General features: G+C 38.7%; 1 protein-coding gene and 1 long non-coding RNA gene across 5 annotated transcripts; one reads left to right on the top strand and one right to left on the bottom strand.

Annotated features, from left to right (window-relative positions):
- Positions 25,867-48,901, top strand: VSIG4 (V-set and immunoglobulin domain containing 4). Of its 4 annotated transcripts, NM_001244102.1 has the most exon segments (8): positions 25,926-26,060; positions 31,978-32,334; positions 33,037-33,318; positions 40,613-40,675; positions 41,231-41,308; positions 44,821-44,925; positions 47,126-47,147; positions 47,483-48,217. In NM_001244102.1, coding segments are annotated over 8 exon segments (1,200 nt in total). In that variant the 5' UTR covers positions 25,926-26,005; the 3' UTR covers positions 47,721-48,217.
- Positions 50,567-54,803, bottom strand: LOC110257651. The gene is made up of 3 exons (XR_002340541.1): positions 53,133-54,803; positions 51,546-51,684; positions 50,567-51,420 (listed from the first exon to the last, which is right to left on the bottom strand). It is a non-coding gene; the product is annotated as an uncharacterized LOC110257651 (long non-coding RNA).

Raw genomic sequence — 72,089 nt, 5'->3', positions numbered from 1 at the left:
CAGTGGTTAGGAAATCTGAATAGCATCCATGAGGATGTGGATTCAATCACTGGCCTCAGTCAGCAGGTTAAGGATTTGGTGCCATGAGCTGTGGTGTAGTTCGCAGAGGTGACTTGGATCCCAAGTTGCTGTGAGTTTGGCATAGGCTTGTGGCTACAGCTCTGATTGAATCCCTAGCCTAGGAATCTCCATATGCCACAGGTGCAGGCCTAAAAAGACAAAAAGACCAAAACAAAACAAAACAGAGTCTAGATTTTCTTACTTTCCTTCCCTGCATTCTATGATTTTGAAGTACTTTTTTAACATCATCATGTTTGTCCTTTGGCTGTTCCTTGTGTTTATCATCACTTTTACAGTAGTTTTTTTCTTTCCCTTTAGAGGTGTATACTGGCTTAGGTAAGTGATTGCTTTCAAATTGTGAATTCTTCCATCCTATTTCTTCTTACTTCTTTTTTATTTAGAGATTCCTTTTCAGTGTTTCTTTTAGAATGGTTTTAGTATTGATGTACTCTTTTAGCTTTTGTTTGAGAAATTCTTTATTTCTCTTTCTATTTTAAATGATATTATTGCTGGGTAGAATATTCTAGGCTGCAACTTTTGCTTTTTAGAACTTTGAATATATCTTGTCACTCTCTTCTGACCTGTAGTGTTTCTGTAGGGAACACAGCTGATAGCCTTATGCGGGTTCCCTTATAATTACCATTTTGTGTTTCTCTTGCTGCCTTTAGAATCCTCTCTTTATCTTTCAATTTTGCCATTTTTATTATAATATGTCTTGGTGTGGGCTTGTGTGGTTACAAATTTTGGGCCCCTCTGTGCTTCCTGTGTCTAGATATATTTTTTCTTTAGATTTGGAAAGTTTTCAGACATAATTTCTTCAAATACATTTTCAATCCCCTTTTCTTTTTCTTCTCCTTCTAGAATTCCTATTATGCTTAGATTGGCCCACTTTATATTATCCCATAGATCTCTTATATTGCTTTCATGTTTTTTCATTTGGTTATCAGTCTGTTGTCCTGATTGGGTGATTTTCATTATTCTATCTTCCAAGTCACTAATTCATTCCTATGCATTATTAATTCTGCTCTTTATTGCCTTTGGCTCAGTTTGCCTCTCTGCAAATGAATTTTCTAATTTTTCTTGGTTCCTCCTTATATTTTTTGGTTCCTTTCTAAAGTAATCTGCATAACTTTTTATATCTGCTCTTAATTCCTTCATATTTCCCTTTAGTTTCTTAAGTTTTTCACTATCTCACTTTTGAACTCAGTGTATATTAGAATGCAGAGGTCTGTTTCATTTTTCACTGCTTCAGGTGAAGTCTCCTGTTCCTTTAACAGGGAATGGTTACTAAGCTTCTTCATGTTGCTTATATTTTTATTTTTATGTGAGTTTAGGAAAACAAAGTTGTAGTCTTGGAGGGCTATTTCTATGCAAGAGTGCCCCTTTGCATTTTGTGGTGGGGGGGGAGATTACTATTTATTTTTGGCATGGGAGTTTGGATATTTGCTGTCTCTCTTTTCGGTGTAAGCAGGCTGTTATCCCCAGGTTGCTGAGTGTATTTCCAGGGAGAAGGAATCAATGACTAGGGCTAGTAGTCAGTTCCCGGTTGTTGGACTCTTGACAGTAGCAAGGACATGCATGAAAGTGGTGCAGGATACTCCTAGTTGCAGGGCCCTGAGAAGTGGTAATAAGCCTTAGGAATATTTAGGAAGTTCCCAGATCATTTGGGATTTGCAGTGGTAGGGTGTGAGAGTTCCCAGGTGAGTGAGAGAAACAACAGTTGGTGTTCAGTCACATTTCCCTCTTCTGTGGTGTCCTTTTAGGTTATTGGGGCCGCAAGTGTTGCCTGTTCATGGACTCCTAGTGGTGGTGGGTCACACTCACCTCTGGAGTCAGAGATAACTGTGGTGGTTTGCCCATGACACCTGTAGACCATGCAAGAAACACCCCGTCCTGCTTAGCCCGTGCAAGAGGTGATGTGCAGGCTGATCCTAGTTGCAGGGTCCTGGGAAGTGACAGTGAGAGTGTGGTGGGCCTTGCCTGGAGTGTTTGGCAGTGGTAGCAACAGGGCAGTTGTTTTCCCAGGTAAGTGAGTTCAACAACAGGTGGGGTTTGATCACAATGCACTCCTCTGCCATGCCCTCTGAGGTGACTGGGTCTCTAAGTCATGTCTGCTCATGGACCCCTAGTGGTGGCAGGCCATGCCCACCTCTAGAGTCAGAGATAACTGGTGTTTTACTCCTGTGACATGTAGACCACACAAGAAGCACCCCACCCCACTTAGCCCACGAAGGAGCTGCTACATAGGCTGGGAAGCAACAGTGATTAAGCATGTGGGCACTGACTGGAGTGTTTGGCAGTGGCAGCATCATGGTGGGTGTGTTCCCAGGGGAGTGAGAGCAACAATGGATGTTGCAGTTTCCTCTTTTTTGCTGACCTCTGAGGTGACTGGGGCCACAGGTGGAACCTGTTCACAATCCTTAGTGGTGGCAGGACACACCTCCCTCTGGTTTCTGAGATGACTGCTGTGGTTTGTCCCCATAGCCTATAGATCACACAAAAGGTATTGTGTTGCACTTAGCCCCCTCCTGCCCTTAGACCACACAAGAGGTGCACATCACCCATATCCTGTACAAGAAACACCCAGTCTCCATAGCCTGAGCAAGTGGTCTCTTGCCACCCATAGCCTGTGCCATAGGGTCCCCACCCTCTGAGAGCCTGTGTGTGTGCAGGGATATTCCTATGGTGGTACACCTCTCCTGCTCTTGCTCTCCCCAGCAATGGCACCTGGTTCTCCTGCTGGCCCAGACCTCCTCCCAGGTTCCCTCAGGTGTGTTTTTCCACTCCCCAGCTCATGGCATACCATTCCCTACCCCCTCAGGCTCTCTCCATACAGCCATTCCTGGTCTGCTCCTTGGAACTGGCCTATGGAGCTTGGAACTGGCCTCTGGAGTCTCAGTGCCCAGTCCCTGCCCAAGTGTCTCAGGCTATGGTATCCAGGGCGGTAGTGCAGATGATCTCTGCAGCTCTCACTCTACTTTGCACTCATCAGTCCACCTTCTGTGCTTTTCTCATCCACTTAGAGGTCCCTCCATCTCAGCAGATCTCCTGTCAGTTAGGTGGCTTCCTAGGTGTGGTTCCTTTTGTCTTTCACAGCTCCCTCTCAGGAATGATAGTCCCATCCTGATTCCTCTGTCTTTCACTTTTTTCCTTTTGTTCTACCCAGTTATGTGGAGGATTTCTTGTACTTTTAGGGGGTTTAAGTTCTTCTGACAGCTTTCAGTAGATGTTCTGTGTTAATTGTTCTACGTATAGATGTGTTTTTTTCATGTGTTTGTGGGAGAAGGCAAGCACAACATCTTATTCCTCCACCATCTTGACCCTCCTCCCTCACTTAAACTATTTTAAACCTTCCAATCCAAGAGCACAGGATAGCTTTCTATCTCTTTGTAACACCATCAGTTTCCTTCATCAATGTTTTATATTTTAACAGTTTTATTTCACTTAAGTTTGTTCCTAGGTATTTCATTTTTCATGCAATTTTAAGCAGGACTTTTTTTGTTTTATTTTTCTGATAGTTTCTTTGTATATACAAAAGCAATGGATTTCAGCATATTATTTTATAATCTTCAACTCTACTGAATTCATTTATTAGTTCCAATAGATTTTTGGTGCTGACTTTAGGCTTCTCTGCATATGTACTGTGTTGTCTGAAAATAGTGAACATTTAAATTCTTCCCTTCAAATTTCAATATATTTTATTTCTTTTTCAAATCTGATGGCTATGTCTAGGACTTCAAACGTTATGTTATAGAGAGGTGGAACGAGTGGGCATCCTTGTCTTGTTCCTGATTTCAGAAGAAAGGCCTTCAATTTTTCACCACTAAGTATGATGTTAGCTGTGGGCTTATCATTAAAAACCTTTATTTTGAGATATATGTTCCTTCTATTACAACTTTGATGAGAGTTAAAAGGATATCTATTTTGTTTACTTGTTTCTTGTTTATTACTCCTAACTAGACTATAAACTCCAAGAGCCAATACTTTATCAGGTTTCCTTCTCTATCCTCAGTACCTAGAACATTAGTAGACTCTCAAAATGTGGTTTGGGGGTGGCTAAAAGGATAAATTATCAAATGTGCTCTCTATGAGTAGAGAGATACATTTCATAGTGTTTGGACAGAACTATAAGGTCTTTGGACAAAGAATTGCCCCCAAGCCCAATAAAATGTCTAAGGGCCATATTCAGTCTAGATTATTCCATTTATAACAAAGAAATACACCTATGGAAACTGCTTTAAATAAAGCAATAAGCCATTTCACCTCTTTTGGAGGGCCTAAACTTATTTTATTTCATTGTGGAAGCCATCCACATACTAGGAAAGAAATTGTCCCTTTGTCTTTGTGATCGAAATGCTATTAACCATTTTGTATGTGTTCTTTTTCCTGCCTTCCTGTACTTATTTATTTAAAAAATATTTGTTTATATTTCCCCCACACTGCTATGATGTTTCAATCTAAATACTCCCAGGAAGTTCCTATTCTAATTATTTTTTACCTTGTATAATTATTGTTTATTTTTTAGCATATATATTCCAACAAACTGAATAGGAAATGAGTTTCTTAAAATAAAATTTTAAGTAATTTTGGTTTCCATTAAAGGAAAAAAAAATCACAGAAGATAATCATAGTGTGGGAAACACCAAAGAATTAATTGATATTTTTGTATCCCTTTACATATAGGATAGTATTATATAATAGTAACACTAGGGCTTGCTGTGATGGAAGCATATTTGGCATCTGTTATTCAATTCTGGGATTCCTCTTGCCCTTTATTCTATTTATACACTTTCTCAAATTATAAGAACTCCTACTGAGACTGGTGAGACCCTGATTCTATACTTTGATCACATGCTCATCAATGGTAATATATAGCTTGATTTCCCAGGATAGTATTTCTTATATATGTCCATACCAAAAATGGAGAAGAAATCAGAAACAGTAATCCCTGAAATTCTTAATAGCCACATCTTACTGTCATCCAAGTAACTCAAATGATATTTACATTTACACAATGGTTACTCTACTGCAGTTTTTCTCAATTATGGCTGCACATTGGAATAAGCTGGGAAGATTTAGAAAATACTTATGTCTGAGACACATGCCAAAAAATTCCAATTTAAGTTGTCTGAGGTAATATCTGGGCATTGGGACATTTAAAATTCTCCAGATGATTCTAAAGTATAATCAACACCGAGAAACATGGTTTTATATCCTTGATTAATTCAACACTGTTCATCAGAGGTAATAATAGTAACTTTCTGAATCCATAAACTTTGGGATTTATCCTCCAATAATTAGAACCAAACCTACTCTTGAAGCTCCTTCAACCAGCAACAACATGGATATGTGTTCCAAAATTGTATTAGAGGTATACATTTCTTCCTAATATCTGGAAAATATAAAATATTTTTCAAGCCTTTGGAAAAATAAATTGCTATTGAAAATGGCTTTTTCATATTTCAATTATGTATAACTCACCTTGTCAGAATATAACAATTAAAGGGAGACAGGAAAATAGTAGTATCATCAACTGGAAAGTTCTGAAATATTTCCTTGCAACAGTTTCCAAAGTGAAGTTGGGCAACAGCTGTGTCTAAGTTGTTATGTGGTCCATGTATATAGAAGAAAACAGCATCTACTGTTGGACACTTTTTATTCCTTCACATGACACAGTAGCAATATATTTCATTGAGCCAGTTTTGCCACAGGTAGCTGGGCCTTTAGATATATCTGTTTGTGACTCACCTTCAGTAGTACCAGATAGGAATAGCTTTACAAAGTAGCATAGTAATAAATCTGCTATCACCATTCTTCCTCTAGGCGATAGTGAAGAAGTCACTCAAGGAAGTGCAAACAGTGGTGACCTCTTCAACTGTGTGCATTCTGGTTACTCTAAGTCTTTCCTGATTGTTTCTTTTACTTGTTCTCTATATCTCCTAACTTCACCCTATTGCTACATCATCCTAGCTGCTTCATGATCTATGGGAGTGGAGGGATGATTTCACTATTAGATCACCAAGGGCATTTCTTCATCTCAGTCAGCACACGTTAGAGTGCTTTAATTTCCCAACTTCTCAGTCATAAGGTTAACTATCATAGCTTACTAGAATAGTCATTAGGAAGAAAACCTAATAAAGATTCTCAGAAAGTTCTCAAGGTCATGAGACCATAACCTATTGAAGCAAAGTTAATGGAACTGGGATTATACTTTACAGAGAAGAAAAGGCTGGGAGTAGTATTAAGGGAAGGTGCATATTTGCTAACAGTCATGGAAACGTATGCTAAACAGTATCTAAGTATTTTCTGCTAATAATTTAGTGTGTTTAACCTGCCATAAGAAATACATCCTGTGATGGGTTTTAAGAGTGATATTAAAGAACAGATAAAAGTGATCTCTTGCCTTTCTAGTCTTAGACTCTTTAGTGTATATGTAACATGGCACTAATTATATGTAGCCTAAAATTCTAGATCTTTGCTTTGTGTCTATGTTCTACCCTGGATTTGGGGTTTCCTTAAAGCAGGAATATTTTGTATGCACTTTTGTACTTCTGACATTAGCTCAGGTTCAGGTACTCAGCAACTGAATGAATGAGTACTTGGACAAAAGAACAAGCTCTAGCAGTGAGTAGTTTCTGAGAAAAATTGTAAAGTCTTGTACAATTAGACTATTTAACCACTAAGCTTTAGGGACAGGTTTGATTCATGTTTGAGCACTAGAAAGGAAGAGAATGAACAAGATCTTAGAATGTTCATCCATTTGTTTACTCAACAAATGCTTGTTGAGCTCCCAGTAGCTTCCAGGCACAGTTCTGGGCATGTATTTTGTCAGTTAACATAATACACAAGATCTCACTCTCATGGAGCTCACATTCTAGCAGACAATAAAAATCAGAAAGAAGTTATAGTTGTGTTCCCCACTCCACCTGACTTCTGCTAGAATATATGGGATATTTAAATCTAGGATTAAGGACTAGGATAATAAAGCAAAATAATGAGGAGGGGATTTTTTTTGTCTTTTTTTTTTTTTGTCCTTTTAGGGCAGCACCCACAGCACATGGAGGTTCTCAGGCTAGGGGTACAATCAGAGCTGTAGCTGCCGGCCTACCCCAGAGCCACAGCAACTTGGGATCTGGGCTGCATCTGAGACCTACACCACAGTTCATGGCAATGCCGGATCCTTAACTCACTGAGCAAGGCCAAGGATCAGATCTGCATTATCATGGATGCTAGTCTGGTTCATTAACCTCTGAGCCATGACAGGAACTCTGATGAGGAGTTTTGAAGACTGAGAAAATATGGTAAAAAAAAAGTGTTCGATATAAATTTAAAAATAAATTTAAGACATCTAGGTCCACAAGGAGAAGTCATTAAGAGTCCAGCTTTGAGCTACAGAATCTCAATAAGAAATTTTACTCTGAGGATAAAGAGAAGAGATCAGCGCAATGAGGTACCTGATAGGGGCAGGGGGAGGGAAGAGTATCTACTACCTCTATGATTGGGATAAGATGGGAGAAGGTATAAGCATAGGGACAGAATTAAGTTTAGAACATTTCTACTGGTCATGTTAATGAGGGCATGTTATTTGTGTCCATTTCAACATCTCTTCCCCAGTTGGTTTTGTCAGCTTTTGCCACTTCTGCTTTTCTCTCAAACCAGTGAGACAGAAGACTTTGGTTTGCTCAAGTGTTCTCAATCTCTGTGGTCAGTGAAAGCCCATGACCTAGCAGGACACATAAATATTCTTGCCTCAGTCCGGAAATGCCCCAGAACAGAACATAGGGAGTTGCACTTCCACCTTCTAGACCCTAAAGCAAAGAAACAGCAGTCTGGGTGTGTGAAAAGTGATCACTGTGCAAGGGACTAAGGAGATACACCAGAGAAAGTTTACTCAGGCCTCATTTGGACCAATCTGGATAGCGTTGTACAATATAAAAGAGCACAGCCTTAGAATCACACAGAAGAGAATTAGATTTCTGGCCCCAATATATGTGACTCTGAGGAAGTTACTTAAATTCAAAACCTCTGTTATCATCTAGATTGATAATAATAACAGAGTTAGGGTAGTGCTTGTAAAAATATTTCATTTTCTAATAATATTTAAGGACAGAGATCTAAGGATTTTCCATTCAGGAGGCACCTTTGTTATCTTACCAGATATTCCCTTCTCCATAGAGTGGTTTTTGACAATTTCTACTAATCTTGCTTGCTACTGTAACAAAGCCATCAAACCATGAATATATGAATGTGAATTATCTATTTTTTCTTTACCATTTTTTCAGAAATGATGCATGAAATTATTAAAAATCAGAACAACACAAAGTAGAAAAACTGATATTTATTGAGCACTTACATATATTTTCCATTTTATCTTCAAGATGGCCTTATGAAATATGTACAAATTTTAGCTCTCTGTAACATAGAAAACTGAGTTTAGAGCAATGAAGTAATTTATGTAAGTTTCTATGAAAACTTAATCCTCCTCTTATGTACAAAACAAAGTCAAAGTTCTCTGTAAATCCATCCTTGGGATTACAGTTTATCATTTGTTCTGCATTAAAGTGTTATATGCATGTATTAAAATATATATGTAATATTAAGGGACTCAAACATCTCTTTTAAAAAAAATTATGGCCTCACTGGCAGCATATGGACTTTTGGACGCCAGGGATTGAATCCAAGCCACAGCTGTGACCTATGCTGCAGCTACAGCAGCAGCCAGATTAACTTACTGCATAAGGCTGGGGATCAAATCCATGCCTCTGCAACAATCCAAGCCAGTGCAGTCTGATTCTTAACCCTCGAATCACAGCAGAAAGTCATCATACATTCCCTTTTAAAATTGTTCATCTTCTTTATCCAACCTTCTGTTGATAGACACTTAGGTTGCTTCCATATCTTTTCTATTGTAAATTGTGCTACAATGAATATTGGGGTGCATGTATTTTTTCAAATTATGGTTTTCTCCAGATACATGTCCAGGAGCGGGTCACTGGATCATACGGTAGATCTTTATTTAGTTTTTTAAGGACCCTCCACACTACTTGCCATAGTTGATTGCACCAGCTTACATTCCCAAAAATAGTGTAGGAGTGTTCTGTTTTCTCCATACCCTCTCTAGTATTTATTGCCTGTAGACTTTTTGATGATGGCCATTCTGAGTGATGTGAGGTGATACCTCATTGTAGTGTTGATTTGCATTTCTCTAATAATTAGTTTATTCAGCCATAAAAATGCATGAAATAATGCTATTTCCTGCAACACAGATGGACCTAGAAATTATCATATTAATTGAAATAAGTCAAAGAGGGAAAGACAAATATCACATGAGATCACTAATATGAGGAATCTAATAAAAATGATACAATTGACCTTAAAAAACCGAAACGGTCTCAATGATTTCAACACCAAACACGTTTACCAATGGGAAAACATGGGGGAAGGATAAGTCAGGGGGTTAGATTGATATATACACACTACAATATATATAAAGTAGATAGGTAACAAGGACCTACTGTATAGCACAGGAAAATTTACTCAATATGGTGTAATAAATTATATGGGAAAATAATCTGAAAAGGAATAGACATATGTATACATATAATGATTTAGCTTTCTGTATACCTGAAATTAGCACAACTTTATTATTTTTTTGTTTTCTTGTTTTATTGAAGTAGAGCTGATTTACAAGGTTGTGATAATTCCTACAGTACAACAAATTGATTCCATTTTCTTTCAGATTATTTTCCCACATAGATTATCACAGAATATGGGGTAGAGTTCTCTGTGCTATACGGCATGTCCCCATTGGCAAACCATTCCACATAACTTTGTTAATAATTTTTTTAAAAAACAGAATATATTGTATACATCTTTCTGTACATATAGATTTACCACTTTTTATTTATTTCTTTTTTAGTTATTAGGCTTTATTGGATTCATGTTATTTGACATTTAGATTCCAGATATTTACTTTTGAAGTGTAAACACAATCCATTAAGCATTGTATTCACTCTGCTTTGTGGTGATCTCTCTCTACATACAACTCCATTTTTTTTTTTCCTTGGCTGTACCCATAGCATGTGGAAGTTCTCAAGCTAGGGATGGAACCCACGTCACAGCAGTGACAACGCTGGATCCTTAACCCACTATACCACAACATAACTCCCAAGAACTCCATTTTTTAACATCTTCATGACATTCTTTATTTATTGGTGACCTATAATTTACTTTAATTATATGAAATATTTAAAATAATTCTAAATTATAGTTAATATCAATGAATATATAACTTCCATATTAATGGTCATTTAGGTTGCTACTAATTTCTCCTATTGTAATCAATGATGCAATAAACATTCTTGTTTGCCTATCATTGCACTTATCTAAATATCTCTATAATATCTTAAAACTTCAATAATATTTTAAATCTTAAATAGCTCAGGAAATATGATTTTTTAAAATTATGATAGATTGCCAAATTTTCTTCCAAAGTGGTGGCACCAGTCTTCACAATTGCCATCCATGTGGGAGGGTACCTCTTTCCCCACACCTCCACAAACAATAATGTCAACTGCTTTCATCTTTTGTCTATTACAGGTGAGGTTTAGCATATGCCCATGTATTAACTAGCCAAATGTGTTTTCTTTGTGTAAGTTGTCCTCTAATGATTATTAATTTTTCACTGGTTCATTTAAATTATTTTCATTCATTTGTAGATGAAATAATATACAATGAATATTTTATGGTATTTTCAGTGCTTTAGTTTTGTTGGATTATTAAAATGATGCCTATTATTTGAAAATGATAAAAAAAACAAGAGTAAAAGAAAACTTATTTTTTATTTTTTAAATTTTATGAAGATTTTAATTTTTTTTCTATTAGAATTGATTTACAATGTACTGTCAATTTATGCTGTAAAGCAAAGTCAGCCAGTAATATGTATATATACAGTCTTTAAGCAAACTTATTTTAAGCTCAGCAATTAAAAACAAGTGTAAATATTTTATGCTTATTTAATGTTTATCCTCCACATATAAAAATATTAAAAAATATTAAAGAAAAGACATGATATGTGTCACTTGGTCATGGCTATGATCTTTTTTATATGTTGTTGGATTCGGTTGCCTAAATTTTTGTTGAGAATTTTTGTATCTATATTCATCAAAGATATTGCCCTAAAGTTTTATTTTTTGGTAGTATCTTTGGTATTAGGGTGATGAGGACCTCATAGAATGTCTCTGGGATTACTCTTTCTTCAAATTTGTTAAAAAGTTTAAGAAGGACAGGTATAAGTTATTCTTTGTATGTTCAGTAGAATTCACCTGTGAAACCATCTGGTCCTGGACTTTGTTCATAGGGAGTGTTTTATTACATATTCTATTTCATTTCTAGTCATCGGTCTGTTCAATTAATCTTTCTTGATTAACTTTCGCTGGTCTATATGTCTCTAGAAAGTTGTCCATTTCTTCCAAGTTGTCAAATATGTTGGCATATAATTGTTCTTAGCATTCTCTTAAATTTTTTTTTTGTATTTCTGTGGTATCCAATGAGATTTCTCCTTTTACATTTCTTATTTTTTCATTTGAGTTTTTTCTCTGCTTTTTTCTTTTTTCTTTTTTTTTTTTTTTTTTTTTTTGTCTTTTTGCCATTTCTTGGGCCGCTCCCTCAGCATATGGAGGTTCCCAGGCTAGGGGTCTAATCTGAGCTGTAGCTGCCAGCCTACGCCAGAGCCACAGCAACGCAGGATCCGAGCTGCAGCTCACGGCAACGCCGGATAGTTAACCCACTGAGCAAGGGCAGGGATCGAACCCGCAACCTCATGGTTCCTAGTCGGATTTGTTAACCACTGCACCATGATGGGAACTCCGTCTGCTCTTTTTTTAATTACTTAATGAATTTTATCACATTTATAGGTGTACAACAATCATCACAACTGAATTTTATAACATTTCCATCCCAAACCCTCAGTGTATCTCCACATCCTCCAAACTGTATCATTTGGAAATCATAAGTTTTTCAAAGTCTGTGAGTCTGTATCTCTTCTACAAAGAAGTTCATTGTGTCCTTTTTTTTTAGATTCCACATGTAAGTGATAGCATTTGATTTTGGTGTCTCATTGTCTGACTCACTTCACTTAGCATAATTTCCACATCCATCCATGTTGCTGCAAATGTTGTTATTTCTTTCCTTTTAATGGCTGAGCAATATTTCATTGTGTATATGTACCAAATTTTTATCCACTCCTCTGTAGATGGACATCTCTTGGTGAGTCTGGCCAGAGGTTTGTCAATTTGGTTTACCCATTCAAAGAACCAGTGCGTGGTTTTGTTGATTTTCCTATTGTTTTGAATCCCTATTTTATTGATTTCCCCTCTGATATTTATGATTTCCCTCCTTCTGCTGACTATAGGTTTTGTTCATTCTTCTTTTTCTAATTCTATTAGGTGGTAGGACAAGCTGTTGATTTGAGATTTTTCTTCATTTTTGAGTAAGGCCAGTATTGCTATGAACTTAACCTCTAAGCACTGCTTTAGCAAAATCCCAGAGATTTTGAATGGTTGTGTTTTCATTATTATTTGTCATGAGGTATTTATTAATTTCCTTTTTGATTTTATCATTGACCCATTGGTATTTTAGTAGCATGTTGTTTAGTCTCCATGCAGTCAGTTCATAAGGAAAGTCCAACATATGCAAATCAATCAATGTCATATATTACATTAACAAAAGAAATTTCAAAAATTGTGTTATCATCTCAACAGATGCAGAAAAAATATTTGGCAAAATCCAACATTCATTTGTAACCAAAAACTCTACAGTTCTCCTGTGGCACAGCAGGTTAAGGATCCAGCCTTGTCACAGCAATGGTCAGGTTGTGGCTGTGGCAAAGGTTTGATCCCTGGCCTTGGAGTTTCTTCATGCTGTGGGCATGGCAAAAAAAAAAAAGTTACACATCATACCTGAAATATAATAAAAAGAACTCTTACCAAAGTGAGTATAGAGGGAACATACATTAACATAATAAAAGCCATTTATGACAAACCCACAGCAAATATAATACTCAATGGAGAAGAGCTGAAAGCCTTCCCACAAAAATCTTGGACAAGACAAGGATGCCCACTCTCACAGCTGTTATTCAACATAGTACTGGAAGTCCTAGCCGTTGTAATCAGACAAACAAAATAAATAAAATGTATCCAAATTGGAAGAGAAGAAGTAAAATTGTTACTCTATGCAAGTGACATGATATTGAAAACCTTAAGGACTTCACACAAAAACTACTTGAACTGATCAACGAATTAAGCAGAGTAACAGGATACAAGATTAACATTCAGAAATAGGTTACATTTCTATATACTAATGCAGAAATAATAGAAAAGGAATATAAAAATATAATACCTTTTAAAATTGTATCCAAAAATTAAATATATAGGAATAAACCTTACTAAACAGGTGAAAGACTTATATGAATAGAACTATAAAACATTAATCAAGGAAATTAAAAAGGATTCAAACAATGGAAAGATTCCATGCTTCTGGACTGGAAGAATTAACATCGTTAAAATGGACATACTACCCTAAGCAAGCTACAGATTCAATGTGATCCCTATCAACTTACCCATAACATTTTTCACAGAACTAGAACAAACAATCCAAAAATTTATATGGAACCAGGAAAGACCCAGAATTGCCAAAGCAATCCTGAGAAACAAAAACCAAGCAGGAGGCATAACTCTCCCAGACTTTAGGCAATATTACAAAGCCACAGCCATCAAGATAGTATGGTATTGGTACCTAAACAGACATACAGACCAATGGAAGAGAATAGAGAACATAGAAATAAACCCAGAATCTGTGGTCAATTAACCTTTGACAAAGAAATTGAGAATATAAAATGGGAAAAAGATGGTCTCTTCAGCAAGTGGTGCTGGGAAAACTGGACAGCTACATGTCAATCAATGAAACTAGAACACACCCTCACACCATGCACAAAAATAAATTCAAAATACCTTAAAGACTTAAACATAAGACAAGACACCATAAAACTCTTAAAAGAGAACATGGGCAAAATATCCTGACATCAAATGTACAAATGTTTTCCAGGTCAGTCTCCAAAGGAAATAGAAATGAAAAAAAATAAATAAGGAAATAAACCAATGGGATCTAATCAAACTGACAAGCTTTTGCACAACAAAGGAAACCATAAAACAAAAGGCAACATATGGAATGGGAGAAAATAATTTCAAATGATGCAACCAACAAGGGCTTAATTTCCAAAATATGCAAACATCCCATACAATTCAACAGCAGAAAAAAAATTGAATAATTGGCAGAAGACATCAATAGACATTTCTCTAAATAAGATAGACAGATGGCCAACAGTCACATGAAAAAATGTTCAACATCACTGAATGTTAGAGAAATGCAAGTCAAAACTACAATGAGATACCACTTCACAAGGGTCAGAGTGACCATCATTAGTAAGCCTACAAATAAGAAATGATGGAGAGAGTGTGGAGAAAATGGTACCCCCACTTCACTATTGGTTGGAATGTAAATTGGTTCAACCATTATGGAAAACAGTATGGAGGCACCTCAGATCATTAAATATAGAACTACAATATGATCCATCAATCACACTCCTGGGCATATATCTGGACAAAACTTTCATTTCTATTTCAAGATACATGCACCCCTATGTTCACTGTAGCACTATTCACAATATCCAAGACATGGAATCAATCTAAATTTCCATCAACAGATGAATGGTTTAAGAAGAAGTGGTATACATATACATAATGTAATACTATGCAGCCATAAAAAAGAACAAAATTATGCCACTTACAGAAACATGGATGGAACTAGAGACTTGGATCCCATGCTGCTGTTTCTGTGGTGTAGGCCATCAGCCACAGCTCTGATTAGACCCCGAGCTTGGTAAACACCATATGCCACAAGTGTGGCCCTAAAAAAGACAAAAAAAAAAAAGACAAATACCATATGATAGTACTTATATCTGGAATCCAATATATGGCACAAATGTACCTATCTACAGAAAGGAAACAAACTTGTGGACTTGGAGAACAGATTTGTGGTTGCCAAGTGGGAGGGGGAGGGAGTGGGATGAACTGGGAGTTTAGAGTTTGTAGATGCAAACCATTGCATTTGAAGTGGATAGACAATGAGATCTTCCAGGAAACAGTATCTGAACACTTGTGTGTGCTCCTGCTTCACCCTGAATTTGAACTTGAACTTGAACTAACCCCCCAAGAATTTTCTCCTAATTCTTCCTATAGAAGACCTACCTAGTCTTCATAAAGTCTATTTAAAAATGTCATCACATCTTCCTCAAAGACTTTCCTGATCCTTCAGTATTTCATTCTTCATTCCCCTATGGCTTTATAGTACTTTAAATTCTTAGTTATAATACTTGCCACATTCAACTTGTTTAAACCTAGCAGACACTAAGTATCTGGTACATACAAGGCCCTTTTCTGGGACCATAATTATAGATATTAAACTCATAGTACAAAACACAGTATTGAATAGGGATAGCCAAAACATGGATTCTTGCTACATACTGCACAGGTTCAATACCAGTTCTGATTGAAATCAATATGGAGCCTCTGGAAAGTTATCTACTTACATTCCATAAGTCTTACCCTTGTCATCTGTAAAATATGAATAAAATTTTTATCTTTTTTTAGCCTTGTATTAAGAGTCAAATAAATGAGACAATTCCTTTGCTTACACAAGTCAGTAATCAAACTTTTTGGTGAAATGAATTGGAATTGAACATCCATTCACGAGGAGGGTGACGGAAAGACTGGTGGGTCTAGTGCCAGGGCTCTTCTTAGACATTAGAATAACAGTATTTCTTGCTCAACTCTCCAAGTCAGTGGGTAGAGTGTGTGGAAGTAGTAAACTCCTGAAATTTGGACAGTGTGTATATATCACAACCACCCACTCACAGTTACCACAGATATCTCACTTTCTTTTTTCTGTCACCTTAAGAACCAGAGCACAAGAAAATTTGTGGGTTTTTTTTGTGCAGTCAAAAAAAGACCTGATGGCATGCACTTGTTGCATTTTTTTATTTTTTCCATTCTGTGTACATTCATGTAACCAGTGGATCCAGTCTTGTGTGTGTGTTTGCGTGTAACATCATCACAGTTAATATAACCATGCTGCATAGCATAGGGAAGAGGGTCCAATCTCTTGTGTTAGAACATGATGGAAGATAGCATTTAAAAAAGAAGGTATGTGCATGATGCGTGTGAAGAGTGTGGCTAGGTCACTCTTCTGTACAGCAAGAATTGAAGGAACATTTTAAATCAACTATACTCCAATAAAACTTTTAAAAATAAAAAAATGAGATACAGATACATCAACTCCAAAATGATTCTTCCTCCTTGAACTTTGAGTTTTTCCTACTTAGCTCCTTGATACTGCTGAAAACTCAGCTGTGCTTTTCAGAAACAGTCTACTTGGTTTCTTATCCTCATATATATTCTTGTCCTTTCTACTCTAAGTGTTCAGTCATGTAGAGAGCTTTGGAATCAAACAGGTCCAGGCTGCCAACAATTCTATTCCCACGTGGCTGGTCCTAAACTATCTTCTGCTAAAATCAGCCACTCCCCTTTCAGCATTTCTTTAATCTTGTTTTTGGCCTTATTGTTGCCCATGCCATCCAGGTCTACCAGATGAGCAATGTCTGCACTTTACATTTATCCATGATTCACTCTGACAGTCAAGTCCTAGTTATTCTTTTTCTTCAGTGTCTGGCATCCACTCTTTCTGCTCTAATTTCACTGCCATAATTGTACATATACTCATTTGTTGCAAAAGCATCCAGGCTTGTCTTACTGCTTCTAACCTTGCCCCTCTAGAATCTACCATCGAGAAGCCATGGAAATAATTTTAAAACACAAACCAGATCACATCATCTCCATGTTAAGATTCTTCCAATCTCCTATCTCAGAACAAAAGTTAAAATTCTTTAAATGTCCCTCAAGACCCTATGTGATGTATTCCCCCTCAATTATCCCTTTTCCCATTACATCCTCTAACAATTTTCCCCTTAACTCACTCTACTCCAACCACACATACTTGAACATGTGTGCTCCCTGCTCAGAACCTTTCCACTTGCAAGTTCTCCATTCCTGGAATTATCTTTCCCCAGATATCTACCAAGCCTAATCTTATATTTCATTCAAGTCTCTGCTCAAATGTTACTTCCTCTGAGAATACATGCTGCCTTATTATTTATTATTAATTTTAAATTTATTAAAATTAAAAATTAAATTTATTATTAATTTTCTTTCACGATCATAAAAAATTATCACACACTTAGCAACTTAAAACACCACAAATTTACTACCTCACAGTTCTAGAGGTCAGAAATTTGCTAGGGATCTGACTGAACTAAAATCAAGATGTCAGCAGGATTATATTTATATTTAGAAATAATCCATTTCCTTCCCTTCTCAGCTTCTAGAGGCCATCCACATTCCTTGGCTCATGGTTCTCCTCCTCCATATCCAAAGCCAGCACTGTTGTACCTTTCTGCACCTTTTTTTCATAGTAACATTTCCCTCTTTCTGACTCTTCTAACTCTCTCTCTTCCTCTTTTAAGGATCCTTGTAATTACGCTGATACCACCTAGGAAATCCAAAATAAACTTTATGTTAAGGTCAGTTAACTAGCAACCTTAATTCTACCTGAAAATTTAATTATCCTTTGCCATGTAAATTAACGTATTTATGGATTTTGAAAATTAGCATGTGGACATTATGGGGGGTCCAGCATTCTTCCTACCACATTATCTGTACCACAGCACTGCTTTATTTTAAATTCATGGTACTCATCAATACCTGATATATTATATATAACACGTGCATTTTCTAATTAAACATGCATATAATCAAAATAATCAAATAGTTCTATGATGCTTGTTAAAACATTTCTCCTTCCTCAGAGACAATCATTTTCAACCTTTTTAACTGATTATTTTTGGTTTTGACTCCAATAACTCTAAACTAAATAACATGCTTATATTGCTACTCCTTCTTCTATCTTCTATAGAAGATGAGACTCTAGCTCTCATTTCCTCCTCTATATCCATTCACCCAAGTCCTGCATATATACATTCATGCATGTTTACTGCCTTCACATTATTTCAATAAATGCATAGATACTTTTGCTTATGAGAGTAAGATTCAATGTTTATGTTGCTAGAATTTATGGCTGATCCATATCATGGTTATGTAATTTTATGTATCCTTTCCATATTCATTTGTTTGGGTATTTGTTTAGTAGATTCTTTCCACTAGAAAAGTAAGCTCCATGTCTGTTTAATTTGCTACTATATCCCTGGTACCAAGAATTGTGTCAGCAACACTAAGGGTAAATTATAAGCATTTGTTCATTACCAACTATGTACTTAGTTTATATTTGGGCTCTTGTACTGGAACTTTGCCAAAACCTATCAGGGCCTTCAACAATGAGTTATGCCTGTGATTTTCAAATAATTCATGTCATTGACCCCTTTCAGGATTGTTAGAATCCCAGTAGAACTAGCAGATAAAATCAAAGTTTTAAGATTAATGTGAGATTAGAAGGTCAAAATAAGCAGTTTGTAGGTAAATGTTTAAAAATCAGAATATTTTCTCAGGTCAGTCTCCCAAAACAATAGAAATTAGAGCAAAAATAAACCCATGGGACCTAATCAAACTGAAAAGCTTTTGCACAGCAAAGGAAACCCAAAAGAAAACAAAAAGCAACTTACAGAATGGGAGAAAACAGTTTCAAATGATGCAACAGAGAAGGGCTTAATCGCTAGAATATATAAGCAACTTATACAACCCAACAGCAAAAAAACCAATCAATCAATGGAAAAGTGGGCAAAAGACCTGAATAGACATTTCTCCAAAGAAGATATACAGATGGCCAGCAAACACATGAAAAAATGCTCAACATCACTGATCAAAAGAGAAATGCAAATCAAAACTACCATGAGATACCACCTCACACCAGTCAGAATGGCCATCATTAATAAGTCCACAAATAACAAGTGCTGGAGGGGCTATGGAGAAAAGGGAACCCTCCTGCACTGTTGGTGGAAATGAAACTGGTACAGCCACTATGGAGAACAGTTTGGAGATACCTTAGACATCTATACATAGAACTTCCATATGACCTTGCAATCCCACTCTTGGGCATCTATCCGGACAAGACTCTACTTAAAAGAGACACATGCACCCGCATGTTCATTGCAGCACTATTCACAATAGCCAGGACATGGAAACAACCCAAATGCCCATCAACAGATGATTGGATTCGGAAGAAGTGGTATATATACACAATGGAATACTACTCAGCCATAAAAAAGAATGACATAATGCCATTTGCAGCAACATGGATGGAACTAGAGACTCTCATCTTGAGTGAAATGAGCCAGAAAGACAAAGACAAATACCATATGATATCACTTATAACTGGAATCGAATGAACAAATGAACATTTCCTCAGTAAAGGAAATCATGGACTTGGAGAAAAGACTTGTGGCTGCCTGATGGGAGAGGGAGGGAGTGGGAGGGATCTGGAGCTTGGGCTTATCAGACACAACTTAGAATAGATTTACAAGGAGATCCTGCTGAGTAGCATTGAGAACTTTGTCTAGATACTCATATTGCAACAGAACAAAGGGTTTGGGGAAAAATGTATAAATGTAAGGATAACTTGATCCCCTTGCTGTACAGTGGGAAAATAAAATAAAATATATTAAAAAAAATCAGCTCTCTGAAGAGAAAAAGAAGCCCCAGATTATGGCATTTGTTGATTTTCATGGTGTAAATAGTCTCACTATGGCTTACTTCAAACTACCAACATGATGTCAGTGAATATGGATTTGGGAAGGAATGTGTAAAATGTGCTCTCAGGATTCACGTTGGCTCCAGGACCCCATTGGTTGAAATAGTCTAGTATCTCCCTCTCACCTTTCTCTCCCAATTCTCTCCTACAATTACACCCCTACCGGATCCCTAAGGTTATCTCGAACATAGCCTAAATATACATGGGTGAATATGACATCTGTAGGGTATAGATGGGAACATTGAGGCCAAAAGAAAGGCATGAAGTCAAGACTCCTAATGTTTATTCTAATGCTCTCTCTACTGCATTATGCTGCAAATAGCCTAATTGTTCTCCCATTCACCTGCCGCATACACTATTCCATTGGCATTCTGCCAATAGATTTGGCTCTAAAATATTTTTTCACCAGAAACACGTCCAAGGTTCACTCTAAAACCTTCTATAGCTCCCATAGAATCCTAAAAGGTCAGGTTTAGGCATCTTGGTTTGGTTTTCAGTACCATCCACAATCTGGTTAAGCTTTTCCTCTCCCCACTCTTCTACATATGCATGCCAAGTTAAGTTTAACTTACTTTTTCCCTCTTCACCACAATTCTTGTTCTTTCTTCCTCTGGGTTTTGTCTTTCTCTCTCTCTCTCCAGCTTATCCGGAATTCCTTCCCCATCCTATTTGCCTAGCCAATACTAAACAAAATCAGGTCCCAGTCTACTTTCCAGCTCCTCTCAGAAGTTTTCTTGGACTGCTGAAGTCCAAGTCCATGGGGTTTGTTACTACCTCTGTACTCCTATTGTACAAATGAGTTTCCATCATTCTCTTATCCTTTAGTATGTGAGACCTGTTACTGTTAGTTTGCTTTTAAATACATCACTCCCTTTGTATATGTATATTGAATCACTTTGCTATATACCTGAAACTAACACAACATTGTAAATCAATTATACTCGATATAAAATAAAAACTATACTAAATGTACATCTTTCTCTGTTTTTATGTTTCTTTGAGTTAATATCTTTATGTGTATATCTGTGTGTTTACATGCTTATATGCATGTATTATCTGCTTCTGTTCTGCATGGATGTATGGATTTGTGTTTCAATCTTTGTTTCTCTGTCTATGTGCATGTTTGTGTATATCTGTGTATCTGTATAACTTTTGTGTGTGTCTGTGTGCTGTGTACCTCTGCATGTATATTTCATGTGTCATGTGTCAGTGTGCTAATATTTTATGTTTATGGCCATTATTTATACATATGTATATCTGTATGTATATGTGTTCATGTATATATGTGCATCTATGTTTATATGTGGTATTTGTGGGTTTATGAGTTTGTGTGTATGCATGTTCTCAAGTAGGAACTGTACAGATTTCTTTTTGCACCACTGCTTACCCCCAGCTCAGCCAAGCCCAAGGTACATATGCATATAGGAGGTCTCACACTGATTAAATGTCCCAACCTGCTCTTTCAACCTTTTTTAGGAAGATGGGTTATGGAGGTAGAGTTAGGCACAAAGTCACAATGACCTCTGGATACTGGGCCATATGCATTCTATAATTGCAGCAAGCACTGGGTTCTAAGTTAAGGAAAAGGTGAACTCCCTGGATTAAAATGACTATGCATCTCCCTTTCCTCTCTTCTACTATTGCATCTTTCCTGGTTCAGCTTAAGTGTAGTCCTTGTGAATGGAGAAGAAAGGAGACAAACCAACTTAAATTAGAAATTTCCCTTCAGACACTTACCAGCTGTGTGACTGTGGGCCAATCCTTTGGTGTCTGTAGACCTCAGTTTCCTCAAGCAGATAAAAAGGTAAGACCTAAGGAAAATGACCCCAGCCCAGAGTATGTGTTCTATGAATAATAGTTTTCCTTTGGGATAAAGAAGTGAATAATATCACTTTTTCTGGGAAATCTTTCCACACTACTCACTAGATGTCTGAACCACAAGCTTTAAAGTTCTATTAATAATCCACCTTATATCACTGTGTACATATTTTTGTACATTGGTGTTTACATTGTGTGTGCCTGTGGTGTCCATACTATGTATCTTGACTCTATCTGTACTAAAATCTTGTTCAACCAGAGATCATGTCTACCATTTCTTCTGTCCCCCTTATAATATCCAGAGAAAAGATCTGAAAATACTTCCTAAGTGGTCATTAAAGGTGCAAATAAAGTAGAATATTGTTCTGATTAATAATATAATTTTTGGAGACACACACATATGGGATTGGAACTTGTCTAGGTAGTTTCACTATTCTGGGCCTCAGTCTCATTTGTAAAATGCTGATCTATGCAATTCATCCCTCAAAAAATATTTATTGAGTGTCTATTATACGTCAGGCACTCTTCTGGGCAATGGGGATATAGCAGCAAACATGAAATACAGATTTTCCTGCCTTCATAGGGCTCATATTCTAGAATGTAAGACAGATAACAAAGAAATAAACCAGTAAATGTACAATATGCCAAGTAATGATGAGTTCTACAAATAATAAGAATGACAGCATAATAACAAAGAGTGACAGAAGAGATAGAAGTGTAAGTACAATAATACCCACCTGAGGGGTTGTAAGTACCAAATGAAACAATCTACACTAAGTACTCAGTACAGTGCCTGGAAGAGTAAATGATTAAGAAATAGTAGCTGTCATACTATAAAAATCTTAGAGGAAAAACATAGGCCAAACACACTCTGACATAAACCACAGCAACATCTTCTCAGAACCTCCTAGAGTAATAACAATAAAAACAAAAATAAACAAATAGGACTTAATTAAACTTAAAAGTTTCTGCACAGCAAAGCAAACCCTAAACAAACAAACAAAAAAAGACAACCCACAGAATGGGAGAAAATATTTCCAAATGAAACGACTGACAAGGGATTAATATCCAAAATTTATAAACTTTCCACGGCTCAATACCAAAAACACAAATATCAAAAAATGGGCAGAAGATCTAAACAGACAATTCTCCAAAGAATTCATACAGATGGCCAAAAAACACATGAAAAGATGTCCAACATCACTAATTATTAGAGAAATGCAAATCAAAACCACTATGAGGCACCACCTTGTTTTTTATAATGATTTTCATTTTTTCCATTATAGCCAGCTTACAGTGTTCTGTCAATTTTCTGCTGTGCATCAAGGTGACCAAGGTACAGATACATGTATACATTCTTTTTTCTCGCATTATCATGCTCCATCATAAGTGACTAGACATAGTTCTCAGTGCTATACAGCAGCAGCTCGTTACTTATCCATCCCAAAGGCAATAGTTTGCACCTATTAACCCCAAATTCCCAACCCATCCCATTCCTTCCGACTCCCCCTTGGCAACCACAAGTCTGTTCTCCATGTCCATGATTTTCTTTTCTGTGGAAAGGTTCATTTGTGCCCTATATTAGATTCCAGATATAAGTGATAACATATGGTATTTGTCTTTCACTGGCCAGAATGGCTATCATCAAAAAGTCTACAAACAATAAATGCTGAAAAGCGTGTGGAGAAAAGGGAACACTCTTACACAGTTGGTGGGAATGTAAATTGGTGCAACCGCTGTGGAAAACTAAAAATAGAATTACCATTTGATCCAGCAATCCCACTCCTGGGCATCTATCCAGAGAAAACCATGACTTGAAAAGATACATGTACTCCATTGTTTATTGCAGCAGTATATACAATGGAAATGTCCATTGACAGAGGAGTGGATCAAGAAGATGTGGTACAAATACACAATGGAATTACACTCAGCCATTAAAAAGAAAGCAATAATGACATTTTTAGCAACATGGATGGACCTAGAAATTATCATGCTAAGTGAAGTCAGTCAGACAGCAAGACACCAATATGTCTCAAGATGCCAATATGCTATCACCTGCAAGTGGAATCTGAAAAAAGGACACAATGAACTTCTTGAAGAATAGATACTGACTCACAGACTTTGAAAAACTTACGGTTTCCAAATGAGACAGGTTGAGGGGTGGGAGGAAGTACTGGGGGTTTGGGGTGGAAATACTATAAAATTGGATCGTGATGATCATCGTACAACTATAAATGTAATAAAATTCATTGAGTAATTTAAAAAAGAGTTGGAAAAAATGTTGACATAAAGGGAAAAATAAATAGTAGCTGTCATTATTATAGTAGTTATTATATTATAGAGCAGTTTAGTTTTTAAGATCAGAAAAGATACAAGTATCAAGACTAAGAGCACTCATGTTACACTTGGGGAAGCTAAGGTTCAGAGCCATTTAACTTGCCTAAAGTTTCGGAATGAAGTATATTCAGAGCCACTCCTGTCTCTGGGCTTCCTAACTTCCCCTTCAATGTTCTTGCTCAACAGGTTTACTAAGTGCACTGCAGGACTTGAAGTCTTTGCCAGAGAAATGCTGTGCATGCTCTCAAAGGCATTGCTTTATCTTCAGATCCATGAGATCCTAACAAGAGGCAAGAAGTAGTTTAAAAAATGCAGTCACCAGGCCAGAAAGAAATTGACACCTGTCCAATGAGGCATGGGCTTTCCAGCTCTTCTTCAAGAAAGACTATATAATGGAGGGTGTGGAGAGGGAGTGTGTGAGGGGGTGTGTGTGAATGGTAGTAGCAGTGGTGGGGGGTTGGCTGGAAAATACAAAAGATGGAGTCTCCAAAGTTTGGAGTTACCTGAGTGAGGCCCAGAAGAAAAGAATGACTAGAAATTCCAGTGAGGTAGATTGAAGGAAATAACTAAAAACCAAGGGACATCCAGACAAGGGGGATTGAATCTGGAATGCAAGGGGGCTTGACAGAATGCCATGTGATAATCAAAGGGTCTGAAATACTGGAATATCCTCTTAGCCCTTTCATAGACCCAGTATCAGCTACATGTAACCATCCCTTGACAAGAGTATAGAGGAGATAATGTCTCTCTTTGGAGTCCCACTCCCCCTCTGTTCAAAGCTCACTCCTCTCCAACCAAGGCCTCTCTATCCCCCTAAAAAGAAAGCTAGATTTAGAAGTTACTTTTACTTCAGTATGAATTTGTTGAATGTATTTTTCCTTTTAGAAGTGTTTATATTTTCAAAGTTTAGTAGATTGTTGGCATTGCCAAACCTAGATGTAGACCTCTGGTGGACTTAGAGTCACTCTGGAGCCTGTGAGAAAAATCAATTAAGCTTCCTAGAATGCTTAATATCCATCTCTGATAGGTCAGGGGTATGTACCAATGGAAAGCCACTGAAAAGTTTGACCTAATTGAGGATACCAATGTCAGACCAATTAGAAAGTACACTAGATTCTAGACTTAACTTTCCCATAAATGAAATAAATAGCAGATTCCTTGTGAGCAGTAATGGGAATTAATGGGAACACTTACCACCAAATAAGCAGAGCTATTGGAGAAAGTAATTCAAAGAGCTTTTTCCATATGAGATATGAGAGTATATTCCCCCATAACAGCCTTATTTGTTGGTTTACCAATTATTTAAACAAAGAAATAAACCAGTAAATGTACAATATGCCAAGTAAATTTTTATATTATTATATAAAAAAGCTCTTTTATAAACTTAATCTCTTGTACTCTGAAGCCCATAGGTACCCACCTCCACCTCTGGTTATTTACATAGACTGAACAGATAGGGATTGACAACATGACTGCTGAATATTGCCTAGGCCAGCAAAGTTGATCTCTTCTACCTGGATCCGACAGAAAGAAAAATACCCCCATAGTGGAAAGGGATACCCCAAAGGTCATCCCTCAACCTCATCTTGTGGAGGAAAAAAAGTAAACACAGCCTGGGAGATCAAAGGCCAGAAACCCTATTGGATCCAGAAGAAGTCAAGTCAATGCTCTAGCAGGGGGATGAATTGCTCCACTCACGCTAAAAACCTCCAACCCAAGTAGAGGAGGGAGGGGTGTGCTCATGTGACTTCTGCTGAAATAGAGAAGGAAGGGGAATGCGAGATGGGACTGGGAGTCTGAGTAAGAGATATAGGGAAGAAAGGGAAGTGGGCAGGCACAGACACTGGCAGACATCAGGAGTTCAAGTGTTTTTGGCATCAGGAAGCTGGAAGAAAGGACAGAAATCGCTCTGACTGTGATGGGACTCTTACTGGGCCTGCGGCTCCTGAGCCACCTACTGGTGGTCACCTATGGTAAGGTAGCAAAAGGGAGCCTGGCAGCAACTGTTGGCATAGACAAAGGCTGGGGGTGGAGGGAGAGGTGGGATTGAATGCCTACCAAGGAAGTCCTACTCCTGCTGAGTAGGTAAGTATTCTCAACCAATGTTCCAGATTCTCTCAGTTTTGGGCAGAAGGGAAGTATATGTTTGAAGGATGTTGAAGAAGCCAGGAAGGAAATAAGTTTGGGTAAAAATTGGAAAGGATCTTCTCTTAAAAAACATCCACATGACTATCTAGTACTGTCATATCTCATGGATATTAAAAATGTGCCTAATGCCACCCAAATCCCTCCTCTATCTATTGACTTTCACATGAAGTTTTGCCATTATATTTTAGCCCTCTGCTCCTTGGTTTTGATCCTTGTTAAGATCCCTCCCCCCCCAAGAAGTAATGTTGTCAAGAGCTAGATGAGACCTTATAAATAACCTATATCCACCTTTCACTGTCATGAAAAAATGCTCAGAATAGCTATTCACATACTTACTGTGACTGAGAATTCACTACTTCTCTAAACATCTTGTCTATCCAGAGGCAGTTCCATCTGTTAGAAAGTTCTTCCTTGTGTTGAACTAAATCCACAACTGTGTGGTTTCCATTCAAAGACCTCAGCCTTATATCTTGGAGACACAAGGAATTTATCTTCTCCCTCTATGCTGTAACACCTCTTTAGGGTTCTGAGGACAGAAACCATGCCCCTTTATCTTGTCTCCAGGCTAAACAGCCTCTGTTCCTTCAACTGTTCTTCACAGGACTTGGCTTCTTACTACCTCCTGAGGTAACTCACTTCCCTGTGGACATGCCCCAGTTTGTCTGTGCTATTTGTGGAAACCTAATGCTGGACACATACCCCAAAAGAGGTCTTGATTATCCCATAGTAGCATTATTTTGTGGGGGTCTTCCTTCATCCTCATTTATACCCCTGAGAATCAGAATAGCCTTTTATGAAACTATGCTTCAGTAATAGCCAAGTGATACCCAATGTAGGGTGGAGGGACCCTTGACGTACCCCTGCTTATTTCATTTTATTAGAGGGAGAAGCTAGATAGGTATTAGCTTGGTGCTCTTTGTGTGGTTAGAAAGAACTCAGCTATCCATGACTGATGCATATTAGGCCATCCTATCCTGGTGCTCAGTGATCCAGAAAATTCTAGAACCTCAAAGTTAGAAGAGACATTGAATTAACTCACCTGAGAAGGAAAATACTTTGCTCCAGGCCACAAAGCATTAGTAGCAGATTTAATGTTCCTAAAAATATTGTTCTTTCTACAACTATATTTTCACACATTTTAGAGTGCACCTCTCTACCTTCTCCAAATCTCTCGATTTGAGCTGGGACTTAAAAAGACAGAACTGGAGCTCAAGGGACTATTCACTTCATAAATGTTAAATTTAAATCAATTTGTGTGTGTGTGTGTGTGTGTGTGTGTGTGTGTGTGTGTGTGTGTGTGTGAGAGAATGTGGATCCCCCCCACCCACTGTCTGTGAATGTCCTCTAGACCTGGAGGCAGGTATTCCATTTATATGGAGGGTCTTATACCACAAACCCAAGACTGGAAACATACTAAATGGCCAATAACTCCTTCTGTTTACCTTGATCTCAGTGTCCCCAACTCATCCATATAGTGAGGAGATCAGCTTGGCTGGGCTCAAAATTCCCTGCCAGCTGGACAGCTCTGTAGGATTATGGCTTCACTTTTTAAAAAGCATCTAGGTCTAAGATACATATTGAAATAAATATAATAAAAATAAGTCCCAACATTTGCATTTTATAAACATTGTAATTATTTATCTAAGCTAATCTTCTATTGAGAAGGAATCACAAGATGGGGATAGAGGCCAGACACAGAGGTGTTGTGTCGTCAAAAGATCTTAACCTCTTTTTGATGATAAGAGAAGAAAATTTTTTTAAAAAAGGACCCAGAATGGACCTCATAAAGGGGCCTGCACCCCCAAAACTAGGCTTTTTCATTCTTTATAATCATCACACATACCACAGACCTTTGCTTTTCTAAGTCCTGATCCCAGGACAAGAGAGGGGCTTGGTACTATACCTTCTTTTTCAAGGTAAAACCTTTTCAACAAAGCTCTTTGAGTCAATGTCAAACCCTTTTCTTTCTTCTGAGGGTATGCAATACTTGAAGGAAATTCAATCCTTCCCTGAGGGAGGAAAGCTAGGCTCTGATGTTCTGGGAAATTTTTCTCAGAAAGCAGCTGACGTAAGGGGGGATTATTTTTCAGGTAGTCAGGAGGATATTATCAGGCCTTAGGATAATACCCCTTAAGCCACACCAAATAGTCCTGGATAAAGGGTTGTTGGTTTCAGTTGTGGCCGATGGATTCACAGTTTAAAAATTAAGAAGGTAGTGTAGCATCTAAAAGATTCCACCAGGCCCAGCTCTTTCCCTGCTCTCTGTGTGATATTGGGTAAGCATTTTTCTCTCTCTGGACCTCAACTTGTCCATATATACTGTAAGGGAATGGGACTAAGTGCTTCTAAAAGCCCTTCTAACAATACCATACTGAAAGTCTCCAAATTCTATCCTGTCTGGTGCATCAAGCTATGTCGTACCAAGTATCTCACCATTTCATGATTTGCATGGACCTATAGCAGGCAGAGTATCCCCCAAGAGTTGGGACTTTCCTGAAATAGATTTTCCCTACCCAATTGTCCAGGAAAGTCAGGAATATTGTTTAATTTGTCCATTTCACATTGGCTGCCAAGCCATCCCTGTTGCTGAAGTGTTGTTTCTGGCTGCCCTATAACCCAGGGATGACCTATTACCTACCCGCTACTTGGTAGGTCACATCAGGTTGAAAAAGAAAATTCCTTACCTTCTCATGTACTGACTTCTCCATTAGGTCATTATTAAAACTGACAATGATCCAATCTAATGAAACTGTCCACACTGGGGAAGACATATTTAGGACTTCTATAGGATAAGAAGAATTAAGACAAATATGTAAAGTTCCTCTTGAGGCACAGGACTAACATTTATCCCACAATCACTGTTTACCAGCCATTATGCCAGGTGCTTTCATACCTATAAGCTCATTTTATCTCCATGCATGGAAGGTATATTATTACCTCTATTTTACTGATAATGACCTAAAGCTCAGTCAGGTTTAGCAATTTACCCAAGGTCACACATCAAGATATATGGTAAGGCATATCTTAAACTTAGATTGTTGTTACTCTTCTTACTACATTATGCAGTCCTTCACTGTCCTCCTGATCTCACCAGGTGAGGCTCCTACTCAGTGTTTCTCTAGGTTCTCTGTGCATCAGAGAAAGATTTGGAAGGTGCAAACCTATGGTATTATTTTTTTTTTTACCTTCATTAACATTCATTTTTGAGGTCAGAATACATGAGGAACTGTACATTGTCCTATTTTTTGTGATACCCCGTGCCACCACACACTCTCTCTCTCTTCATGCTACTGGTGAAATAGGAGGAATAAAAGGATAGAAGAACAAAAATAAAAAGGAGTAGTAGTGGTGGGAAGATGGAAGAATGGATGAAAGGAAGGAAGGAGGAAGAAAGGAAAAGGGGAAAAACAAAGTAAAAGCGGAAAATATGACATTCTTGGATGCCCGGTTACTATTTCCCACTCTCCTATTCTGGGATGGAAGAGTCAAGCCTGAACTACTTCTAGATGTGACTTTTAAGGCTGAGAAATTGGGACTGGCTGTCCATGTTTTTGACAGACCAGAGTGTATTATGTGAGAATTCCCAAAAGCTCCCAGAGAGAGAGTAATGCAAGACAAGCCTTTCAGTTCCCCCTAGGTCAAAGGGAAGACATACATATGCAGGGACAGGCATTTTTAGCTGCTGAGCTGTCCTCATAGCAGAGTTTTTCTTCTGTCACCCCGGAAGGGAGAAAGGGAAGGGAGTGAGAATACTTTTCAGAGGAGGAGAAGGGAGAGATTTGGGAAGGCTACATAAAGATTAGTGGACAAGAAGACATTAAACTGAAAGGGCCAGATAGTTTTCATGGAGCTTAAGTCTGGTATATTGTGCTTGCAAGTGACAAAAAAATGTGGGTCTATGGTAATAATAAGATATATTTGCATGCATACAGAAACAGGGACTATCAATAGCAGTGAAATTCACCACCTAGTGAAAGCTCACCACCATCTAGAAATGTAATTATTTAATTTCTGCTTCCATTAAGTCTATTAGCACTGAACCATCTAAGATTGGAAGAGATCTTTAAAAATAATGCTTTCATGTATACATTCTTTTTTTCTCACATTATCCTGCTTAATCATACATGATAATGTGAGAAAAAAAGAATGTATACATGTATGTGTAACTGGGTCACCATGCTGCACAGTAGGAAAAAAAGATGTATTGTGGAGATAAAATAAAATAAGAAAAAAATGCTAAGACCTAAACAAAGCTAAGAACTTGCCCTAGACCATTCAGTCCATCATAGCGCTGATTAACTACAAAACATCATTTTTAGAGCACACCAAAATCCACCTATATCGTGCTCCCATTTGTGGATCTGAATCTTTCTCCCTGCACAGTCTGAAATTCCCCAAAGAGTATTGCTGGATCTAGCAACATGGACTCATGTTTATTTATTCTTTTTTATTCAATGCTTTTATCTTGTCCAAAATATGCTGCTTATGTACTAGACTCCCTGGTGAGTGCAAAGGCCAAAGACTAAACTTTAGTGTTCCATTGATAGAAGCCCTGGTACTTGGCAATACATTCTGGGAGTTTCAGGGTTTTTAAACATACCCCCACCCCACCTTCCATTTGTTTGACTGAGACTGGGAATCCTGGGCTACTTTAAAAGCTTTTACTAAGTAATAGCTCACACTTTGAAACTACCTCTCCTATGATAGATATAAATACATATCTAAATAAAATCACTTACTCCTGACCCCAGATACGTAAAACACAATTTCCTCAAAATACGAAGTTATGGATGGAAATTGCTGATGGAAGGTGATAGCTCTCAACATCCCCAACTTTTTCCCCTTTGTTTCCCTCCTCAGCAATCCAAGAAGCAATCATCTTTAGTCCTACCACCATCCCTACCACAGTCATCTTTAGGATTATACTTAGAATCTTTCCCTTCCAAGAAATTTTCTTCTCCATTCCCCATTAGGATGAAATTTTCCAATATATCTTTGCTGATAACTCAGAGATATTAAAAGGGAAATAAAAAAAGAAAGGAGTGAAATCAGAAAAATAAGTCAGGTTACAAATTACAGGTTTAATACTAATCACTCATTAATAAATTTTGTTAAACAGGAATGCATCTCACACAAGTTTCCACCATCTGAATTGTCCTTTGCCTTCCTTCTTCCCCTCCAGAGAAAAACCTTAGTCTAAGGATTTGATCACTGAGCCATTCTGAGGGAGCAATGGGAAATAATCAGGGCAGATAACCCTTTCTTTCTGGACCTTGAAGCAATCACATTCCTCCAGATAGATAGTTACATACAATAAAATAGCCCAGACCAAGCTGCTCAGTATTTGCCCCCACTCTTCTTTTGGAAAATATTGAAAGATTATTTTCTTGGGCTTAAAGTTTGTGGAATTCTTAGAGATCTTTCCATTCAGATTCTCTACATTATATATGGAGAAAATGGGCCATTCATGGTGAAAGGTGACTCACCCAGGATCATCTTAAGCAAGGCAATGATGGGAAAAGAACTTGAAACTCAAAAGAGCTAAACAACATTAAGGGCTTTCCTTCTGAGAACTGGTTCTGATTGACATGAAGGCTGGAGACAACAAAATGTCGTGAGTAATCTGAAAGTATAAGTTAAGTGCATGTTTTGCAGAAGCCACTAGACTCTACCATGGCCATTCCAGATCCCAGGTGGGTGTGTCATCTGTGTCTGCTTCCTTTCTCTCTTCCCCCTCTTCAGGCCATCCAATCCTGGAAGTGCCTAAGAGTGTGACAGGACCTTGGAAAGGGGATGTAAATATTCCCTGCACCTATGGTCCTCTGCAAGGCTATACACAAGTCTTGGTAAAGTGGTTGGTACAACATGGCTCAGACCCAGTCACCGTCTTTCTACGAGACTCCTCTGGAGACCATATCCAGCAGGCAAAGTATCGGGGCCGCCTGCATGTAAACCATGAGGTTCCAGGAGATGTTTCACTCCAACTGAATACCTTGGAAATGGATGACCAGAGCCACTATACTTGTGAAGTCACTTGGCAGACCCCTGATGGCAACCAAGTCGTGAGAGATAAGATCATTGAACTCCATGTCCAGAAACGTGAGTCACTGTGTGTGTTAATCCTAGAAAACTCTGAGAAACACAAAGAACTTTGTTTACCTGTATATAGTCTCTCTTTAGTTGTATGTGCTAATCAGAGGAAGTGGATAGGCAGAGTATCCTCAGGGTAATCACTTCCGTGGCAGAATTTAATAAAGGTTGGAAAGGCTTTCTGGCCTTCAAATCTCTACCCCTTCACATGTCCCAGAAATTCCAACATCCATAGCTTTATTGCTTCATTGGGCTCTGAATCTTAAAATGCATAAAAATTAGCATATCTGATTAGGATATTAGAGACTGGATAGATGCTGGCAGAGAAGCTCTGGGAAAAGGGATGCATGGATTAGCCCAGATAAACCTTGCTAGCTTAACAATTTTACAAAGATCTGACCCTGGCAATCCAAAACTTCACATAATCAAAAAACTCCACTTGAACCAAAAAAATCTGTATTTTGTTTTAGTCATTTGATTTTTTTAACTCCAGATAATATAAAACCCTAGATAATACAAAATGGGACCTAATCTTCCAAAAGAAGCTCTTTCTATTTAAATTATACTATTCTCTTTTTCCTTCTGAAATCAGGAGTCCCATTTAGTTCCCTTTGCAGATAATCCATACCCCTAGACCCAGCAGGGATGACTCAGACTTGTGTTCCCATATTATAACTTCCCAGCGCCTCTTTTCTTGTCTTCCCTTTGCAGTCTCTGTTTCCAAGCCCACGGTGACAACTGGCAGTGGCTACGGATTCACAGTACCCCAGGGAATGAGGATTAGTCTTCAATGCCAGGCTCAGGGTTCTCCTCCCATCAGTTATGCTTGGTACAAGAAACAGACTAAAAATGAAGCACCCATCAAGATAGGAGCCTTGGGTACATTGCTCTTCAAGCCAGCAGTGGTGACCGATTCGGGCTCCTATTTCTGTACTGCCAAGGGTCGGGTAGGCTCTGAGCAGCACAGTGACACTGTGAAGTTTGTCGTCAAAGGTGAGCAACTCTCTTTCCTGGTGAGCATCCCAATGTACTATCTTGGGAAATACATGAGGATAATGCCCTTATTACAGAGAAGAGAGGTTGGGGAAGGATGGAGAGGGGGGCCTAAATTGTTCAATCACAAGGAAGAAGATCCTGGACTGAGGACAAAAGGGCTAGAGGCAACACCTTTTAGGTTAAGTAGATGGTAAAGGGAAAAGTGACATTTACTAGGTACCTTTATTTTCCAGATACAGCACAAAATGTTGACATATTTTCTCGTTGAATCCCATAAATATCTCATGAAATAGCTGTCATTATTATTATTTTACAGAAGAGGAAATTGAGAATTTCAGAAAGGAAAATCTACTTGCACAGGGGCTCACATCTTGGAAGTTCAAGGCAGGATCTGCACTCAGATTTAATGCTCTTTCATTATGTCTGATTGCTTCTCATGGTTGAACTTATACCAGCTCCTAGGCACCCTTTGGGATGATTTTTGCTTGTTTATTTTGCTGTGCTTTGTTGAGTGTGGTTTCTGTTGTTATTTTTTGGTTGATTATGTTTGTTTTTGCTTTATGAAGTAAAGGCCAGCTCTCTACATAGTTTCTTTAATTTGTCCCTTCCTTTTCCCTAAAGCCAAATGCAAGTTCTGGTTGACTCAGGTTAATCAGAGTTTGACTGTTTATTACAGTATTATCTTAGGGGTTCTATAAACTGTATACATAAACATTGTAGGCTGGGATTTAAAGGAACAGCCCACCAGTGTTTGCTGAAGTGAATCTGGTTGCCTTTCCAGAAATCTCCTTGGAAAGGAAGACATTTATCCTAATAAGTTTTCCATTGCCCCAAATATGTTAAGAACTACCTGCTTATAGGAAACTATTCTTATAACTACCTGAAAGTTATTCTCTGAGGATATCTCTGTAGAAAGAAAGTGAGCAAACTGGCTCCTTTTACTTGAGTTAGGAGATTGATGTTGGTTTGCGACTCCTGTTTTGCTTTCAGGAATTTGTTTCCCAAAGTTAAGTTGTAGTGAGGATATCTGTGCTATAGGTTTTGGTCTGTTAGTTTAGGGGAAAACAAGGGCAGTCTTACTCTGAGAAAATTATATGGACACTGGCCCAGTTCTCTTAGAACTGGCAATCTGGTCAAGCAGAGAGAGCAGGACACAGCCAGAAAGTCTAAGAATATTTACTTTATAAAGAGACAAGTTGAACATTCTCACCTTTCTGTGAGTTCATCCCTAGCCCATCTGGGCAGGACCTTACTCATAACCAGTCAACTTGTCTATTCCTTATCACAATCTGTACTTACACATAACAAGGCTTTTAGGCAGTGCTCACTTGTCCTTTACTGACCAATAAGGTAATCGAGGCTCAGAGTAGTTACTCTAAACCTTCCATCCTTCTCTTCACTCTAAGCCAAGCTACTTTTTCTTAGCTTCTTCTACCTGCCTCCTTCTTCATCTCAACCTGGTCCCATGAGTCTGGCCCCCTATCTCATATCTGTCTTACATAGCTCTCAGCCCTTCATCCCTCCACCTCACTTTCTGTGCTGTTCCTCTCTTCTAGGATGGCTCTGTGTGCCATGTCTTTGCTCACAACTTTTGACTGCTAAATACTACTCACAGAGATGCATTGATACCACTTATTTTCATGCTCTGTATATCTACTGCCTGTCCCCGTGGTGGTTGCCAATTAATTTTCTCATCTATGTCCTGCTTCTTGTAGAAGCAATTCAGAACACTTTCTGCTTTATTTCATGTCCTCAGCCATGCTCCCAGAAGAAGAGGTCATCTCCCCCCTTATTTGAGAAGATCCAGACCAGCCCCCTCAGATTTGAATTCTATTAACCACCCCTCTCTGCCTTGATATTTCCCTCCCCATTACCTCTTGGCTCAGAGTAAGATGTACCTTTCTTATCTTCACACATCTCCCTACTTCACCCATTATCCTCTACATAAGCCTGAAGTGTATGTATATATGTATAATATATCATTGTAAGCCTAATATACATATATATATAAATAACATATATACGTGGCTATTCTAAAAAAATCTTTCTTTCCATCTGCCACTCCATCTCTCTCCAATGGCTACTAGCAACCTACTGAGGAGTAGTTTTCACTGTTCCTTCCAATTTAGCACAACAAAACTTTATAAAATGGAATCATCCCTTTCCTCTAAATCACCAAAGCCTAAGATCTCTCTATTCACACCCATTCTCCTCCACAACTCTGTAGTAGTTGGGTCTGTTGAACATTCCTTCCTCATCAAGTCTTTTATTTATTTATTTTTATGGCCTCACCCACAGCATACGGAGGTTCCCGGGCTAGGGGTCTAATTGGAGCTACAGCTGTTGGCCTACCCCAGAGCCACACAAAGCGGGATCAGAGTAGCCTCTGCAACCTACACCACAGCTCTTGGCAACAACGGATCCTTAACCTGCTGAGTGAAGCCAGGGATCGAACCTGCAACCTCATAGTTCCTAGGCAGATTCATTTCTGCTGTGCCACAATGGGAACTCTCTCATCAAGCCCTTTAAACCACTAGTATCAACTCCACATCTTTCTTGGTTCTCTTAAGACTTATCTGACTGATCCTTTTCAGACAATTTTGTTGTCTCTTCCTTCACTATCCCTTGATTGTAAATGTTCTTAAAGGTATGTTATTTTTCCCCCATTTTTATTAAAGTATAGTTGATATATGATGTGCCAGTTTCTGCAGTACAGCAAAATGACCCAGTCATGTGTGTGTGTGTGTGTGTGTGTGTGTGTGTGTGTCTGTGTCTGTGTGAGTATATATATATACTTTTCTCATACTATCTTTCATCATGGTCCATCCCAAGAGATTTGATATAGTTCCCTGTGCTATACAATAGGATCTTATGGCTTATCCATTCTAAATGTAATCATTTGTACCTCCTAACCCCAAACTCCCAGTTCACCCAATCCCTCCCCTACCCCTTGGCAACCACAAGTCTCTTCTATATGTCTGAGAGTCTGTTTTTGTTTTGTAGATAAGTTCAATTGTACCATATTTTAGATTTCACATATGAGGATTTTATTCACTTCTGTGACTTCAAATATCTTCTCTAAGCTGATGACACTCAAATGAATAATTTTATCCCAAATTTTTCTCCTTAGTGCCAGATCCCAGTGTCTGATTACCTCTGGACAGATTCACTTCTAAGCTTGCTTGTATAAAACTAAACTTAGCTTTTACCCACCAAACCTGTTCCTCAAACCTGTTAGAATATCCAGCAGTATCTTTGAATCCTCCTTCTCCTTCACCTCTAAAAAATCAAGATCACTATATTCTTTGAATTCACTTACTAAATAATTTCTCATATTAAGCTCTTCCTTTCTTTCCCCATAACTTCATAGCTTTTCTTCATCTTTTTATGGAACAATTTCAACAGCCTTTTAAGTCGTCTCCCCATGTCCATCCATCTTCACCAAACCATCAACATATACAACACTTATTGAATATCTGTTTTATATCACTAGATATATATAAAATCCATGACTTGTTCTCTGTAGTTCAGCAAAGTACTTGGCACACAGCAAGCACTTAATGAATATTTGTCAATGAAAGGCCAAAATATGCCATTCCTTCCAAAACCCCACCATACTGTTGTCTGAATTATTTTCCCAAATCTTAGATTGGGCAATGTAAACTTCTTTCCTCAAAAGCATTCTGTTACTCCCCATGAACGCTTTTACCAAAGAACAAAGTCTTAATTCCATTAGTTCCTAACTTATTCAGCTTTATCTTTTAAAATATCCCTCTACATCTGAAACATAACATGCTCTTCCCTCTGTCTGCAATGTTCTTCCTCCTTCTAGGCCTAAAGAAATTATGTCAATTTTGGAGTTCCCATCATGGCACAATGGAAAAGAATCCACCTAGGAACCATGAGGTTGCAGGGTTCAACCCCTGGCCTCACTCAGTGGGTTAAGGATCCGGCATTGCCGTGAACTGTGCTGTAGGTCACAGATGTGGCTTGGATCCATTGTTGCTGTGGCTGTGGTGTAGGCCAGCAGCTACTGCTTCGATAGGATCCCTAGCCTGGGAACTTCCATATGCCGTGGGTGCAGCCCTAAAAAGACAAAAGGAAAAAAAAAAGAAATTCTATCAATCTTTCACTGAAACTTTCTTTTTATTGAGATATATTTCACACACTATAATACTCAACATTTTAAAGTATACAATTAAGTGCTTCAGATGGTTGTACAATCACCACCATCATGTAACTCTAGAACATTTTAATCACTCCAAAAGAAAACCCTGTGCCCACTAAGTAGTCACTGCCATTCCCCATTTTCCTAGCCCCTTGAAATACTAATATGCTTTCTATTTCTATGTATTAACTTATTCTGGGTATTTCATATAAATTGCACCATAAATATGTGAAATTTGTGTCTGGTTTCTTTCAATTAGCATGATATTTTCAAAGTCCACCCATGCTGTAGCATGTACCAGTACTATATTTTTAAATTTCCAAACAAGATTCCATTGCATAGATATAATACACATTCATCAGTTGATGGGCATTTGATTCAATTCTACTTTTGTCTATTGTAGGTAACACTGCTATATGAACTTGTGAAAGTTTTCATGTGGACATATTTTTTTCAGTTCTTTTATGTATATCACTAAGAATGTAATTGCTTGGTCAAATAGTTACTCTATGTTTAATTTTTTGAGTAACTGCCAAACTCTTTCCCAAAGTGACTGCACTATTTTACATTCCCATCAACAATGTATGAGGGTTATAATTTTTCATATCTTCACCAATTTCTTATTTTCTGTTTTTTTTAAATTATATCACACTTAGTGGATATGAAGTGATATTTCATTGTGGTTATGATTTGCATGCCCCTAATGATAAATGATGTTGCATATCTCTTCACGTGCTTATTGGTCATTTTATGCTTTTTTTTTGGAGAACCACCTATTCAAATATTTTGCACATTTAAAAATTTGGTTGTATGCCTTTTTGTTTTTGAATTGTAATGGTTCTTTACATGTTCTGAATACTAGACTCTTTCAGATATTTTATTTATTTATTTATTTATTTATTTATTTATTTATTTATTTATTTTTGTCTTTTTGCCTTTTCTAGGGCCGCTTCTGTGGCATATGGAGGTTCCCAGGCTAGGGGTCTAATTGGAGCTGTAGCCACCAGCCTACACCAAAGCCACAGCAACTCGGGATCCGAGCCATGTCCGCCACCTACACCACAGCTCACGGCAACGCCAGATCATTAACCCACTGAGCAAGGCCAGGGATCGAACCCGCAACCTCATGGTTCCTAGTCGGATTCGTTAACCACTGTGCCACGACGGGAACTCCATATATATTATTTTAAAATTTGTTCTACCATTCAATAGGTTGCTCTTCACTTCCCTGATAATACCCTTTGATGTACAAAAGTTTTTAATTTGGATGAAGCTTAACTTTTCTGTTTTTTCTTTTGATGCTTGTGCTTTGGTGTTATACCTAAGAACCCAAAACAAAAGTCAAGGTTATAAAGATTTACTTTTATCATTTTTTAAGAGTTTAATAGTTTTAGCTTTTATTATTAGGTCTTTCATCCATTTTGAGTCTTTTTCTGTGTATGATATAAGGTAGGGACCCAATTTCTTTCTTTTGCTACCCAGGTGTCTCAGCACAATTATTTGAGGAAACTGCGCTTCCCAATTGAATTATCTTGGCAATGTTGTCAAATAACAATGATCAAATATATACAGATTTTGGAGTTCCTGTCATGGCACAGCAGAAACAAACCCAAATAAGAAGCATGAGGTTTTGGGTTTGATCCCTGGCCTCGCTCAGTGGGTTAAGGATCCACCATTGCCATGAGCTGTGGTGTAGGCAGCAGATGAGACTTGGAACTGGTATTGTTGTGGCTATGGCATAGGCTGGCAGCAATAGCTCTGATTAGATCCCTAGCCTGGGAAACTTCATATGCTGCAGATCCAGCCCTCAAAAGACAAGAAAGACAATAAATATAAATATATATACAGATTTATTTCTGGACTCTAAGTTGTAGTACACTAATCTTTATGTCTATATTTATATCAGTACCATACTCTTTTGATTTCTGTAACTATGTAATAAGTTTTGAAATGGTAAGTGTGAGTCCTGCAATTTTGTTTTTCTTATCCAAGATTTTTTTTTTGGTGGGGATATTTAGGATCCTTTGCAATTCTTTATGGAACTATATTGATCCTTAATTAAGTGTCAGTTTTTACATTTCTGCAAATAGGTCATTGAAATTTTGATAGGAATCAAATTGATTCTATAGATTGCTTTGGCCAGTACTGCCATCTCAAAAATGTAATACAATTGAAGGTTTTTAAAATTCTTTAAAAGAATTTTATTACATAAGTTTCAGATGTAGAGCATTATAACCTGTAACACTAGATTTGGTATCCATGTACATGACAAAGTGATCACCACCACAAACCTAGTTACCATCCATTACCATATGGTTTATTCCCGTCACCCATTTTGTCCACCCCTGATGCAAACTCTTTTCCCATTTGTTAACTGCTAATCTGATCTATCTATGAAATATTTTCTATTTTGCTTATTTATTTTAGATTCTACACATAAGTGAAATCATATAGTATTCATCTGTTTTCCATCTGACATATTTCACTTAATATAATACCTTCAATGTTCATCCATATTGTCACAAATGGCAAGATTTTATTCTTCTTTGTGGCTAAGTAGTATTCCATTGTGTATACATACTACATCTTTTTCCTGTTCTTAATAAGACTAGGGTGTTTTTATTCCATAATTACTAGCTGGGCTGATTCAAACCTTTGGCTAATTTCCTAAAATATGAAGGAAAAAAGTTAACTATGAAAAATTTTGTCAGTTATTTGATTGCTTTTGTAAAGACGTAAATATTTGGAGATCGTTAATCTGCCATTTACACTCTCTTCACCACAACTGCCTTCTTTTAATACTTCTAAGTCCCTCTCAAAAGAATTAATAGCTAAATTTCATTTGGAACTTAGTAAAAACAAAATGCTTCCCTCGTCCAAATTAAAAGATGCTCCGAACTCCACCTGAGCATTGCTTGAGGATCTGTATATCCTGGTTTAAGAATTCTGCCTTAGAATGGTATGAAGAATAAATAGATGACATGCAACTTTCCGTATCATGAAAGAAGTGTTGAGATAGGTCCAAGTATGGATCTGTCTGGACTTACTTCCTAATTTCCCTAGAGCATTTGACTTTCACTCAAGTGTGCCAGGGTCCTTGACTGAATTCCCTTTTCCTTGCAGATTCCTCAAATCCACTTGAAGCCAAGACTAAGACACCTCCAACTATGCAATCACCCTTGGAAGGTGAGTTTTACTAGGATTTTGTAGGATTAGGAAAGGTTTGAAATGGTGTTTTGGAAGCCAAGGGAGGAGGCCTAATGGCATTAAATGGGTAATAAGAGGTTGCTGGGTTCTGCAGAGGGAAAATAGTAATAAAGGAATAAAATAAGAGAATAAAATAAAAGAAATATAGTAGGGATTTATGGATCATGAAGAAGTGGAATCATGAATATACATACTGTTTTGTGAAAATTTCCAAGGAAAAGAAAGGAATTAGAATAATCTCACAGGAAAAGTGAGAAAAGAGAAAACTGTGACTCCTGTTCTGCTTCTAGTCTGACTCGCTATCAGACTTTTGGTATGTTTCCTTCTATGGCCTTAGGCGGACCTCCTTCCCACCATCAACAGTGAAAAACTAAGAAAACTCACTTTATAGTAATAGTGGTCAATGACATGGCCAGGAATTCTGGAAAGCTTAGCACAGATACCCATAGAAAGTCCTCAAACTTTGCAGCACCCTCCGCCTCACAGCTCCTAACTGGAAGAGAGGCCTCTGATCCTAATACTCTGTTGTCATAGCAACATCCACAGTGAACTCATCCTGGGTCTGGACCACTGAAATGGATGGCTACATTGAGAAGACCAGTACTGGTCCAGGTAAGGGCAATGATAGGATTTCTACCCCTCCTTTTTGTCTTTGAACTTTGCAACTGAAACCTCCCACTATATGCACTTTTCTATACCATTCAACTCAGCAGAATATTATCTCCTATATGTCAAACTATGGTCAAAGACCCTGGAGATGGGTAAGGTGGATAGGATGGAAAGGTAAAGATACAAATCCAGGGATGAGTAAAGTCAGAGTGGGGTTAATGAGAATTATAGATGTTTTCTTAGAAAGTTATATGTTACCATAATAATATACTTCCTAAACATTCTACGTAAGAATAAGAATGGGACCATGACTTCAGCCAGTCTTCTCAGGCATTGGGACAGGTAAGTGTAGTGACAAGGCTTCAATGCTTGGGTTCTTCTCCAGGGCTCATCAAGAAGGCTGCAGCTGTTTTCTGATACTTCCAATGTTTCACGAATCCCTAAGTCTCAGAGATACAAACCCCAGGGAGTTCCTGTTATGGCTCAGTGGGTTACAAACAAGACTAGTATCCATGAGAATTCAGGCTTGATCCCTGTTCTCTATTAGTGGGTTAAGGATCTAGCATTTCCATGAGCTGTGTATAGGCTGTAGACACAGCTGGGAGCCCACATTAATGTGGCAGTGACTGTGGCATAGGCCAGTATCTGCAGCTCTGATTTGACCCCTAGCCTGGAAACCTATATGCCACAGGTGTGTCCCTATAAAGCAGAAAGAAGAAAGAAAGAAAGGAAGAAAGAAAGGGAGGGGGGAAGGAAGGAAGGAAGGAAGGAAGGAAGGAAGGAAGGAAGGAAGGAAGGAAGGAAGAAAGAAAGAAAGAAAGAAAGAAAGAAAGAAAGAAAGAAAGAAAGAAAGAAAGGAAGGAAGGAAGGAATCCAAACTCCAAAGATAAGCTGTTTGGGATTCATATGGAGCTGTTAGCTGGAATGTGTTAATATGACTGCATTGATTGTTAAAACAATGAAAAACTTTTATACTAGTTGATGATTAGATGCTTTCCTTAACCATTAAGCTTCCCATTATCACCTGGGCTGCCTTGGCCCATCCCTCAGTATTCTCTAGACCACCCAATGGCCCGGCAACAAAAGTATTGATGCCTAGTATAACATGGGGACTTCTAAGATTCCAGGTGTATAGTAGGCATCCTTTTTGATTGATTGGTGCTAAATATTTTGATGACTCACTCCTGGTCTCATCCTCTGATTTTGTGTCATTGATGGTGGACTTCTTTTTTTTTTTTTTTTTTTTTTTTTTTTTTTTTGTCTTTTTGCCTTTTCTAGGGCCACTCCCATGGCATGTGGAGGTTCCCAGGCTAGAGATCTAATCAGAGCTGTAGCCACCGGCCTATGCCAGAGCCACAGCAACGCAGGATCCCAGCCATGTCTGCGACCTACAGCACAGCTCACGGCAACGCTGGATCCTTAACCCACTGAGCAAGGCCAGGGATCGATGATGGTGGACTTCTTAATGCCTTTCTCACTTCCTGGCTACAGAGCTTCTTGGATGTCTCTGGTCATAGCTCAAACTTGTTTTGTGTGCTATGTTTGCATTGCCAACTCTGGCTTCAAGTCTTCCATAATTCCATGCCTCTCCCAGGGCAATGTTTTAATGGAAAAGGGAAGCTAGAAGATAACTCTTGGAGAGATTGTTTGGGAAGATAAGATGATACCTCCCGGAGGAATGGGAATTCTCAGATTTTGGATACATGTCCTATATCCTCTATCAATTTTTTCACTACTTGACACCTTCCAACAGTGAATTTTCCTTTCATCTGTATGATGCCAGATTTCTAGGATATACTATTTTGGGGTCTGGAGAAAACAAAACCAGTTGCAGTAGAAAATCCTAAGGACACTGGGATTCCTTTATCTACTCATCCATATTCCCTGAACCCCCTTTATAGATTCAGAACATTGTAGCTACAAGTGAATTAGACATCATCCAATCTTTTCACTGCATGTATGGGGAAACTAAGGCATTAGTCAATTTAACCACTGTCATTATATTTATTCTCCTATGATTGCAAAAATATTACCCCAAACTTAATGTTTTAAAATAACACAAACAGGAGATCCCACTGTGGCACACAGTGGGTTAAGGATCTGGCATTGTCTCTGCAGTGGTGTGAGTTCAGTCCCACACCTGGCACAGTAAGTTAAGGATCTGGCATTGCCCAGCTGTGGTATATGTCACAGCTGGGGCTCGGATTTGATCCCTGGCCCAGGATCCTCATATGCTGCTAGTGCAGAAAAAAAAAATGTATTATCTGACTCATTGGGCTAAAACCAAGTTGTAGCATGGCTGTGTTCTTTTTGGAGGCTTTGGCAGATAATTAGTTTGTCCTTTCCAGTTCCTAAAAGCTACCATCTTTCCTTGGCTTTTGACCTCCTTCCACCACTTTCAAAACTAGCAATATAGCATCCTCAAGTCTTTCTCTAACTATGACCACCTCTTCCATTTCCTTCTTCCACTTTGGAAGGACCCTTTGTGATGACATTGAGCCTACCCAGATAATGCAAGATAATCTCCCCATCTCAATGTCAACTAAATAACAATCTTAAATCTATCTGCGATCTTAATTCCTTCTTACATGTCAACTAGCATACCCACAGGTTCTGGGGATTTGGATGTGAACCTCTTCAAAAGACCCTTATTCTGCCTATCACATTCATAGAGCACATAAATAACAGATCCAGGACTGGAAGGCTATTCCAATGGTTTCCTTCATCTTGGGTCTGATAGGGATATGTAACCAAGGAGAATCAGTGGAAATATATTTTGAGGACAAAGCAACCTGGGTACTTGTCCAGACAATGTGAAGAAAGGAATCCTTGTGGCTAGAAATAATTGATCAGAATCTCAATAAAGTAGCATTTTTGTGAAGCTGGGAAGTCATAGTACTACTTTCTCCACTCTAAAAAAAAGGTGAAAAACCTCTTGTCTTGGCCCTATGGAAAGCATAGAGGACTGGCTCAAATTTCCAGGCCAATCAGCCACCAACAAGTTACTCTGAAATATCTTGTTTATACATGGCATCTCTAGCTTCTTTCAAGTCTTTCTTGTGGGCCTGGGGTTTTGTTTGTCCCTCTGGCTAGCTAAGAAAATTAGGAGAGGGAGTTCCCGTCGTGGCGCAGTGGTTAACGAATCCGACTAAGAACCATGAGGTTGCGGGTTCGGTCCCTGCCCTTGCTCAGTGGGTTAACGATCCGGCGTTGCCTTGAGCTGTGGTGTAGGTTGCAGACCCGGCTCGGATCCCGCGTTGCTGTGGCTCTGGCGTAGGCTGGTGGCTACAGCTCCGATTCGACCCCTAGCCTGGGAACCTCCATATGCTGCGGGAGCGGCCCAAGAAATAGCAACAACAACAACAACAACAACAACAACAACAACAACAACAACAACAAAATAGGAGAAAATGAGAAATGGAAAAGAAAGAAATGTGAGCTGCTCTGGGCTCATCAGTCTGTCTCTCTGGATTTGTTTTCAAGCAGATACCACTTTGTCTTGTTTTGCCTCCTAGGAAAAGGACTGCCTATCTTTGCCATCATTCTCATCATTTCCTTGTGCTGTATAATGGTCATCACCCTGACGTATATTATGCTCTGTCGGAAGACATCCCAACAGGGTGAGTGATGAGTATGATGGGGTGGCTCTTGCCCATTCATTCACTAATTCAGCTTTGTTGAGCATAAAGTCTGTATCAGGTACTATGGTAGGCACTTCAAAGAGTCCCCAGCATAGTTTTAGAGTGAGGGTAGGGGTCCATGGAGAAAGATATGCAAGGCAAAAATGAGAATACAACTTATGAAAGTTAATTCACAAAACTTTGATACCCAACCTAGTACAGCATCTACCTAATGGGTTTTTCATGAGGATGCAAGAAAAGAAGTCACATTCTTTGGCTTCAAGTTGCTTATAATTTAACCAATAGAATTATGAATCATGAAGTTTATCAATAAAAATACATAGCTATAAAGGCTATGGACTCAAAGCCTGGGGAAGACAATCAATGCTAAAGGGATCCAGAGGACAGGAGAGTCAGTTAGTAGGAGTAATTGACAAGGGCTTTCAGAAGGAGGCAGGACTTAGACTCATCCTTGGAGGATGAAAACTATTTGGAAGGGGGCAATATTCCAGGAGGGAGTGACTACATGTGTAAAGGGGCAAAATCTTAAAAGATAACTGTGAGTGAGGTCATCAATAAAGAAAATTCATATAGCCGAGTAATAGAGAAATACAGGGGAAAAAGAAAAATTTATTCCTAATTATAGAAGGTCTTGAGTAACAGGTTAAGGAATTTGGACTTTCTAGTCTAAATCTTGCAAAGGCAATAAAAATCACACAAACAATTTAAGCTGAGGACTGACATGATTATGGCATAGTTGTCAGGGCCATTTAACAACTATTTGCCAACAGAGGAGAAAAAAGATAATTTGGATGTTGATTTCTGAGTAAATCCTAACTACCCCTCAATTCCTGCTGCACTAACCATTTTAACTAGCATTCATGTGTCTATTTCTCTGTAATATATTCTACTCCCAAATAGCCTGATTTCTCCCATGGATCTCTCAAACCAAAGAAGAGAATAGGGTCTCCTTCACCTGAGTCTCAAGTATAAGCTCTGGTCTTGGCCAATTACCATGGCTATGACCCCTGAGACTAAACTTGAAAGTGGGGATATCTTAAATGGCTACAAATACCAGGAGTACTAAAAGAAAAAACATTCATTATAGTCTCAATGAGATTGGGTATAAACTGTAACCATATTAGAGTATTTCCCTTTAACAACTGTCCATGATTTAGGAGATAGGGGTCAAAATGTAGTATTCCATTAAAAGCCCTCTGTAATGTGCTTCTGGTCTATCTTATCAACCCCCACCATTCCATTTCATTTCTAGCCACTGGGGTCAAGTAGGCACATAAGCCATACATCTGATGTCCTTAGATTTTTTTTTCCTTTCTGAATTGCCTTCCCAGAATTTCTGCTTTCTACCTCTCTATAAGGGAGACAGACTTAGGGCATCAGTTCAATTTAATATGTAGTTACCAAGTGCCTACTATGTACCATGTACTAGGTATATCAAAGTGAAAAGGACTATATAGTATGGGAGTTACTATGCCAATTGGGGAGGCAAGATGTGGAAATACAGGACTCTATCACAAGGCAAAGACCTGTGGGATGCAATGCCAAGTCTGCTTTGCTGTGTTTACAGTCCTGGTTGCATACCTGAACGATTATAAGCCCCTAAAATGCTGTCTCAAGAGACATCTATCTTTATATCAGGCTGTAGAGCCTTTAAGCCTGCAAGGAATGTACTTACTTCTCCATCACATACACTAGGGGGCAATATTGACCTAGTTGAGGATCTTTCCTGGGTGTAGTGTGGGATGAATGTATCTGGGTATGGCTCAAGCCATGGTCCTGGGCATCATATTAATTCAGCTCCTTTTGCCTGGGCTCTGAATGGCTTCCCACAAAGACGCTCTATGGATCTTTGGCAAGATTCCTAGGTGGATAATGGGTCCAGTCCATTTTTTCCTCCTTCTGCCACACCAATCAACTGCTCCAACCCACTGTCCAGAGTCAGAAACTGCCAAAGATAACCGTGATCAAGTAGGCTTCCTCTTCCTTTCCCTGAGAAATCTGCATCCCTGTATTTCAACTCATCTTCCCAACAGCTCCCATTTGTTGGAAGGCTGAGACATATTGAGATGCCCCTTTCAATTTCCCCTTCCCTCACCTTTTGATGAGTACTCAAGGTCCATGCTTGGCCCTTGTCCACTCCCCATGGAGACTTCTGACCTGATTCTTCCTTCTTTTCTAGAGCATGTATATGAAGTGGCCAGGTAAGATAGCCCCTCTCCTCTTGTATCTTCTGACCCCTTCTTTGCTCTCAATATTTTTGGTTACTGGCATAAAGGAAAGGAGGTTTGGCACAGTACCAATCTTAAGCCCAGAGGCTGTCAGGGTGAGGGCACAACTTTCTTCCCTTTCTGAAGCACCTCCTATGGTTCTGTCCTGGCCCAATGAAAACACAAAATAATTCAGATTCACCCAACCTCTATAATCCCTGGGTGGCCAGTGCCTAAGGATCAGTTGGCAAGAATTGGGGCAGAAAGTTGGGAAACCAGGGTCCCAGATTCAAATTTCTTCTCATGGGTTTTGGGTTCTTTGGCCACAGGGTGCATGCCAGGGAGGCCAGTGACTCTGGTGAATCCATGAGGGTGGCCATCTTCGCAAGTGGCTGCTCCAGTGAAGATCCACCTTCCCAGACTCTGGGCAACGACTATTCTGATGAGCCTTGCCTAGGCCAGGAGTACCAGATCATCGCCCAGGTCAATGGTGACTACACTCGCTTGCTGCACACAGTTCCCCGGAATTATGAGCATCCGACCACTAAGGGCAAGGGTGTCTGCTAAAAGTATCCTATTCGGCAAGGGTCTATAAACATGGTTGCCTACTCAGTCCCAGCACTCTGCATGACCCCTTTTCCTAATATTTTTTCTTCCTGGATTGTCCAATGTATCTTTCCTGCCAACTCTGGAGTCCCTTGGCCTAAGCAGCTGTCATATGCACCTCAAGCAAGACTGCTACTGGTCAGGCTCTAGGCCCTTCTAGTATCCCTGCCTGTGGCTTCTGCTGCTTCTCTCCAGACACCAGAGGGAATTTCACATATAACTAGTACTTTGTCATCTTGCCTCTAGACACCAATGAATTTTGACTTCTTACCACCAGAGGGATGCTCAGCTCTGCCAGCTCAGGGGACCAGTTAGATTCAGGATCACTTTCCTTTGTCTAGTACCAGATAGCTTTTAATTGAGATTATCATGTAACAGGCCAAAGTTCAGTTCTGCTCCTGCACTGTGAGTCTAGTGTTCTCATACCCTTTTGATGCTCAATAAATATCTAAACATAATAGCAATCTTGGTCATATTGGTCTTCTCTCAAGGACCTAAGAAAAGCGATTGAAGTTAGACTAGTTGAGATAGTTGGGACCCTGGAAATATGGATAGCACCTTTGATTTTTTTGTTTTTTCTCCTTCCCATCCATACTACCCTTACCTGATTTGAGCAGTGAGCTCACAAGAACACAATTGATCTTTGGTAAAACAGTACTCAACTTCTTTCTGTTCTCTTCCTAATCTTCCTGCCATATCTATCTGGATGACTCTTCCTGGGTCAATTAGAAACCTAAAAATAAGGAATCTTTCTTTTTTTCTCAGGGGACTGTGGGTACAGAGATAAAGAGCTCCCCTTCTTTCCAAAGTATGGATATCACCCTCAAAGATTTCCACCTCCTAGAATCCTAAAATCTTTGGAGTAGTTTTATTCTTCATAGGTCATCTTTATCTCCTGGTCCTTTCCTAAAACATAGGGTGGGGTAAAAACAAGGAAGTATTTCTCCTCAAGCAGGAATAGGCACGAGGTGTGTAAGTGTGTCTGTGTGTGTCTGTGTGTGTTTATCTGTCTGTATATGTTCACACAGACATATACCTTTAAATTAATCTACCTGGAGAGGACGTGTTCTGGGCCAAGTTCAGCATTGCTTCCTTTCCTTCATGTAATTAATGTCAAATAAACTTCTTCACTCTCCATGGAAGCTGACATGTGCTATTTTCGGTTACAATGCAACCCCAAGTTCAGCTCAGATTTAATCACGATCCCCTATGAATTGATTACAGAAGTCAAAATTGTACACAAAGTGAACAAAGAATCTTTTGCTTTGCACCACCAACCCGCTAAGTCCATAGTTAAAACCTCAGCATTTTCCTCACCCCCAGATGCCAATTTCATATGGCTGGTGAAAAGAACAACTTCTTCCCCATAATGCTTACAAGCCTCTGAAACAAGACACCCATCAAGTGGAAACCTCAGCTTCCTTCATGAAACAGCTGTGTCCAAACCCAAAGCCTTTGAAAACATCCATTATCCATTCCTCTTTCCTTTAGTAAAAGGAATTATTGGAACTAGGAAGAGAATCCTAGTTGCATTTCCATTAGTAAGAAGAGCATCAAATCCAGGGACTTCTCTAATCCTCCACAGATGCTGTGGACCCCCAGGGAAATATCAGAGTTTTTTGTCTTAGAGAGCTTAGGGATTATATATTCTAACTCTTCCATATTACAGATGAGTAAATGAAGCCCAAAGAGGAAAAGCGACTTGTGTAAAGTCACACACACCAAGTCAGTGGTAGAACAGAGACCTAAAGTTGGGTCTGTGAACCCCTAGGAGCATATATTTATTATAGCAGGCCACTTCTGGAAGTCATCTCTGCTCCAAAACTGTTTTTTTTAAATATATATACAAGATAAGCCAGTTAGAAAATCCTAGATATAGGCATAGCCTAAATTTGCAAGATAGGTGAAACAAAAATGGTATGATAACATAGGACCCGCCTTAGGCAGGTGGCTGTTTGGAGAAAACTAGAGGAGTAAAAAGACAAAATCTCCAGGAAAGAGGGAAGATATGAAGTTACTCTAAGACAATTTCCCAAATATTGTTCCATAGAATAATAGATCCAGGAGATTCCCCACAGAAAAAAAATTTCCATGATCAGATAGGCATGGGAAATGCTTCATTCTATGGCTCTCTCTTGGAGATTTCCAATGCAAAATTAGAATATTAAAGTCTCTGAAAAATCTTGCAATAAAGCATCTGCAAAACCTTTTGCTACCAAGTAATTCCAAAACATATTTGCCCTCTTAGTCTACTTTTCGCCCCTCCTCCTCTGACTCTTGACCCTATTTCTCAGGAAGAAAAACCCTCCATGTTGGCAATTTACTCACACACCCTATAGCATTATTGTGACCAAAGTTTAATGTTTTTTCCTCAAAAAATCCCTATATAGCATTTAGTCCAAAGACCCAAAGCTAATGGACTGGTGAAAAGTCAATCAATCAGTAAATATGTATTTATTTATTATTTATTTATTTATTTATTTATTATTTTCTATAACTAGAGTACTGTGCTGGGTCTGGAATAGGGATGGAATGAGGAGACAGCAATCAAGCAAACATAGTATTGTTCTCTAGTAGATCACAATCTAGTGGGGAATTAAAAAATATCCTCTGTAGGGAGTTCCTGTCATGGCTTAACGGAAACAAATATGACTAGCATCCATGAGGAAATAGGTTTGATCCCTCGCCTCGCTTCGTGGGTTAAGGATCCAGCACTGCTGTGAGCTGTGGTGTAGGTCACAGATGTGGCTCAGATCTGGCATTGCTGTGGCTGTGGCATAGGCCAGAGGCCACAGCTCTGATTCAACCCCTAGCCTGGGAATCTCCATATGCCATGGGTGTTGCCCTTAAAAATAAATAAATAAAATAAAAACAGGAGGAAAAAAATCTTTAAAATAAATAAATAAATAAATAAAATCTTCTAACATTTCATTATAATTGAAGAGGTACCATTGGGCAGTAGGAAATAAAAGAGTATATACCCAGAAAAGGAGTGCTTTGAAAATGAAGAAGGAAAGAGTTTAACTTTCAAAACTCCATCAGCTGAGCCAGAAAGTATGGAGAAATTTTGAATAAGAAGAGAGAAATGAAGAAAGATGTTCCCAGAAGGTGAAAGAGCATAACGCAAAGGAGAGACATAGGTAAGATCAAAGTGTGTTTAGAAGCCAAGGCTAAGTGTCAAGAAACAGAGTGTCCAAGCCCTGCCATGATCCTTATGTAAGAATTCTGATGACCTTGCTAGGGAACTCTCAGAGGGGAATGTGAATGAAGAAAATAATGAATCAAGGAATACCTCCATCCCTAGGTCTCATATATCTCCTTCAAGACTACTGTGTCCCACTAGGGCTCCCACAGTGTGTGTAGCAGAGCTGCCTCACTTTGACACTCTCAGGTGCAATGCTTTAGTAGCATCAAATTTACCAAAAATAGCCTCTGAAAGCTAAGTTGATTGATGTTCTTGTATCCAGCTGGCAGTCTATTTATTTTATCTTGAAGTTCTGGCCTGGTGCTGCTAGGCATATGCCGCACTTGGGGTATTTGACAAACTGACACTCTACTACATGGAGTGTCCAACTCAGCTTGTCAAATACACGGAGCGTGGCATTGCAGGTTGGACCAGGAGCTTCAGTGGTGAGGTGAGATCTTCCTGGGAGATGTGGCCCTGGAGGGAAAGAGAGAGAAAGGAGTCACATCCTTTCTAAGCACCAGGGAAACTGCAGAGGTTACAGGGACTAGCTGAAGCACCAAAACAAGGAAGTAAATAAAACAGTCAATAAGGCTTCTAACCAGAGGAATGATCCTGAGGGTATGTAGCAAAGGCCCAGTTGATACTGCAAATGAAGTTCCAGTGTTCACCAGGGGAGGTCCTCAGATATGAGTCCTAAACTGTGGCATTTCTAGGGGTCTTGAACTTCAATAGGATTCTCTGTACAGCAGAGAGAGAAAAAATTGGTCATTGTTCTGCCTCCTGACCTCAGCAAAAAACCAAGCGCCAGAGTAATATCCATGCCTCTCCTTTCAGGCTATGTTCTAACAGAGTTGTGGTTATGGACATAAGCTTTGAGGTTAAGCATGGACATGAAGTCTGGCTCTGCCATTGAGTAGCTGAGAAAGCTTGGATAAATCATTTCATCTATCTGAGCTCTAATTTTCCACATCCACAAAATGGGTATATGTATAGTACCTACCTAATATGTTATTATGTTATTATGAGAATGACATAAAAAATAGTATGTAAAGCCCTTAGTTCAGTATTTGAATGAAGAAAATAATGAATCAAGGAATAGATAATGAATGCTCAAAAATTTTTTTAAAAAGGTACTTGAGCTACCAAGGAAAGTAAGGCCCATTGATAATTGATTTAACAGAGCTATGATAAATAAAACAGGAATTTCTTATGTCCTCAGCATTACTTAACACAGTACGCTTGTCTAAATAGGACTCCAAGAATGGCCGCTATAAAAGGACCATCATAGTTTCACCCACTCATGTTATAAATGAAGAACGAAGGCTTACACTTGGGATGAGAATTTCTAAAGATCATAAAAGTTGTTCACAGTTCAGGGATGTGCCCTATATCACACCATTGTGCCGTCCAGCTTTCCTTATTGGTCCTTTTACCTCTCTATTCTGTGTATGTCTCCAGGAAAAGGGAGACACATGAACAAGATAGTCAAAAAAAGTAGGCAGTAGACTTGGCAGTGTGGTACTGGGTTCATTCAACACACAGCCATCAGAGGAAATAAGAAAACTGTCAGGAACATGATCAGACCTAGAACTTCTGAATTCCCTTGGCAATACCCAGATGCTGTTGCTAAAAATTCCAGGTTGCCCATGTCAAATTCCTCCCTTTCCCAAGTGTGGTAACTGATCTGTGAGAAAATAGCTGGCCTATATTAAATACTGGCATGAAAAGTGGCAAACATTTCGAGAAATGGAAAACTGTTCCATGAGGCCAGAAGGCCTTGTCCCAGCAAAGACAAGGCAGAGGGACTTGTTTTTCATCAAAAATCAGAGTGTATTTTTTTTATTTTAACTCTTTCAGTTGAAGAGATAAAGGTGTAACATGTTCCTCCAATTTGAAAGCTGAAAGTGACTTTAAGTCTGAGGTTCTAAAGTGTATTTTCTATCTCCTCGTTTCCCTCTCTACCTACTCAATCCATTCTAAGCCACCCAGAAGTATTTCTTTTTCAGCCAGTGCAACTATCATGTTCACCAGATATGGCATAATGGAAAGAATCAGACAAACATGGATTCTAATTCTGCTTTGGGCACCAATTGGCTAATCATGGCTTTGGGAAAGTTTTCCTTTAGGCTTCAGTTGTCTTTTGATATTCGGTTGTCTTCTCTGGAAATGCAAACAAGAAGACTTACCTGGCAAAATTGTCAGGAAAGTGTTTGGTGATTTTTCTGGAGCCTCCCATATAGGAGTTCACAGGCATATTGGCTCAATCCCTGGGGCTGTGGGTAGAGGCCAGCCAAGGAAGATGATTGATAGAGTTGAGTTCAGAGTGGCAGAGGAGAGAGAACTGGATTGATGACTTTCATCTATCATCATCCTTATTGGCTACCAGCTCCAGTAAGAAGACTTGGATATTGTTCTGGAGAACTGGAGATGTTCACAGCACAGAGTACCTTTTTTGACTTCATTGGAAGGATGATCGGTATAAGGAGGCTAAAGATTCTTACACACTGGAATCATAAAAGCCTTATAGACCATTTTGCTCCAGTATTAATGAAAAAAGCAATGGCTGAGCTGAAACTAGATTGGTTTTATTTATACTTTTGATGTTCTAGTCCATGCCTCTCCAATAATGTATATAAGGAAAGCAAGTTCAGCTGAAAAAGGCTGGCCAGACCCATAAGAAAAATATGTATATCTATGGATTTCCATGGATATCTACATTGATTGATATTGAGGCACTCTGAAAGCTCCTCTCTTGGTCTGTTATGTTGCATAAAATATCATTTGTTCCCTGCTCTACCTTCAGAAGACTTACATATCAAGCAATAAGACCTGCCCTGCAACTGACCTGGTTGGGCTTCCGCATACTGGGAACAGTATGGGATTTTTTTCAGGCACACTTCAGCCTCCTGTTCAGCCCCACCCAAAGATATTTACTCAGCGTCACTCTCATGTCCTTTCTCAACAGAGGGCTGACAACTATCAAAATAGGGGATATAAAACTAAGAGTCTCTAGACATTATTTACCTAATCCTTCCCTTCTTCTTCTCTGCAGAAGAGTCCTAGAATGGAGAAAGGACTAAATCAAAGATACACAGTAAGTAAATGGCAAAACCAGGACTGCTATTCAAATAGCCTGACGGCTGGTTCTAGAGAACATTCCACTTCCATTTGGCTGTCTCTTTAGCAGTCTATCTGGTAAGGAAATGTCATCCTCCCTTCTCATCATTACAAGTTCCAGGACAGAAGATAAACATGACCCTTATTCTCCCCCACCCCTGACTGAGGATTCCTGAGAAGGGTCCAAGAAGAATGGAGTTGGTAGATCCAAGCCACATTTGGTAGTCATGGATAGTGCCTCGGTTTGAGAATCCTAGCAGAGAGGGCAAGTAGATACTATACCTGTTATTGGAGTGGTGCTTTCATCTCGTAGGAGGCATAGGTTGGTTCCCTGGTGATGATCCAAACTGCCGAGGCCAGAGGGAATTGGGCTTTATGCTGTGAACAGGAAGGTCCTGTGTTTTGAAGGGCCCTTGGTGTCTTCAAGAGGAAACTGAAATGAGGAAGATAAGTCTGAGGTTAGCCAACGGAAATCTGGGTGCAAAATGACAAAACAGTGCCGTTGTGAAAGGGTCTCCTACTGCAGCAACAGTCCCCACTGACATGCCCCCACCCACTTCCAGGCTATCTCCAACAGATACTAACTCTCCAAGCTGCATAGAGTCACAGCAAAAAGCTCTGGCTGTCCTAGGCTTTGCCTATGGCCAAGGAGTTTTCTCCAGGTTTACTGAGGAAGTCTTGGAATGTTAAATCTGAGACATTATCAGATTAAAAGCCCTATTGTCAAAATTGAAAAACTGACCCTCTGAAAGATAAATGGAAATGGCTGATATCAAAAAGCAAATTAGTGGTACACCTTGAATTTGAATACACTTCTATCAACTCCAAATAATATGTTCTCTCACCCTGTCATAATGCCTCCTGGTCCTAAAATAACCATTTTACCTCCCCTGGCAGAGGAACATAATTTTCAGGGCCCAGTGAAAAACGGAAATGAAAGGACTATTATTGAAAAAAAGTCAAATTCAAGATAGCAACAGCAGAACATTAAGTGTGAGGTCTTTATAAGCATGAAGCTTTACAGGTCACATGCCTATGAGGCTGGCCCTGCTGGCACAGCTCTGTACACAGGTCACATTATGGCATCCAGGGGACTTACAGACAGAAAGATAAAAGGAAATTCACATCTATTAAAGCATTTATTATGTGTTTTACATATGTTATTTAGTCAACAACCTTCTGGCATGGTACTATTATTATCCCTACTTATAGATGAGGAAATTGAGATATGTAGAAGTAAAGTAGTTTATTTAAGGAACACAAAACTAGGAAATAATGGAGAAGTCAGAATTTGCACTCAGGTCTCTCTAAATCCCAATGTTAGATTTTTCTACTCTCCAGTGTTGGTTACAAGGAAAATAATTGACCTTAAGAAGGAAAAGATAATGCCTGACCCTTAAGTTCAACTATGACATGACGAGTATGAGAAGAAAGTGAATGGCTTAGAGCCTTGTGTTTGCAATCCTTAGGCAGTCTCCATTCACAGCCAGGAAGGAAGACTTTGGGTTTCCATTATTCAGTACTCTACATCATGAATCCTGATGACATGGCAGATGGAAGAGGCAATTCCTGTTATGCTTTCAGGGTATACTTAAGGGATAACCTTCAAGGATTTCAGTGCCCAAATATCAGTCCATGGTCTACACAGGAGAAGTAGGACTCTTGGAAATACTCAAGCCTCAGTGAATAATCTATTCAAGCTACATACAGTCATATAAACTCAGGCTCAAGAGAAAAGACTACATCCTGGAAGCCAGGAATTTTATGTCCTACTTCCAGATCTGTCAGTTCTGTTTCCTCCCTTAGTCTTAGTTTCCCATTTAGCAAGCAGAAGTTGAACTGGATGATCTTAGTGGCTTCTCTGACTCAAATGTTCCCTGGTTCCTTTATAACCCTTTCAATCCCTGCCTCTGCCTCACTATGGTCTTTCCTGTGGTTCCAAGGTTTGGAGGCTCTGGGGATAGCCTGGGATAGGGATTCACTTACACTCACTACTCTGCAGAAAACTTCCTTGCATCAGAATAATCTATTGGCTTAGTCCTCAAGACAAGTTTCCCCATATCTTGCTTCTAGAAATATTCAGTTCCTTTTTCTTTTTGGTTTCTGACTAAAGCTTTGGGTAAGGGCAGGGTTGTCCTGTGGGCACTTTCCTAGGGAGGGGCCCTTCCCCCATACTCATATCCTAGATATTGAGTAAGTTTAGCTACCCATTCCTTTATTTTTCTCACTTAACAGTTAAGGTACTCTCCTGGCTTTTTAACAGACACCCTGTGGAAACAATGTCTTCACTTAAAGTAGTAATTAATGGTGGCCAATTTGAGCCACATAGTGGGTCCAAGAATAAGAGCATTAGGAGCCAGGAGGCTCTGCAATCATGCCAACTATGGAAAAGGCCTGAATTAGAACAAATGGCATGGGACTCTTCAGAGTTCCTCTTTACCTCACAAACACAAAATATGATGGGAAGGGTCAAGTTTGCAACAACAGCACAAAGGACTTTTTTCTTTAGATCTATTGTCCAACCAAAAGACAGAGTGTTTACACTTTGGATGCTCATTGGCTTGACTATGCTTAAGAAGGGAGATGAGGGAGAAGAGAGTTGGATAGGGAAAGCAGGAAGACAATAATGGAGTCCCACACTGAAGATGCCTTCATTTATTCACTCAGTGCTGGAATGAAAAGAACACTGAGTGTTGAGACAGAGTCACTGTGTCTTAGATCCTGTATTATAATCCCACCTCTGTAACTCACTAACTATAGGCCCTTAAAAAAATCATGCACAGCCTGTCTGAGGATCAACCACCTGAGGAATTCTCAGGATGGAGGGAAGAGGGATATAGGCAGGCACCCAAAGAAATAGGTATCTCTATAGTATGAGAAAAATGATTTGACAAAATTCAAAGTACTATCAGAAAAGTATGTAAGATTGGAGTGGTTAATGAATCCAACTAAGAACCATGAGGTTTCAGGTTCGATCCCTGTCCTTGCTTAGTGGGTTAAGGATCCAGCATTGCTGTGAGCTGTGGTGTAGGTTGCAGATCCAGCTCAGATCCTGCATTGCTGTGGTTCTGGCACAGGCCAGCAGCTATAGCTTCAACTGGACCCCTAGCCTTGGAACCTCCATATGCCACAGGTATGGCCCTAGAAAAAGACAAAAAGACCAAAAAAAAAAAAAAGAAAAAAAAAAAGAAAAGTATGTAAGATAGACATGATTCTTCCATGAAAGGGAGTGAGGGAGTGATGGTATTTAGAAGGGCTCTTGGAAAAGTGAGATTTTAACTGAATTCAAAAGGATGAGAAAATAATGATGCTCACTATCTTTGGAAAACCTCTGACCACCTCTCCTGACAAAGTTAATTGTTCACTGCTTTGCCTGCCTCTGGTCTCAAAAAACTGTCCACATTGCATTTATGTGTATGTCTTTCCAAAAAAGACCAAGAGCTGCCCAAGGAATTGTGTCTGATCCCTTCCTTTCTTCATAGGGCCAAGAATAAAAGAGTGAATGCATCAGTGCGTAAGCAAATGAAGGCGATCTCATAGTCCAAGATCCCCACATTCCTTTGCTTACCTCATTTCCATGAAGGAATTAAGAAAAAAAAAACCCTTTCAACACTGAGTTCAATTCTCTATCCACTTACCCCCACCTCTGATAAGAAACCCATCAAGAAAAGGCCCCAGGACAATTGCAAAGCTAAGGCCACTTCCTGTGCAAGAAGCCAGTGTCCACACACTCCATCTCAACCCTGGTGATTTCTGTGTATATGATTGCATCAGGGCTTCCTCTAAAAGGAAACCCAAAGACTGATGAAATTTATAGGGCACCCAGGCCAAGATTGAAGAACTTCATGTACTCTTCATGGGCCTTGAAAGAGAGGGTTCACTGTGAGGTTCCCCACAAACTCAGTGACAATTATAAGAAAGGTAGCAGCAATTAATCTATCAACCATAGCTCAGCTTTATTCAACAAGGGTGTGTTGAGCATTTACTGGCTGCAAAACCCTATGGTTGGTACCAAGGGGAAAATAAATACATGGCATAGCTGTAATGTATATCTAATAGAAATATAATGTGAACCACAAATTTTCTAGTAGCCACATTAAAAATTTGAAGAAATGAAAGGGTGAAAGTAATTTTGATAGAATATTTTATTTAACTAAATGCACCCAAAAATGTTATTTTAACAGTAAGCAATGTAAAAATGTTTTATTGAGATATTTTACATTCTTTAAATCGTGGTACGTATTTCAAACTTACAGTATATAAAAATTTGGACTACTCATGTTTCCAGTGTTCAATCACCACATGTAGATAGTATCTACATTGGACAGCAGAAGTATAAGTAGTCTCTACTCTCAAGGAATTTACTGCCTAATCCAGGATCCAGACTAATACATAAGCATGTACAAAGGACAAGTAATATCATAGAGGTGGTTGTATGGAAAAGAGGACTGCACTGAAATTATGAGACCTAGACTACAGTCTTTCCTCTGCCACTGATTCCCTGTGTGACTTTGAGTAAAACCCTCTCCCTCTATGGGCCTCTGTATTTCCATATCTGCAATACAGCTAGACTAGATTCATTAACTCAACAAATATATATTTAGTGTTTTCTAATAATCGAGCATGGTGTGAAACACTCAGAACACAGAGAACAAAACACATAAGATGCCTACATTCTTGGCACTCGTAATGTGGTTGAAAATAGTTATTGAACAAATAATTACAGGTAAATATGTCAGAGACAGAGAATCACAGAGATCTAGGAAAACATATCACAAGGGAACCTAATCCACAAGTTTGCATAGGTCAGGGAAACCTCATAGGAAGTAACTTTTGAAGTGAGACTGAAGAAAAAGAAGGTATGAGCCAAGTGAATAATTGGTGAAAAGCCATTCTAGGCAGAAGAAATAATGTGTAAATGTTCTGAGATGGGAAAATATGTGGCATAGTCCAAGATAAAGAGGTTGAAGTAAGCAAAGGAAAGAATAGCTCAAAGCAAGGTAGGAAAGGTAAAGCATGAGAGAAAACTGAGGATGCCCTGTATATTATGTTGAGGGTTTAAAACTTACCCAATGAGACATAAGAAACCAGAGAAGGTATGGGTGGTAAAGTACCCTTCCATACTCAAGACAAGGAATATTGGACTTTAGGCCAGGGGCATAAAAATTAATTCTAACTGGCTGGACTAGAGACTTCACATAAGAGGCAGCATTTAAAAGGAGCCTTGAAGGGTATTAAGATCAATAGGCAGAGAAGGGCATTCCAGGCAGAAGGAAGACCACAAGTAAAAGTTCAGAGGTAGGAAAGAACATGGTGATCTTGTGTGAATGGAAGGACCACTGATGCAAGAGGATAAATATAAGCTTATCTTTGAATATCTATATACATATAGAATAATAGTAGCCCAAGACCTATCCAACTTTCCAAGTGTGTAATGGAACAAACCAGGCAAAGACCTTGAACCTAAGAGATTAATTTGTACTGTAATATGATAGTTAGCACACATTGTGAATTTACTAAGTGCCAGGTACAGTTTTAAGCTGTTTGCATTACTAGTTTATGCAATGTCTTCATGACAACCTTATGAGGGAGATGCTAAAATTATCCCAGTTTGACAGATGAGGAGCTTAGGTTCAGGGAGGTCATGACACTTGCCTAAAGTTAAACAGATGGTAAATGGCAGAAGAAGGATCCAAATGCTATTCAACAATTTATGAAGGGTAGGAATTTTGAAGGAATCAACAAAAATATATATAATATCTAATTCAAGTCAGTTATTATTTCGGTTTACAAGGGCAATTTTATCCTTAAAAACCTCAATTAATTTTCAATTTATGATCATTAGAAGAGCTGAGCTGAGGCAATGCTTGCTTAGCTTCTTAGAAAAAAAATTGATCAAGTAAATAAGACAATGATTCCAGAAAGTTATTTAAAGGTTTAAAATGTAAACTGGCTATAATCTTCACTTTTTAAGTGAAGCTTCCTTCAGAAACTTCCTTCATCGATGACATAAATAACTAGCCAACAATTCTTACCTATTTCCTACAATGGTCCACCTAAGGGTAAAAATCCCTGGCCAACAATTTTGAATAGATAGGGAAGGAAGGAAGGAGGAAATAACTTGCAATAGCTCATTCCATATATTTGGAAGGAATAAAATTGCATTCTTTAAAATATATAGTCTCTCTAGTTGCATCCATGTTGCCTCAAATAGCATTCCATTCTTTTTTATAGCTGAGTAGTATTCCGTTTTATATATGCACCACATCTTCTTAATCCATATATCTGTTGATGGACATTTAGGTTGTTTCATACTAAGTAAGTAAGAAAAATATAGTAAACAAGAGAAAGATAAATACCATATAATATCACTTATATGTGGAATCTAAAACGTGGCACAAATAAACCAATCTGCAAAACACAAACAGATTCACACACATACTAGGAAGACTTGTCATTGCCAAGGTGGAGGGAGGGAAGTGGGATTGACTGGGAATTTGGGGATAGTAGAGGCAAACTATTTCATTTAGAATGGATAAACAACAAGGTCCACTGTACAGCACAGGGAATTATACCCAAAATCTCCAATGTACAACTTGAACATTTTCTCACCCAAAAGTAGATGCTACTATGTAGATGTCAAATGTCTGTAACTAATAAAGAGTATTACCAAAAAAAGAGTGTTACAACTAGATTAAGGAGGAAATAAAAATATCAAAAATGCTAAAAGCAGGTGCTTGATTGGTGGCTGTCTTTGTGCTATAGAGACAAGAGCATTGAACTTGAGATTCAAAGACTTGGATTTGAGTTTCAGTTTGCCACTTTCCAGCTATGGGGCCTTGAGTTAATTACTAATATTTCTGATTATCCATTACCCCATCTCAACATTGAACTAATAAATATGTACCTCAGGAAAGTGGTATAACTGAGAACTCCTCTCAAAGCCAAATACTACAAGGTAAGAAGCAAAAAAGCTAGCTATTGTTAGAAAAAGAGGCATTTCTACTCTATTCTCAGTTCTAGGCAGAATTAGATATGGGAAATGGAAGTAAAAATGTTTTGATGAGTGCTTGTTACATACCATATACTCTCACATCTATTATAACACTATTCCTCTCAATAAATAAATGAGGATGCTGAAGCTCAAAAAAAGGCACTTTCTGTCAAAGTCATATATTTAGTAAATGATAGAGCTGAGATTTAGTCATTTATTAGCTGTGCACCTAACAAGGCATGAGAAGGGCTACACAAGAACTTACATTTCCTTCGGTCCCCTAAAACCATGCAGTCCAGCCACTATCTCTTGCTTTGGAGGAAAGGGGGTTCTCCCACTAGATTACAAGCTCCATTAAGTAAAGAATTATGTCTGTTATATTCAGGTGTTTTTTGTTTAATAAATTTGCTGATTTGTTTTTTTCTTAATTGTGTTTGGTAGTTTTTTTATATATTAGAGAAATCTCTCCCTTTGTACTAAGAATTGCAAATATTTTCACTAGTTTATCATTTGCCTTTTGACTTTGCTCCTAGCATTTTATATTTTTGTTTATTGTCTGTATCTTCTACAAATCTTCATGAGGGCAGTGATTCTATTTTATTCACAACTACATTCCTAGTGCCTTGCTTATAGTAGGTGTTCAATAAATATTTGTTAATAAAAATAATTATTCCTGTTGTACAGGCCTGAAAATGAGGCGACATGTAAATACTAAATGTCTTGGCCTTCCCTTGACCTTGGTTCCCTATGACCTGGGACCCATAATTAACCAAGATTAAGGATTCAATAAAATAAAATAAAATAAAAGCCCTAGACACAGTGTCAGGAGACCTGAGTTGCAGGCCCAGCTATGCCAAAGCTTGTAGTATGGCTTTGGGAAATTCCCTTTGTTTTTCTTTATAAATGTGGTGTACTAGATGGTCTTTAAGAGCCCCCTTCTCCAATTTATAAATTTGCTAACTGGTTTAGGTGATAGAAATACCAAAGATAATATAACTGACCAGGATTTTACCCTCCTAGAACTCATGTTCTAATGAGAGAAAAAGGCACTCGCCAAACAACCTCACAACAAAAATATGTCTTATGTAGGATAAATATAGGGTGTTATAAGAGAAATAATAGTAAATCTAATCTTCTGTTAAGTCTTTCTTCTAAACTGTCTATAGCTGAGATCTGAAGGATGATCCAGACTAATTAAAGTTCTTTGGGCCTAGGTTCTTCTATATATATACACACATATATATATGTATATATGTAAAGTATATCATATATAACTTTTTAAATACATAACATATAATATTAATTATATGCATTTATATTTTATATTATTTTTCCTTGCTATACAATTTATAATTTTATTATAAACATATATTAAACACACACATTACATATAAATACTAACCTAACATATGAGAAAAGTTTTCTAAACTGTAATATGACAATATGGACATGAGGGATAAATTTTTTCATGTGGCTAGGAATTTCTCTGCACCTGTTTGGAACCACATGGGTGGCCTTTACTCTAGGATCCTTTGAGGCCGAACCTGAGTATCTCTGAACCTTATAGGTGGATCTGCTGATGCTTTTAGTAGAGTCAAGTAAATACCTGATAAGCAAAGACCTGTTTTGAAGCCTGAGAGTGTCTTTAACTACATGTTAGGCCCTCTTCTCTGACCCACTGATGCTATCAGACATCCTAGAAAGCTGCCTGGTTCATGTAATCTCTTAACAACCATTCTGTGAGGTAAAAGTTTTTCTTCCCTTTCCATAGATGAGGAAAAATTAAGTTCAGAGTGCTCAAATAATTTACTTCAAGTCATTCAGCACCTGAGTGATTTTAAGTTCAAAACAACTTTCTTCTATACCACATGTCACTTGGAAGTCATTTTAGTAACATCCACTGCATCAAGGCTGGACCATACCAATTTTTATTACAAAGCAGATTGGATAATTATTTTTATTTTTGGGTGAATGCAAATATAAAAATTCTCTCACTTCCCTTGCCATGAGCTAGCTCCTCTGACAGGAAGCTGATCCTCTCATCTCATCTGAACCATGTCAGTTGTGGTTTAAATCAACTTCCTCTCCCCTTATCCTACTTTTCCTCCAAGCATTCCTCCCTGAGTTACAAGCCTCCAACCTCTGATGCCTCTTTTTGAACTTCCCACTTTGACCCTGTAAGCCAAACAAAGGCGTTTCAGAACTGAGATTAAGACCACTCTCACTTCATCTGCTTCCTATTCCACTGGCTCAACTCACAAAGCTCATAAGCCCAATGTCCTATTCTCAGATGACAACTATCTGGACCTTCATATGTTGATCACAACCAAATAAAAAATTCTCTTTGTAATGCCCACCACATCATTCTTCAGTTCACTCAAAGTTCTTCAAAAAGTAATTCCTAAAGGTTGCCTCATTGTTGAACTTCCTAATTCACCATACCTTAACTTTTTAAAAATTTTCTATCTCCATTTATGTACTGAACCTGCTATCCAGGGTCATGAAATTACCATGAACTCCTAATCAACAAAGCCAAAAGCCTCTCTACTAGCTCCCATTCTCTTCAATGTCTCTCTGCTCTTTAGAATGACTTATATCATTGAAGTCACAGAATCATCATTCAGATGAGATGTAAAGATCAGGTTTCTTCCAGATAACAGCTTATTGCAAGGAATGTGTTCTTTTTTTTCCCTAATGCCTAACACAGCACCTGATCCAGAGTGCTTTTCAGCAAGAACAGTTGAATTTGTTTACTTAACATTTCTATGATTGTTTTTTCTTCCTGACCACTCTCCTTAATTTTCTTCATGGATTCCTCTTTCTTTTCCTGTTTCCTATTACATGCTAGTGTTTCTATAAGTTCTGTATCTTTCTATGTGCATACATGAATGTGTCTGCAGGTTGCTCGCTCTCTATCTTTCCCACCTCTACATTAATAGATTCGATTGAATATTGAGCATATCCCCCTGAATATCTAAGTCCTCATGTACATTGCCTTATACATCAAAATTTCTCATAATCCTGAAGGGAACCTATATCTCCATGGAGGGAATCCAAAAAGAGAGATCAGTCATCTTTGACCACCGTTATATATATTTTATTAATACTCTGATTATAACACTTACCTATTTGTAACATGGTCTTTTATATCCTTTCCTCACCCTCATTATAGCTGGGGATTCATTACAGGACATTGTCTTTTGGATAATTTCTATATCCTCAGTTTAGGGCACAGAGTAAATTACTGTTTATGAAATGTTAACTGAATGAATGAGTGGTAATGAGGTCAGCTTCCATAGTGTCTGTATTAAGAGAAAGGATAATCTTGTTCTTAATGAATAATGAAAATGAGAGAGTTCCCCATTGTGGCACAGCAGAAATGAATCTGACTAGTATCCAGGAGGATGCAGGTTAGATCCCTGGCCTTGCTCAGTGGGTCAGGTATCTGGTGTTGCCATCAGCTGTGGTGTAGGTTGCAGGCGTGGCTCAGATCCCGAGTTGCTGTTTCTGTGGTGTAGGCCAGCAGCTGTAGCTCAAATTTATCCCCTGGTCTGGGAACCTACATATGCCATGGGAGTGGCTCTAAAAAGAAAAAAAAAAGATGAAAATGAAATATATACATAATGTTTATTTTCTTTTTTCTTTTTTTTATTTTTTTCCACTGTACGGCATGGGACCAAGTTACCTTACGCATACATGCATACATAATTTTTCCTCCCATTGTTGTGTCGCAGTGTAAGTATCTAGACATAGTTCTCAATGCTACACAGTGAGATCTTATTGTAAATCCATTCCAAGAGCAATAGTTTGCATCTGTTAACCCCAAGCTCCTGGTCCCTCCCACTCCCACCCTCTTTCCCCCTGGCAGCCACAGCACAAATGTACATTTCCACAGAAAAGAAAATAATGTTTATTTTCAATCAATAATGTCTTTCTCCTTAAAATTTGGTATTTATTGCCAAAATGGCCTTTTAATAACACAGTTGAAATGGTGTTACCCTACTGCTTAAATTAAAAAGGATCAGTGGCTTTCCATTGCCTAAAGCTAAAAGTTGAAAATTCCTCAGCCAAGTAGTCAGAACCCTCACAACTTGTCCACAACCTATGGGTTAATCTTTATCCACACATCCTATATTCCAACTACAATACCCTCTAAGCTCTAGTAGCACACTTCTGATTTTCCATATGACTCTCTGTGGACCTGGAAAGTTTCTTGGCCCCCTAACATCTATTCTGCCAGGAGACATTGTGTTTGCTCTTCAAGCCCAGTTCAATAATCACCCCCTCAGGGAGTTCCCGTCGTGGAGCAGTGGTTAACGAATCCGACTAGGAACCATGAGGTTGCGGGTTCGATCCCTGCCCTTGCTCAGTGGGTTAACGATCCGGCGTTGCCTTGAGCTGTGGTGTAGGTTGCAGACGCGGCTCGGATCCAGCATTGCTGTGGCTCTGGCGTAGGCCGGTGGCTAAGCTCCGATTCGACCCCTAGCCTGGGAACCTCCATATGCCGCAGGAGCGGCCCAAGAAATAGCAACAACAACAACAACAACAACAAAAGACAAAAAAAAAAAAAAAAATCACCTCCTCCAGGAGACCACTACTTGTTCCCCTAGAAGAAGGTTTCTGCACTATGTATACACCTCAATTATGGCCTGATCACACTACATTTAGGTTATATGGCCAGAAGATGAGATCTATCAGACAGGGACCTTGACTTACTTGCTTTTGGATTTCCAGAGCCTAGGGTAAATTCTAGCATGAAGCAGACTTTCTGTAAATTCTTATTAAATTTGATTAAAATTCCTATTGAAATATCTTTTCCATACATGTTCACCCTCCAATTCCAATCCTACCCCAGTCCAAATTTCTTCAGATGGCAGGGGTATCACTTTTCTTAGGCTCCATGCCTAGCACATGGTAGGCTCTTGGTGAAAAATGTAGTCTCAGAATCTGACAAGAAGTGAAGACATGATAGCATAGCAATTGGATTTTCTTCCAAACCTCTACTTTCTTCCTACTGACATACTGGTACAAAATTTGAAAAAAAATGAACACAATTTCAATCAGAATTACATTCCAATCATCCTAAGAATAAAGAGGAAATTAAAATCTGAGAGAAAAGGAAAACCCACAGTTGGAGGAGGGGGGCTAGAGAGGGGAAATTTGCCATCTAAAATCAAAAGGAATATCTTTCCATTTGTTTACACCTTCTTTAATTTCCTTGATTAATGCTTTATAGTTCTCAGCATATAAGTCCTTTACCTCCTTGGAAAGGTGTATTCCCAGGTATTTGATTTTTCATGGTGCAATTTTAAAGGGTATTGTATTTATGTATTCCTTTTCTAATATTTCTAATATTTCATTGTTAGTATACAGAAATGTAACTAACCCAAATGTCCATCGACAGATGATTGGATTAGGAAGATGTGGTATATATACACAACGGAATACTACTCAGCCACAAAGAGGAATGAAATAATGCCATTTGCAGCAACATGGATGGAACTAGAGACCCTTATACTGAGAAGTAAGTCAGAAAGAGAAAGACAAATACCATATGATATCACTCATATCTGGTATCTAATATAGAGCACAAATGAACCTTTCCACAGAAAAGAAAATCATGGACTTGGAGAATGGACTTGTAGGTGCTCACTAATCAACACACACAGACACACACAAAAAGTGTGTTGGGGGAAATACCAATAAAAAATAAATTTAAAATAAAATAAAATAAAAATGAGAAAAGCTGGAAATTAACATCTGGCTCCTGGGAAGTTACTAGAAAAGTAACTAGGTTCAATCAATATAATGTCTGTTTTTCTGATAACTCTTGATCCTTAGTTACAGGCTAAGAGAGATTACAGAAGGCAGAGGAAAAAATGGTGTGGAAAATGGCAGAACAAGTTTACAACGTAGGCCTACATTCTGCCTTTGCCATTGATCCACTTGGTCAAGTTTCTTACCCTCTCTGGGCTTCATTGTCCCCATATGCAAAATAAATAAATTGGTTCTTTGACATTAAAGAATGAGATAGAAGTGTTTTCTAAGGATATGGGCTTACTTCTCAAGTAGAGATCTCTCATTTTGGGGCACAGGATTCAGTTTTACATGACCTCCAAACTCCATTTTTGAGAGGACACCTGGAGTTGACCTGACCATATTCAATGAACTGACTCATGCAAGTCAAACTCACAGGGAACAGATTTAATAAAGAGGGGTTTTAATTTGTTTTTTTTTTTATATTTTTAATTCCAGAGCAAATATAATGTACAAACAGCTGTGAATGCTCATGTTGCTTGAACAACAATTTCTCTCTTCCTCAGAAAAATCTATTCTGGAAGCCAAATTAATCAGAATGTTGCCTGATGAGAACACAGACAGGACAAAAGAGATTAGGTGAACTTAATGAATTTTTCCTTCCCCTAATCTCCTCAACTACGATGGGGTGGAAAGAAGGACCAGCGTCTCCTATTTCTTTTTTGTCCCTTAGACACTACCATACATACAATGGCCACTTGATGCTGTTTTTTTTCCAATGTTCACCTAGAGTCCCCATCCACCCTTCAGTGTTATTTCAGCAGATAAGATATTGCTTCTAGAGCTTCTTTAACATCCAATCAGACCTCTTGAGATTCCACCTTAATTAGATTTATGATTTCTGAGAGTCTCTCTTCTTTCCTACTTTGATTAGTGAGAGCTAATTTATAATAAGCCATTTCTAGGGCCGCTCCCGCAGCATATGGAGGTTCCCAGGCTAGGGGTCGAATCGGAGCTGTAGCCACCGGCCTACGCCAGAGCCACAGCAACGCGGGATCCGAGCCGCGTTTGCAACCTACACCACAGCTCACGGCAACGCTGGATCCTTAACCCACTGAGCAAGGGCAGGGACTGAACCCTCAACCTCATGGTTCCTAGTCAGATTCGTTAACCACTGTGCCACGATGGGAACTCCTAATATGCCAATTTTATAGGACAAAATCTCAGAGGGATTTTTTGCTTTGGGTAGAGGGCTCTCACTTGTCCCTACTCCTATGTACAAAGAGCTATGCCCTCTCCCCTGTTAGAAATTGGAGTGGGCTCAAAAGACTTTGGAAGGAGTTCCCATTGTGGTTCAGTGGAACAGAACCTAACTAGTATCCAAGAGGACATGGGTTTGTTCCTTGACCCCCTCAGTGGGTTAAAGGATCTGGAATTGCTGTATAAGTTGTGGTGTAGGTCAAAGACCAAGCTCGGATCTGGAATTGCTGTGGCTGTGGTGTAGGCCAGCAGCTGTAGCTCCAATTTGACACCTAGCCTGGGGACTTCCATATAACTCATGTTTGGCCCTAAAAAGCAAAAAAATAAATAAATAAATAAATAAAAAAGGACTATGAAAGATTCAGGGTATTTGCAGATGAACTTCGTTTCCCTTGAGATTATTTGTTTGAGAAGTTTAGTAACCAAATTGTTGCACTGTTATCAATGGGATAAGCCTTAGAACCCAGTGAAGTTGGTTTCATAGTGAGGCAGGATTGGTGAACATAGTAGTAAAAGAGAAGAATTACCCTCTCTTTCTTTCCCCTGTACTCCTCTCCCATTTTTTTTTCATTTTTTCTTCTACACATTCCTCTCTCATCTTCTCTTCCTTCTTTTCTCTCTCATTTTTCTCTCCTTCTCTCCTTTATCTTCTATTCTTTCTCAAGCATGGATAGATATTAAGACTAGCACTAAGGTAAACCTGAGCCTGAGCCTGAGCCTGAGGTTATAAATTGGTACAGCACTTTGGGTTTGCAGAGAAAAGAAGGGGGAGGAAGAAGAGGAGGAGAAGAAGAAAAGAGGTCTATAGAAAGCAAATGAAAATGAATTTGAAACTTTCACCAAGTCTTCTCCCATGAAAGCACAAAGATTTTGGACTTTATATCTAACCCCTTTACAATGCCTCTGCCTCAACCAAGATAAGGCTTATCTATCCAAAACACTGTGCTGCAGTTTCTGCTCTTCCTGTAAATATCTGCTGCTAAGAAAAGCTTTGCTGGCATCTAAAGGCAAAACCATACTGTCAAAGGGCTCACAAATGACTTCCTCCCTCTGCTTCCAAGATGGAGTCTCCCTATGCCTATCTTCTTCCTGGGCAGTGCCAAAATTCTGATGGGTCCACTTAATTTTTAGTTGAGATGAGACTGTCTTAGTCTTGCCCCAGTTGATCAGGCCTGGAGTTGAAGAATAATGTACTTATTCATTGGACAACCTGAGGCAAAAATGCTTCATCTTCCAAGGCTTTAGATTTCTAACAGGAATATAGCGGTCATGGACTAGTTAATCTCTCTGAGCTATAAAAGCCCTTAGGGACCAAATATCTTCACTTCCTTGTTATGGAGATAAGAATGCTGGGACTGAAAAAAAATTTTAAAAAATGTGGGAAAGGGATTGGCTTGTTCCTGGCACACAGTAGCCACTTAGTAAATGCCAGTTCTTCTCTGCACCATTTAAAAAAACTTTTAGCAGCAATGGTTCTAATAGTAAAGGGATTCCTAAGGGTGCATCCAGTGCCATTCCTGCATACTACACTGCCTCCAGATGGCTATCAACCCTAGTTAGGTGGATTATGTACAATTCTGGCTCTTTCTTAGCTCTGGACCATGGAACTTCTCTTCAATCCATGGTTTACTCTTTTTCATCCTTCAAGTCTTAGCTTAAAATATCCTCTCCTGGAATGGCCTCCCTTCCAACTCAAGGTAAAGTAGCTCTCCTTACCTCTTTTCTCTCACATAGTCAAAACCATATTAATTTCCTCCCTAGTACTTACTACCATTTGGAATAGTTTATTTTGGGGTCAATTTACTTGTTTTTTACTGATCACCTCCCTGGTTCTGGAGTCTGCATTTGTGACTGTGAGTTCTTTGAGATAAATAGGAATGGTGTTTTATTCACTGATATATTTGCTAGTGCTTAGCATATTACCTGGCACATGGTAGAAGACATTAAATAATATTTAGTAAGTAAATGACTCCTGCCTCTGACCCAACTTAAGTCAGGATGAGAGAAGTTGACATTATTGAGGTAACTATTATGCTTAGGCTGAAATTGAGAAGTTGAAGGCATGGAAAGGCCAGAGAACTATTGAGTCACATGGACATGAGACTCTAGCAAGAGCAGAGATCAAGGTCTTGACATGGAGGGACAATTAGGTAAGTATAGTTTAGCAGTTGAGTAGGGAAATAGGCTTCCTTATGGTCTACTTCTCTGGGCCTCAATATCCTCATGTGTAAAACAAAGGTCATAATCTTTGCTCTGCCTACAATACAGGGCTGCTTTCAGATCTGATGTAATAATAGATGTGAAGAAGGAAAGTAGGATGGGGTGGGAACTTATGAGTGGGTGGCTTATCTACCACCACCCCTAGCCCAGGCTTGGCCTGAGGTGGCTTCTGTAACTGCCTCCCCAGCAGTTACTCACTGCAGAGTCATTGTTAAAAGGAAGTCCCAAAAACAGTAGTCGGACTTTTAGCCCATACCACCTTGGTTGCTCAAGAATGACAGTTGGCTTTTGCATCAGTGCCTCTGTACCATTCTTTCTCCACCCTACCCCCACCCCCATATTACCTCCTCAAAGCGTATGTGTGGCAATTTCCAAGCTGGCATTTCTCCACCACTGTGGCAATAGTCTGGTCTCTCAGGGACCCTGGGATGGGGGCCTCAGGTGATGGGGGTAGGAGGAACCAGATTCTCTTAATCTCTCAAAATGACCCTTATCTGTCTGGGAACATGTATTTCAAGTCATCCTGCTTTCCCTTCAACTACTTATACCTTTTGAAGTTTAGTTTAATTTTACAACTTGGACTCGTCTTCTTAGGGCCCAGCATCAGTAATTCAGCTCAAATAAGATCACATACTATAACCGGTAAATAGGTTAGGAGCCTAGTTTTACCTATACCTAGCTCTACTTCAGTCCAATATCACCATCTTAATCACAAAAATCATGTTGATCATGTTGGAGAGTGAGATAGGGAAGATACACATCCTTGGCAATGTCCTTTGCCTATTTTTCATTAACTAATTTAACAAACACATGAGTTATTACTCTGAGTCAGGTTTCTGTCTAGTGGGGAAGATAGCCAAATAAACAGACTGTTACAATTTGGCCAAAGTGCTCATTACCATAATATATTCAAATATAATATGTAATGCAATATGTATAAGCTATAGTATAGCATGTATAATGTGTAATATAGTATGTATAAACTACAGCGGCAAAACAAGAGTGATCAACTTTCTGAGGAGGGCAGGAGCAGTTTCATAGAGACAATTTTAAATGAGACTTGAGGATAAATAAGAGGATAACTGGCAGTTTGCAGGTAAGGGTGGGAAGAAGGGTATCATAGTCATTCAAGAATAGTATTCTAAAATATCATGTGTATATATATATATATGCATGTGTGTGAAATAGGTAATTTGGAGTGACTAGAATTCTGTATGATTTGAGAGCAAAATTTATGTTGAAAAAAGTGGCAGTAGACGAAACTGGATAGATGTACAGGTCCATATAGCTGAGAACCTAGAATATCATGCTGAGTTTAGAATTTGTCCCCCAAAACAAGGAAAAGTTATTGAAGGTAGTAGAAAAATTCATTTAGCAATTCCCAGAAGTATATTTTCTGGATCCATATTTGAAGAGTCTAACAAATGTGCAATTAGTTATTGGAACAATAGGAACAACTATTAGATATGAAGCTATGCTAGGAAGTCTGAAATCTATGTCCATCATATTTATGATTACCACTGCCTAAAGATAGAATTGTCCAATTTTAGATCAAAGATATATAAATATAGACCAAATTTTTATTTTGTATAGTTGTTTATAGAATGTCAAGAGCTCAAACTTTCTCAAAGGATTAAATATCAGCCAAAAATAAAAAAAGAGACAATTCTGCAAGAAAAACAAGATTTTGCTAACAGAAGGGAAATGAGGGGTTGCCAAGAAACCCTGAAATTCTAGTTCTAGAGGTGGAGGAATTGGAAGCTGAAGGGAAGAGATGTAGCTATTAGATGGCAAT

Source organism: Sus scrofa, chromosome X, assembly GCF_000003025.6.
Source record: "Sus scrofa isolate TJ Tabasco breed Duroc chromosome X, Sscrofa11.1, whole genome shotgun sequence".
In the NCBI taxonomy this organism is placed as follows: Eukaryota; Metazoa; Chordata; class Mammalia; order Artiodactyla; family Suidae; genus Sus; species Sus scrofa.
Note: the sequence above shows the minus strand (reverse complement) of the source record. Positions and strands in the feature narration are given on the sequence as shown.

What these genes read in the sequence shown, in the direction of transcription:
- VSIG4 (XM_021079406.1), top strand. Translation starts at nt 26,006, where the DNA reads ATGGGACTCTTACTGGGCCTGCGGCTCCTGAGCCACCTACTGGTGGTC. An exon ending in TGAACTCCATGTCCAGAAAC is followed by an intron (nt 32,335 to 33,036) that starts GTGAGTCACTGT and finishes TTCCCTTTGCAG; the next exon opens with TCTCTGTTTCCAAGCCCACG. An exon ending in TGTGAAGTTTGTCGTCAAAG is followed by an intron (nt 33,319 to 40,612) that starts GTGAGCAACTCT and finishes TTTTCCTTGCAG; the next exon opens with ATTCCTCAAATCCACTTGAA.